Source organism: Staurois parvus, unplaced genomic scaffold, assembly GCF_062004578.1.
Source record: "Staurois parvus isolate SC_StPar_1 unplaced genomic scaffold, SC_StPar_1.0 ptg001302l, whole genome shotgun sequence".
Classification (NCBI taxonomy): Eukaryota; Metazoa; Chordata; class Amphibia; order Anura; family Ranidae; genus Staurois; species Staurois parvus.
Genome location: NW_028319098.1, coordinates 12,913,856 through 12,985,944, shown reverse-complemented (window position 1 = coordinate 12,985,944; position 72,089 = coordinate 12,913,856). Strand labels below are relative to the sequence as shown.

The window sequence follows — 72,089 nt, the reverse complement described above, 5'->3', positions numbered from 1 at the left end:
CTCTATGGAAGCATGTCTCATGCCTGGCTGGCTGCTCCACAGGGTAGATATCTTCCCCCCACTGCCACCAAGTCCTCCCCACAGCACATCTTCTGGCACTGCTGGGGTTAACAGCAACAGCTTTGAGTGTGAAAGAGTTGCGCTGCTCATCTGCCTCCTCCATTCAGGGAACTCAACTATTCTTTCCAAGATTGCAAAGCATTCTGTGAACGGATGAAAGGCAGATGACAGGATCTGCCTCCTCCAGTAAAAAAAAAAACAAACATTTTGCATCCCGAGGAAAAATGCTAGGAGTTCTATGATCGAAGGTGGCCGGTGAGTAGAGCAACTCTTTTACACTCACTGTGGGGAGATTTCTATCCTGTGGATTAGCCTGCCAGACATGGGACACACTTCACTACCAGTGATGAACTGAACTGCTCTGGGTTCAAAGAAGTTTGGATGTTGAATCTGAACCCCAATTAAATCAATGGAAGCTGAATCTGGTAAATTGAAAATGCCCATTTTCTGAGTTAATAGGCAAAGGGTTGTAAAAAAACAAAAAACAGTGCAGTGCGTTTGGTGGGCACTACCCTGCATAACATGTACAAATACAAAAAAAAAAAATGTAAAAAAGATTTCATGCAGCTAGAAGCAGTGATTTTTAGCACTAACATTTATAAATAAGGCTTTTAAATTGCCAGCAACTGCCATCTCCCTCCTGGAGATGCTAAAGAGTAGAGACCGAAATTGCATACTGGACCTTTTGCGTATCTCACACAAAAGCAAAACAAAATGAAGCCAAACCAAAAAAGACCTTTAATCAAAGCTTGCATTCTTACTGGCCAGGAAAGGGGGGAAACTATACCAGGCCACATTTTCTCAATAAAGGGAGTGGGGTCCCCATGTTGATGAGAACAAGATCCTCATCCTCACAACCCTTGGCCGGTGGTTGTGGGGGATTGTTGGTGAGAGGCTAAACATCCACTTGAAGTCTCCTTTAATAATATGGGGGCCCCCAGATACCACTTAACCCCTTCCCAATGTGGATGCGTATGGGGTACATACTAAACCTACTCATTCCCTGGAAAAAAAAATTGCAACCTAGAAATAAGGACACCCAAACATGTGACAAGTCCTTTATTAAAAATATTATTATCCCTAAAAATGTTCCTTGTTGCAAATCCTTAGTCAATCATGATGTCTGCTATCACTGACAGTAACACTAGTCGAATGACTGCTCCCTCAGCTGTCATTAGCTATATAAAGGAAGGGATGGTAATAGTGGTGACATCATTGCACAAACATGCCCATGCTTAGACAATGATGTAGGGATCCATCCCCCCCTCCCCCTTTGCTTTTGTGACCAGGGATTCCCAGTCATGTAAGTGAATGGGCCAGATAACATCAGTGGTTGGTAAGAACACAGTGGCTGCAAGCATCCGCTGCTTCCTTAGCAACCATTGACAGATGGAGGCTGTCATGTTTGTCCATGCTAAACACCTAACTAACCTTTGGATTGAACACCAAGCTCATTCCTGTTCATTACAGGTAAGCTATGTTCTTGGTACTTCAAAATATAACTAAACTTTAGATTTAAAAAATTTGAGAATGATACCAAAGAAACAAAAACATAACGAGAGCAATAGTGTCCAGCCGTAAGAAGTGCAACAGCCAACATATTGTGACGTGTTGAAGGACAGAGGAAAGTCATATGGCGGCATGAGAAATGCAAGAAAGCAGTAGAGAGAGAAAAAAAAAAAGGAGAAACAGGGCAAGCATAATAAATAAAACAACTAGGTCAACAGTGAAGTGTATAAGAAACCAAGAGCAACAAACATAGAATGGAGAGCACAGAAAGAAAAAACCAAGGAAGAAAAGAAACAGAAATGGTGAAATAGGATACATGGCTTCATTCATAAAATGAGGTGTGTCTGAGCATACGTGTCATGTTTTATGGCAGCCCATTCATTTCAATTGGTGGCCCTATAAATGAGAAACACAAAAAATTTGCCACCGCTATTTTTACTATGGTATCGTGTTTTGGCGGGCATAAACACCCACGCATTTGCTAGATACTTGGGGATGCAGTTAGGAATTATTGGCACCTGCATGTGTCTGCCCATTCCTGCACAATACTTGTTGTGAATGATCCCTGAAGGTTTTCACTTACCCATGTTGTGGTGTCATGGACTTGTTCTGTAATCTTGGATGACATTATGCCACTTATACAAAGTATCTTCTTCAGCAAAATTAACAGTCAAGAACATGCCCCAGTCTTTTTAGCCATATAGGTAACTGCATTAAGCTAATCACCAGTTTTTTTTTGGACAATCTGCATCTGCTTTGACACATCCCGTGGTGACAAGTAGAATGATCCCACTATCAGTGTCCATCACAAATGATCAAAATCCATCAAGTGATGTTTTTAGTAGATCATTTTGATTGCTATGTAATTTGCAGTTAACTGAATAATCCCCATAACGTATCAGGCAAAAAAAATGTTTACAGTGTATCCAGAAAGTATTCACAGCGCTTGACTTTTGCCACATTTTGTTGTTACAGCCTTTTTCCAAAATGAATTAAATTAATTTTTTTCCTCAACATTCTACAAACAATACCCCATAATGACAAAATGAAAAGAAATGAAAGAAGTTGGTTTTGAAATCTTTGCAATTTATTAAAAATAAACGAAAAAAAAAAAATGTACCTAAGTATTCACAGCCTTTGCTTAATACTTTGTTGTAGCACCTTTAGCATCAATTACAGCCTCAAGTCATTTTGAGTATGATGCTACAAGCTTGGCACACCTATGTTTGGGCAATTTCTCCCATTTTTCTTTGCAGTGCCTCTCAAGCTCCATCAAGTTGGATGGGGAGCATCGATGCACAGCCATTTTCAGATCTCTCCAGAGATGTTCAATCCTGTTCAAGTCTGGGCCACTCCAGGACATTCACAGAGTTGACCCGTAGCCATTCCTGTGTTATATGGGCTGTGTGCTTAGGTTCGTTGTCCTGTTGAATGATAAACCGTCACCCCAGTCTAAGGTCCAGAGCGCTCTGGAACAGGTTTTCATCAAGGATGTCTCTGTACATTGCTGCATTCATCTTTCCTTCAATCCTGACTAGTCTCCCAGTTCCTGCCACTGAAAAACATCCCCACAGCATGATGCTGCCACCACCATGCTTCACTGCAGGGATGGTATTGGCCAGGTGGTAAATGGTGCCTGGTTTCCTCCAGGCATGATGCTTGGCATTCAGGCCAAAGAGTTCAATGTTTGTTTCATCAGACAAGAGAGTTTTGTTTCTCATGGTCTGAGAGTCCCTCACGTGCCTCTTGGTAAACTCCAGACGGGCTGCCATTTGCCTTTTACTGAGGAGTGGCTTCCGTCTGGCCACTCTACCATACAGGCCTGATTGGTGGAGTGTTGCAGAGATAGTTGTTCTTCCGGAAGGTTCTCCTTTCTCCACAGAGAAACACTGGAGCTCTTTTCAGAGTGACCATCAGGTGCTTGGTTACCTCCCTGGCTAAGGCCCTTCTCCCTCGATCACTCATTTTGACTGGGTGGCCCGCTCTAGGCAGATTCCTGGTGGTTCCAAACTTCTTCCATTTACGGATGATGGAGGCCATGTGCTCATTGAGACCTTCAATGCTGCAGATATTTTTCTGTACCCTTCCCCAGATCTGTGTCTTGATACAATCCTGTCTCGGAGCTCTACGGACAATTCCTTGGACTTCATGGCTTGGTTTGTGCTCTGATAGGCACTGTCAACTGTGGGACCTTATATAGACAGGTTTATGCCTTTCCTAATTATGTCCAATTAACTGAATTTACCACAGGTGGACAACAATCAAGTGGTAGAAACATCTCAAGGATGATCAGTGGGAACAGGCTGCACCAGCGCTCAATTTTGAGGGTCATAGCAAAGGCTGGGAATACTTATGTACATGTGTTTTTGTTGTTTTAATAAATATCAAAGATCTCAAAATGACCTTCGTTGACGTCATTATGGGGTATTGTTTGTAGAATGTTGAGGGGGAAAAAAATGTATTTAAGCCATTTTGGAATAAGGATGTAACATAACAAAATGTGGCAAAAGTTAAGCGCTGTGAATACTTACTGGGTGCACTGTATATTTGCAGATGAATGTGTTCCATCATACAAAAATACAGTGGAGTACCTATAGCAGGCATGTTCAACCTGTGGCCCGCAAGCCACCATCTGATGAGGCCTACAACCTCAAACCTATGGCAACCCACACAGCCTCTTTCAGGTGCACATGACTCTACTGAATGATTTCCAGTCCTGCATAATCCCATTGGCTGTCATACACAACTGCGGCCAGCTCCCCGCTTTTGTCTTTGATTGGGTAACTGGTCGCAGTCCAACATGAAATTAAATGGCTCATAATGTCTCACTCATGTGGCCCACGTTCAAGGGGTTAAGCTCCCCCTGGCCTATAGAACACCAGTTACAATAATAAATGCTACTATGGACTCTGGCCCCTGACAAGTTTTTTTTTTTTTTTTTTCAATCTTGCAGGCTAAACAATACAGATTATATCCTCACCCTAAATTTTATTCTACTTACATTGCTGCAAAATCAGTGGGGGTGCCATAGAAAAAAATATGTTACTTTAAGATGCAAAGCCTTCCTCCAAGCTGCTCACTGCAGAGGATTTAGAGTGGTTCAGCTGTGAAATCTTTTTTTGGGAGCAGAAGATTGCGAAAATGGGATCTTTTTTTGGGAACAGAAGATCGCGAAAAAACCAAAAACTGTCTGTTCATTTCAGGCTGCAAAACAAAATCTGATTATGGTAAAGGAGGTGATTCTTTTCTATACCCACTTTAACTAAAGGCAAAACCATTTTTTTTTAGTTTTGGAGACAGTGGGGGTGGATTAATACATGTCAGTTTTTATTGCTATCTGTGCCCCCATAAGCAGATTCACTCTCTCTATTTGTCCGGTTTATCATTGAAAGTGAAAGAAAATCTAAAATATTGGGTTGTAAACAGAAAAATAATAGAGGGGACATTTTCCAACTGGGTCATTAGTTCCTCCCTCTCACTTCCTGCTTGGCTATGGAAGAGGGAGTGAAGGGAAATCTCTGCATTGGGCCACAAATGGCTGAAAAAAAAATCTGACAGCTGTTATAACACTCCATTTCTCTATACAAAATGAAAAAAGTTTTTATTATAGTTTTACTTTAAAACACAGGCTCCAAGGCTGTTGACCTGATCTTGGCCTCACTACCAAGGTAGTCAGTGCACATATGCATCAAGTACCTGGGAGAAACAGCCTCAATTAGATGTGTTTGTCCTGTAAGAGATCTGAAAGGAGACTGAAGTCTCCAAGGAGCACAGATTCTGCACTGTTCATTTTTATATGACACTATGCAGAAAAGCAACTTCCTCACTAAACACCCGTGTAGTCAGCCATTCTGCTCAGTACAATTATTGCTGTCCCGTGTGCTTGCACATGTGTGTACAAGATAGAAAACTATTGCTTCTAATAATGACAATGTCTGCAAGTGACCAGTCAGATACTTTCTTTCCCAAAAGAATAAAAAATAAAACCTGATGGGTTATTAGTGACAACTGCTGTTCCTTTTTGTATTTTCTCCAATTTTTGTAAATTTGTCATTAGTGTTCATTGGATTCTTAAGGACTATACTTTAGTTGGCTGATCTATAAATTTCACCTCAATGAGAAAATATAATGTACTTTAACTTCACAAATAACTCCCCTGCAAGAAAAAGAAAAAAGTAAGAGCATTTGCTAAAGTAGCATATGTTATCTTTGAACTCCCTCTTTTGGTTGACTGAGTATAGTGTATAAATATTACAGAGAAAGTCAGAAATTTTTTATTCAATTTATAAATATGGAAAGGTTTCTGAGCAGACCTCAGTTTTTGGCACAGTATGGGAAATGGAAATGATATCCTATGGCAGTATAGTTCTCAAGCTTGTTCTTAGTTCATATACTGGGCGCACAGGGTTAGTTTAGACGTGTGCAGTTCATTTCATTCCAAATCAAAATTTGAATGAATTTTCCATTATTCAGAGATTTTGATGTATCCGAATTCCAAATTACAATAGTAATGAATTTAAATATCTGAAATCTGAAATAACGCAATGCGCCCAAAATTCAAATTGATTTAAATTCAAAAACCATTTGAAAACAAATTAAAAAACAAACTAAAAAAACAATTCGAATTTGGAAATAGAATACAATAGAACAGAAAATATAAAAAAAATAGAATACAGTACAAAATAATAGAGTAAAACAGAGCAAAAAAGAACAGAAAATAAAGGAATGGAATCAGAGTAGAAATAATAAGAAAATCAAAGAACAGAATAGAGAATCGGAGAATAGAATAGTATAGAAATAGAATAAAATAGAAAGAATATAACTGCCTTCCAAAATTCAAAATTTTGAATAGAATGAATTTGAACAGAATACATTAGAATATAAAATAAAATAGATTACAAAAGACAAATACTTTACAAAAATATTGTGAGCTGCGTGATGGTGCTGTGAGTAGTGATCAACAAAAGGCAGGGTGAAAATTTTGCTGAAATATAAATTTCCAATATGGTCACGCAACTCTTCATATAGAGCATACACCATCAAAAAACACATATGGATTATAACAGAATTATCAAATCCTTTAGAATTGTTTTCTAACCCATTAGAATTATTCTTTAATCCGTTAAAATTAATTTCAAATCCATTAGAATATTCTAACAAAATGAATTCCAAAAAATGAATTTAATCAAACGAAACAAAATTAGTCAAATCGAAACAAAATGAATTTTTTCATTTTGCACATGTCTAGTTCAGTTCTAGTAAAGTGGCCCTCTGTGAAAAGGCGTCTTAAGAATCTTATTGGAATGCTCCTTGTGAGATTTCTCTAGGGGTTGCAACAAGCACATTCAACTGGGAGATGTTTTGAAACAGACCTTTTAGGATTCTCTTAGCTGGATTGAGAATCCCTTGGCATCCTACAGAAACAACAAGAGAATGTGGTAGGGCATAGGGAATTTTGGGTGGACCTGAACAGCCTACAGCCTAAACCACTTCAAAGTGGCTGGATAGGCGAATATATTTCATTGTTGAATGCAGTGTTTGGTATTCGGGAAAGCTATGCAAATTCTCTGACATCTTTGTGCATACTGTGGGCACACTTACCGTAATGGCACGAGATCCAATAACCAATGTGTGTATTTCAATTTAGAAATTGAAATGAGTACACTTATGGATGCTGGAAATTAAAATCCTACTTTAAGTGTTTGTCCATCTGCATAATGGGAGGCTAGCACCCATACCCCAATATTTTTTTTCTAGATCATTGGGGAGAGTTCCCTTCATTTTCTGTCCCATAGCCAAAACAGAAAGTTAGAGGAAATCCAACCAAAAGCAAAGAAATCCCTGGTTGTCACCAGAACAAGATTGGAAGATTTTCCACCCAAAAGCAGGGGAAGTTCTGCTTTACAGTGGTTGTAAACCCAATGGTGGTCAAATGCTGACTACTGTCATCCATAAATACATTTGAGTGCTCTGTATCTGATCACCTCTTGGTAAAATTTTTCTGTCACTCCATTTTTGAGCTGTAGTCCGCCAAAGTTGTTCCTTTTTGTGGGCGAGGCAGCAGTCCGAAGCATGGGCGGCATAGTAGTGAGGTCACCAGCGTCCCCTCCCCACTCTACACGCCCTCATCCCCGTCATAGTGGCACACTCAAGGAGTGCTGTCCATGCTCCTTGCTGTGCAGATTATGGTAATCTGATTATATAAATTTAAATTTTTTGGGTTTACAACCACTTTAAAGGCCTCATCCCCCGCTCCCCATTAAGGATTGGCACCTTTGGGGAGTGGGTACCCAATTTCAACAAGGACCCGCTCCCACTGCGATCAGGGAGGTGATTGGAAGCAGAAGTTCTCTTCCTCTCTGTAGTCTTCTGGGACAAGTGACAGGTCCCAGAAGACTATTGGACCATTCACAAGGAGCAGCGCTACTCGCACATGTGCAGTGGGCACCTGGCTGTGAAGGCGCAAGCTCTCACAGCCGGGTGCCCACACTGAAGATGCCAGGGAGAGAAGACAGCTGGTAAAACCAGCTGCAGTGAGGACACTGTTAAAAGTGATTGTTATTTTCAAAAGTCAGTAGCTACAGTTTGTGTAGCTGCTGACTTATTTTTGCACAATTTTGACTGGAGCTCCATTTTAAGCTATAAGGAGGATCTTCACCAATTTACAGTATCAGCTATGGGTACATTAAAAACGAACATTCTTGACAATTTTTTTCCTAAATTGAGTTCACTTTTAAGCTTGTATTTGTAATGCCATGGGCCTATGGCTAGTGAGCATTTTAGAAGACACTCCAGAAAAGGCAGAAAGTTTTTTACCTTCTTGTATTCTATGCTCACAGCAGTGAAAGCCATTGGCTCCCGCTGCTGTCAATCACAGCCAGTGAGCCAACGAGAGCACGGGGCAGGGCCAAGCTGTGTGTGTCTATTCACATGTATATGAAAGAAAGCCCACAACTCGATCTTGTGCAAAAAAAAAAAAAAGTTTAGTAATCCAGGTGTGGTACAAAATAATACACTCCTGTATTATTTGGTACCACACCTGGATTAATAAATACCATTTATTGCAGAAGAGTTGGCAGCTTCCTTTCATTTACATGTTTGTTTGCGTGCTAAGAGGACACTACAAGCCTGAGCATCAACCATTCACCACGTTGGGGAATTAGAACCGGTGTTTTCTACTAAATTTAGCCTGGGTTCACACTAATGCGGTGCAGAATTCGCAGCAGTTTCTGTGCGAATTTCGCACCGCATCAGAATCGCACCCATTCATGCGAACCGCTGAGGGTGTGTATGTTAACAACACCCCGAAATCAGTCTGCAAAATGTGGTTCGATGTGCAGAACTGGATTGCAAGGGTGTGAATACCCATGCAAATCGATTCTAGTGCAGACCCCCAAAAAAATGGTCCTGCACCTTTTTGGTGCAGATGCGGTGCAATTAGAGCCATACAAAATGTATGGCTCTAATCACACCACACACAATTTGCATGTGATTTTCACAGGAATGTGGTGCGATTCCTGTGCAAATCACATGTAATATACCGCACATGTGTGAACCCAGCCTTAAGCTTATATGTCCCTTCACAGGAGTGAGCCTGACCCCACAGCAAGAGGTTTGCTAATGTGGAACACTTGGTAAGGGGGACCCAAAAAGAAGAGCATCGGGCCGCTTTGTGCAAAATTATTGCACAGGACAAGTTTTTTTTTTTTTTTTTAATTACAACCTTTAGAATCACAAATAACCAGCAAATTTTTTTGGCAGTGAAAGTGGCCTTCACCGACTTTTCACACTAGACATCTATAGGTATATCATCACTGCGGAGATACACATCTTCCACTGCCTATTTAGAGCTTGATCTTGTACCAGGCCTGCCTCCTCTTCTCTGTATCTGTGCAGAGAGATAGAAAGCAGTGCGTTTATGCTGACAGGAGAGAGACCTGTTTACAGTGATAGACATCCTCAAGAGCCAATAGCAGCGCAGGTAGGGCGATGCACACCCCCCCCCATCCAGAAATGAAATACAGTCAGGTCCATAAATATTGGGACATCGACACAATTCTAACATTCTGGCTCTATACACCACCACAATGGATTTGAAATGAAATGAACAAGATGTGCTTTAACTGCAGACTGTCAGCTTTAATTTGAGGGTATTTACATCCAAATCAGGTGACCGGTGTAGGAATTACAACAGTTTGCATATGTGCCTCCCACTTGTTAAGGGACCAAAAGTAATGGGACAGAATAATAATCATAAATCAAACTTTCACTTTTTAATACTTGGTTGCAAATCCTTTGCAGTCAATTACAGCCTGAAGTCTGGAACGCATAGACATCACCAGATGCTGGGTTTCATCCCTGGTGATGCTCTGCCAGGCCTCTACTGCAACTGTCTTCAGTTCCTGCTTGTTCTTGGTGCATTTTCCCTTCAGCAAGTGAAATTAATGCTCAATCGGATTCAGGTCACGTGGTTGACTTGGCCATTGCATAACATTCCACTTCTTTCCCTTAAAAAACTCTTCGGTTGCTTTTGCAGTATGCTTTGTGTCATTGTCCATCTGCACTGTGAAGCGGCGTCCAATGAGTTCTGAAGCATTTGGCTGAATATGAGCAGATAATATTGCCCAAAACACTTCAGAATTCATCCTGCTGCTTTTGTCAGCAGTCACATCATCAATAAATACAAGAGAACCAGTTCCATTGCAGCCATACATGCCCACGCCATGACTCTACCACCACCATGCTTCACCGATGAGGTGGTAGGCTTAGGATCATGAGCAGTTCCTTTCCTTCTCCATACTATTCTCTTCCCATCACTCTGGTACAAGTTGATCTTGGTCTCATCTGTCCATAGGATGTTGTTCCAGAACTGTGAAGGCTTTTTTAGATGTCGTTTGGCAAACTCTAATCTGGCCTTCCTGTTTTTGAGGCTCACCAATGGTTTATATCTTGTGGTGAACCCTCTGTATTCACTCTGGTGAAGTCTTCTCTTGATTGTTGACTTTGGCACACATACACCTACCTCCTGGAGAGTGTTCTTGATCTGGCCAACTGTTGTGAAGGGTGTTTTCTTCACCAGGGAAAGAATTCTTCGGTCATCCACCACAGTTGTTTTCTGTGGTCTTCCGGGTCTTTTGGTGTTGCTGTGCTCACCGGTGCGTTCCTTCTTTTTAAGAATGTTCCAAACAGTTGTTTTGGCCACGCCTAATGTTTTTGCTATCTCTCTGATGGGTTTGTTTTGTTTTTTCAGCCTAATGATGGCTTGCTTCACTGATAGTGACAGCTCTTTGGATCTCATCTTGAGAGTTGACAGCAACAGATTCCAAATGCAAATAGCACTCTTGAAATGAACTCTGGACCTTTTATCTGCTCATTGTAATTGGGATAATGAGGGAATAACACACCTGGCCATGGAACATCTGAGAAGCCTAATTGTCCCATTACTTTTGTTCCCTTAACAAGTGGGTGGCACATATGCAAACTGTTGTAATTCCTACACCGTTCACCTGATTTGGATGTAAATACCCTCAAATTAAAGCGGACAGTCTGCAGTTAAAGCACATCTTGTTCATTTCATTTCAAATCCATTGTGGTGGTGTATAGAGCCAAAAATGTTAGAATTGTGTTGATGTCCCAATATTTATGGACCTGACTGTATGTATATTTACGTGATTTTGCACAGCAAAGCCACCCTGTAGAAGTACATCTGCTATGGTGCAGCAGGCAACTGGTTAATACTGCTTCCGCATCGTTCTATAGCTGAAAGAGTTCGCAAAATCACGTATACATGTGATTTTGCAGTTTCAAGTAGGGGGAGTGCCCAATTCACAGCCTCAGCTGGCAATCACCGGGTCCTGGCCAGTATTAGTGACAGGGGAGAGACCTGTGTATAAAAAACACAGATCTCTCCTGTCAGCTCCTGAACACTGCATAGCAGAGCCATACAAAGCAGTGTGCTTACAGCGTAAAGCGCACACAATGCAAAACAGCACAGTTAACCCTTTGATCACCCCATATTAACCCATTCCTGTCCTGTGCCATTAGTACAGTGTCAGTGCTTTTTATTAGCACTGATCACTGTATTGGTGTCACTGGGGATTGTCAGTGACACCAAGTCAGTTCCCCCCAGTGTCAGAATGCCCGCCGCAGTCCCGCTATAAGTTGCTGATCGCTGTCATTACTAGTAAAAAACAAAAAAAAAATATATCAGTATTTATACCACTATAACTTTCACGCAAACCAATTAATTTACACGTATTGGGATTTTTTTTCTTGTTCAAACATTTTATTACTTTAAAGTACAACAACATAAGTTATAAGTAAGCAAATGGGATATTAGAGGTGTACAGTAAATGAACAGGTAAGGTTCCCATTTATACTAGTCAGGCAGCACTAACAAGAGTGAACAACAAATATCAAATATAGCCTAACATGAAGGAAAGGAGGAGGGGGGGAGAGGAAGGGAGGGATAGGGTGTACGGCACCAAGGAAGGGGATACTGAAAATAGCCAAATAACCGCAGTATCAACAAAGGACGTTTCCCGTAAAGCAAAAAACATAGATTATGGGTTGAGAAGGGACTCGTCAAAGTTGGGCGGGAGGAAATGCTCCACCCATGGGTTCCAAATCTTTTTAAACTTGGGGATGGAATCCAGGATAGTGGCTTCAATTTTTGCGTGGATCATCGCCTGAGTGACCCTAGTCATGACTGCAGTCGTATTCAGTAAGGGTGATTTCCAGGCTTTAGCGATAACCTGTTTGGCCGCAGTGGTGACTTGCAGAATAAGCTTAAAATTTGCCTTTGTGATGTCTGGTGGCCGGTGATTGAGAAGTGCGACTAGAGGACTTGGTTGGAGGGTTGTGGCGCTGAGTGCAGACAGTGTTCTGAATACCTCCGCCCAAAAAGTTCGGACGATTGGGCAATCCCACCAAATATGAAAAAATGTTCCTAGGTCTGCGCAGCCTCTGAAACAAACTGGGGGATAATCAGGGGTAAATTTCACAATTCTGGTTGGGACAAGATACCAGCGGGTCAGGACTTTGTAATTGGTCTCCAGGGCCACAACATTTTGCGAGGACTCCTTGGTATTGTTCCAAATGAGGTCCCAATCTGACGGGTCGATTTGCCGGCCTAAATCAGCTTCCCATTTATTGGTATATGAGGGTAATGGAGAAACGGATGGGGTTGTAAAAAGGGAGTACAGATAGGATATGAGACCTCGTCTATGAGGGTCTCGGTGACATGCTCGCTCAAAAGGAGACAGTGAGGAAATTGGGTTGGCAGCCAATGTGTATGGAGCAAAGAAATGTTTCAACTGCAAATATCTAAATAATTCAGAGGTGGGGAGGTTATGGGACTCACATAGAGAGGTAAAAGATTTAAATTGATTCCTGAGTACAAAATGACGGGTCTGGGTGAGACCAGCCGTTGCCCATTGAGCAAAGACGTGCGGTGCGGACCAGGCCGGGGGGAAGGCTGGATTACGAAGATAGGAAAGGAGGGGGTTATGGGGAGATTGTAGCAGGTATTGGGATTTTTTTTTATCAAAGATGCGTAGCAGAATACATTTTGGCCTAAATTTATGACGAAATTTGATTTTTTTTACTGGACATGTTTAATAGCTGAAAGTAAAAAATATAGGTTTTTTATTTTTTTCAAAATTGTCGGTCTTTTTTTTTGTTTATAGCTCAAAAATTAAAAGCCGCACAGGCGATCAAATACCACTGAAAGAAAGCTCTATTTGTGGGGGGAAAAAAAAAGGACGTAAATTTCATTTGGGTGCAGCGTTGCACGACCACGCAATTGTCAGTTAAAATAATGCAGTGCCATATCGCAAAAAATGGCCTGGTCAGGAAGAGGGGTAAATCCTCTGGAGGGCAAGTGGTTAAACACGGTCATACAAAGGTTTAAAGCTAGCCAGCTGTAGTCATTAGGGGAAAAAAAAAAACCTCTTTGGTTCTGTTCACAATAGAACACAGTTCAGAAAATCAATTCGTGTGGGTTTCCAGCACTGCGTTCAAAAACACACGGCAGCGGGTGTCAACATTAAAAGACACCCCAAAATGCGTTTGCCTGCATTGGTACCATGCAATTTGGCTGCAGTGAGCTTCCAACAGTAGTGCATGCACTACCTTCGGTGCAATTCAGGGCGATTTGAGCACATTCAAAATGAATGGGCTCAAATCACACCGCACCAAATCCTACATGAACCAGACAGGATCACGATGCATATTACTGCAAGATGTGTAGTGTGAACCAGGTTTAATATAAAAAGCTCAAAATGTTTCCCAAATCTGTAAACAATATACACAATACGCACATGTTAAGCTTCACATATATTTAGAGCGAAAATGACATTCACTCTGGTTTGGGGCATGTATTCATTTACTCATTTTAAAAATACATAACAAGAAATGTTTTAAATTAGAAATTGCATGATCATACCTGTTTTTTTCTGCTAGTTTTACCAGCATCACTTCATGAAAGTAAAGTGGAATATATTACATTGCACATAAAGTCATCAGCAATGACACTAATTGCAAGTGTGATGCTAGTCCTATAATTGTATGTCATTTTTTATAAATCAACTTACTATATTATGGAAAACAGAACAGTAATTACATACATAAATGGATGTATTAAGTGCACACTACACAGAATGATACATAGTCATCAACAAATCTGTACCTTAAAAACATGATTCTATTCTCTGCAATAGCATTGCAAACGGTTTGTCATTTAATAATCCAGGTTAGTATATTCTGCTATGTCTTTACGACTGTGGAACAATTAAAATTAGGAACACAAAACCAGATCGGTAGTTTTAGAATAGTTTATTTACAAACAGTAGTATCAGATCGTTAATGCAGTCTATTGAGAATACACATTCATACCATAGAAATGCATGGTTCTCTTTAATATTCCTCCAAATGAAAGCCTGTGTCATAGAAAATCATACAAATATCTAACAATATCAAAGTTCACAGTCCTGGAAGAAAAAAAAAAGGGAGGGAAACAAGATATCAAGATGGCATACTTGCAAATTATTACTTTGGACTATACAAATTACATTAGATCAGTAATTTTTTTTTGCATTTGTAATAACAGTGTAATTTTTCTGAAGATTTAAGTCTTAACAGGTTGTGGTCATTTGGCTTACAGGTTTATAGATTTACCGTTTAGGTACTACAAGACCCTTACTTACAAAACATACAGGGTACAACTTTGACAGCTTTTTAATAAGTCCATAAAAAGAGAGGGGATGCGTACCTCTGTTGGGTCATTTAACTGTGTTTATTCCAGATGGCCATAAATCATGAATGATCAAATTGCACAGACTATTCACAACACAGCAGTACATGACTCTGCAGAAGTACTGGAGTGTAGTCTTGAGTATACTGCCTTCTGAATGCAAGTGGTAAGCATGCAGTGTATAATATTTCATATTTACCTGCCATTTCCCCACTTGTACCACAGGATATAATTTTCAAAATACTTATGTCATTTTCCAAGGTAGGTTTTAATGTGCTTATGCAGATGGTTTTTAGTATATGTATTCATAAAAACGGTGTGTAATTATGTAATCAGTTTTCACAAGTTTGAACAGAATGGGCAGATAGAGGCAGTATGGTTGCAATAATTTCCACCTACCTAAAATGGCTATTAAATCAGAAAAAATAAAAAAGCAAACAAAAAAAACCCCAAAAACAATATGTGAGCAGGCAGGCTCTTTATTGCAAAAGAGGTATAACATGTCTCTACTACAATAAAAAAATCTGTCCGCTCTCAATCTTGTGTAAAATGTACACTGAGCTGCGCAGTGCACGTGTATTGGGACGACTGCACTTCTGTGCATGTGCAGGGTAATGTCATCCCATATCTGCTAATCAATATAGCTGAAGACCAGCACCTGGAAGAAGCTAGGGAGTCAGACCATTGAAACAGGTGAATATTGCTGACTTCAGTTTTGTTTTACCTGTACCGCTTATATTGTATAATGCATAACTTCTATATGTGTGAAAGCAGTATTAAACCTAAAAAAGAAAAATCTACTGCGGATTACCAATCCCTAGATGTGGTGGCTGCATTTGTTTTTTTCCTTTGCCTTTATCTCTCACCTGGCAATCCAGCCAGTAACATATTTCCTGTCTTAGGGTGTTTCCACCTTGGATGGAGAAGCAACACCCTTGTACAGCAGCACTGTCAATCTGGGGAGAGGCTAGTGTAAGATGCACTAGAAGATTAAGATGGACTTGACTAACAAGTTAAAGCACAACTCCAGCTAACACTTTGTAGGCAGTTACATCAACAGTTGTTTAAACTTGTGGTTGAGGATAGAGAGGGGGTTTTAAAAACCACACAGTTCAGCCACGTTTTTAGCACCGTCTAATACCCCCTTCCTTAACCGTCTCCCGCCCGCCAAATAAGGTAATGATGGACGCAAGGCGGTTATCTCGTTCTGGGAGGACGTCATATGATGTCCTCCCATTCTCACCGCGCATGTTTGGCTCCAGGAGCGCGCAGCACGGCGATTGGTGGTGCACTGTGTTCCTGGGACACAGCGGATCATTGAGCAACGGAAAGAGCCGAAGATGTCGGCTCGCTCATGTGATCAGCTGTGTCCAATCACAGCTGATCACAAATAAATAGGGAAATGCCGGTTATCGGTTACCAGGAAAGTCGGTAATCAGCATTCCTCGGAGGGGACATGTATACCCAGCAGTGCCATCTGTCAGTGTCCATCAATGCCATCTGCCAGTGCCCATCAGCGCCTCATCAATGCCACATATCAGTGCCTACCAGTGCACATATCAGTGCCCATTTGAGCTGCCTTTCAGTGGTGCCTAACAGTGCCAGTTAGTGCCACCTACTAGTGCCTCATCAGTGCCACCTATCAGTGCCCATCAGTGCCACCTATCAGTGCCCATCAGTGCCACCTATCAGTGCCCATCAGTGCCACCTATCAGTGCCCATCAGTGCAGCCTCTTCGTGCCCATCACTGCAGCTTCCTTACCGCACGTCAGTGAAGGAGAAAAATAACTTACTTACAAAATGTTATAACAAAAACTAAGAAAAACATTTTTTTTTCAAAATTTTCTGTTCTTTTTGGTTTGTTTAGCAAAAAATAAAAAACCCAGAGGTGATTAAATACCACCAAAAAAAAGCTCTCTCAAAAAAATTATAACAATTTCATATGTGTACAGTGTTGCATGACTGCGCAATTGTCATTCAAAGTGCAACAGTGCTGAAAACTGGCCTGGGCAGGAAGGGGGTATAAGTGCCCTGTAGGCTAGTGGTTAAACTGCAAAGGTAGTGGACAGGGGTGTTTACATGCCACAGTCATGATGCTTCTGCCTTTACTGGTGCTGCCCGCCAAACGTGACTCATTCAAGCAAATTGGGACGCACTGCAACCACGTGGAATTTATTTGTGCACCATTTACAGGAGTCAAAACAGGAGGTGAGAAGGTGTCATATCGCCTACTCGCCACCTGTCAAACAGCTCTGAAAAGCGATCCAAAAAAAAAAATCTATTTTCAGTGGTGCTGCAAGTCTAAATTTAGTCTACATTTTTTTCATTTTAGGATAAAGGTTTTTCCAAATGAATACCAGATGACTGTAAGCGCCTCTCTCAATATTAAATGGTTTGTCTCAATCCTCTAACAGACCAAGCTGTCCAGACAAAGTAGCAGTTAAAGGAAGTTGAAACTAACAGATTTACAAGCTGGACCACCAGCTGAAAATAAAGGAATAAAAGAAAACCAATGCAGGCACCACATTTAGGAACTCATAAGCTGCGATATATTGAATTTTTTTGCTTTTGGGTTTAATACTTCTTTAACTTACACATGGCCATGTTCTGCAGCAAACAACCCATCTGAGGACTTAGAAATTGTTGAAATTATATTGGAAAGGTATCTTTACATCTCTATGATGAATACATTTCTGTATGTTTGTCTCTTGTTAAAGAATTTATATTAGAAAAAAAAAGACTGGCAATAATGTATTCAGCACTGAAGTTAACCTGAAGCAGCCTCTGCCCAATCAATTGTAAATACATTTGTAGCCCTTATATACTGCTTGTGCTATAAAGTGCAGCTACAGTTTAAGGTTAATTTTAATTTAGTTATTTAAGATTCTACATTTTTTAATCTGTTGTATATGTTATTTTCTATTGTATGTATACAATCTCTGTCATCCATGAAATGTTTTTGTAAAACTAAGGATTCCCAAAGCACTATGGATAGCATATTACTTTACAACTACCTTTATCTGATAAAAACCCCAGACTGAGCTATCTAATAAGACACCTGCCACTATCTTTCAAGGCCAAATGAGTTCTGTAAACAGGAATCTTTCAGCATTGTATCAGCAACACCACAATTGCAAAACCTTTATCAAACTAATGCACCACCTTCTGGTTCTAAAATAAGAATGCATATTATAAATATATACAATATTTCTTAGTTATCTGACCAAATAAAATTTTTTAATCCAGAACATAATACAGAAAATATGTTGCAAAATAAATTTCATTTAAGGCTTTTTTTGGAAAGCTACTGGAGACAGCACTGAGCTAACACACATTATCATATATATGTTACTTAAGCAGGACTGGCCAGAATTCCATCCATGAATGGGCAGCCTGATTGTACTCAAGTTGATGCATTGATCGACTTGTGTACAACCAGCCTATCAGATTTTTTGCGATTACTGCCTGCAGCTATAGACACTAGCAGTGATCATAGGGTTCTCCCTGCAGGGAATAGCTCAGTGAGAATGATTGTCACACAAACACCGACTGTACTAACGGGGAAATTGAGTGATTATCTTTCCTACAACCCACTGTTGTAAGGAAAAAAAAAATCATATAATCCATGGCTTGCCTAAGTGTGGACTCACACTAAGTAATATTTTTGCTTCATGTTCCATGTACTCTTAGGAATATACCTACCTTGCCACAGCCCTAATAAAATCCAGTGATACGGTACATTTGTATTTTGGTCCGTCCAGCTGATCATCATGACCAACCAGTGTTAACAGCTGAAGTGTCACAAGAGAGGAGATCTAGTAACAAAATAAATAAAAAAACAGTAATAATAAGAACACCATTTTACACAGAATGTTGCACACGCAACACCACAAGCATCCTGGTTAACTGATTCACAGATCATGCAGCAACTCTATTCATTTTTGCTGTTTAGCATTTCCATTTGAACAGCTGTGACACCACAGGCAGCTCAGCTCTAGTTTACACACATGTTCAAACAACTGTTAAACACAGATGTTTAGTAACTACATATTGATTGACAGCATACCTGAGAGAAAATATTTGCAGTTGGAGCAACCCTACTGTCCACTATACTGTACAGAATGGCCAAAAGTCTATCCAGAGGAAAGGGCTTGGGACCAAGAAGATGGTTGCTGGTCTATTGAGAAAAGAAATATATGATTATGGTATAAGGGTGCAGGAAACACAGCCTATATATATTAGCTTGGCATGATCATCAAGCAGCATCAACAGAATGTCCAAGCAATTAGTCATACAGCTCTGATACTATGGATACCTGAGGAAAAAAACAGCCTGGCAAAAATACTTTAAGTATATGTAAACCCTAATCATCAACTTCTCCCATTTAGAACTACTTTGTTATATCTGTTCAGTTAGTGCAAAAAATAACTGTTGACCCTGCCAGAAATTATATGAGCCAATAATTCTTGTACTGTACCATTGCCAGATACACGGAGAAGAATTTACTAAAACTGGAGCAGACAGACAGAATCTCAGCATCTGTACATGGCAACCAATCAGCTGCAATCTTCAGCTTTAGGTAAGCTTTGAAATTGAAAAGATAGAAGCCGACCGGTTGCCAAGCGCAGCTGATCCACTTTTGATAAATTCCTCTCACTGCTCTCAGATGTCTCAGTGGACTACAAAACACCTCCTTTGTTATGGAATTGAGGAAAGGGGAAGGTGTTATGTAGACATACTTCCATCCAAAAGGGGAAGTTCCGCTTTAAAGATTGGTCCCCCTGCTCCCCATTAAGGATTGGCACCTTTGGGGAGGAGAAGGGGTTGGGGGAAAACAGGTGCCCGCTCCCACTTCCGCTGCGATTGCCTAGGCAATTGGAAACGGATGTTGTCCTCCTACCCTCCCTGAAGTCTTGTGGGACACGTGACAGGTTCCAGAAGACAGGGCCATTCAGGAAGCGCAGCGCTACTCACGCATGCGCAGTGGGCACCCGGCTGTGAAGCTGCAAGCTGTCACAGCTGGGTGCCCACACTGAAGATACCGGTCTCCTGGAATACAGGACGGCCGGTGAAACTGGCTGCAGCGGGGGCAACGTGGGATCGTGGGACAGGTGAGTGGCTGTTTTTTAAAAGTCAGCAGCTACAGTTTTTGTAGCTGCTGACTTATTTTTTTTACAGAGTGAGTGGAACTCTGCTTTAATGTTGTCAACCTAGGATTGGATTTGTGTGCATTTGTAAACCTACTGTATTTTAAAAAATCATTGACACAAAGTAATAAGGTTACTAAGAAAGAAAAACTAATGCAATCATCACTAAAAAGCCATATGACCGTTAATCAAAGCGTAGTCACTTTTTTTCCCCTAAACATGGCTGACCGCTTAAAACAGAACAAAACCCATCCATTTAATGGTTTCAAATAAATAGTTTCATTCCTGGCATGCCCAGAATGCCAACTGTCACATTTGCTTGTGCTTTCAACCAAAAAGACAAAATGTCAAATGGCTGGTGTCAAAGCTGATCACAGGTGCAGCACCATGGCAGTTGCAGATCAAACCAAGGCCAAGATAATAGCTTCCTTGGCTGAAAAGCATAGGAAGGTTTAGTTCCATTTAACACCCAGTCTAGAAAGAAGTGCTTATTTCTAAGAAATAATTGCAGTTAGCCAAGTGGTATACAAAAGACCCAGCTTCCTTAACCATTTCAATACCGGGCAATTTTACACCTTCCTGCCCAGGCCATTTTTCACGTTTCAGTGCTCTCACACTTTGAATGACAATTGCGCGGTCATACAACATTGTACCCAAACTAAAATTTTATCATTTTCTTCACACAACTAGAGATTTCTTTTGGTGGTATTTAATCACCACTGGGGTTTTTATCTTTTGCTAAATTAACCACTTCCCGACCGGCCGTTGTATATAAACGGCCGGACGGTGGCACTGCAGGGTCGGGTGGCCGTCTATAAACGGCCTCCCCGCACCCTGCTTGTGCGCGCTCCCTGGGAGTGCGCAGCACCGCGATCCGGTGCCCGCTGTGTCCTCCGGACACAGTGAAACACCGATCGTCGGACGGGACCTCTGTACGAGGTCCCGATCATGTGATCACTGATTGGCCAATCAGTGATCACATGCAAAGTAGTAAGCAAGATGTCACTTCTGACATCATTGCTTACTATGTGTGAAATCTGTGAATGATCACAGAGGTCACATGGTACAAGGCTATTCACAAAAGCCTTGTACCATGTGACAAATCACAGCTCACTCAGTTCTTCTCAATGAATGCAAGAATGCACACAGAGAGAAAGAGAAATGATTGCTTTTACATCCTATATGGGTGTAAAAGCAATCAGTCTTTTACATCCTATATGGGTGTAAAAGCAATCAGTGTAAAAAAAAAAAAAATCTTCATCACCCCCCACAAGTAGTACAGTGTCACCATGGTGACACTGTACTGCTAGGCTGACAGTATGTAAAAAAAAAATAAAAATATAAAAAAATAAAATAAAAATGTAAAAAAAAAATGTTTAAAAATTATAATTTTTGCTTATAAACTAATTTGGATTTTTTTTTTTTTTTTACTAAAAAGATAACGGAATAAATTTTGGCTAAGATTTATGATGAAATATTATTTATTTGCAAAATTTTATAAAAAAAACCACTTCTTTTCAAAATTTTTGGGCATTTCATTTACATAGCAAAAAAAATACAAATCCCAGTGGTGAATAAATACCACCAAAATAAAGCTTTATCTATCTCAAAAAAATGGTAAAAAATTAATTTGGGTACAGTGTTGCATGACCGCGCAATTGTAATTCAAAGTGTGATAGCGCTAAAAGCTGAAAATTGCCCTGGTCAGGAAGGGGGTAAAAGTGTCCGGTCTGGAAGTGGTTAACAAAAAAAGACCAAAAATTTTGAAAAAAAACAAAACACGTTTTTCTTTCTGTTATAAAAGTTTACAAATAAATAATTGTTCTTCATAAATTTAGGCCAAGATGTATTCTACTACATGTCTTTGGTGAAAATAACCCAAATTAGGATGTATTATTTAGTTTGTAGGAAAGTTATAGAGTTCACAAACTATGGGATATATCTGAAAATTGATCAATCCTGAAGTACTGACAGCCAATCTAATTTCTTCAGGTCCAAGAATGTCAGAATAGTACAGATATTCCCAAATGACCCCTTTTTGCAGAGTAGACAGTCCGACGTACTTCATAAGAGGCATGGCGAGTTTTTTGAAGTTGTAATTTTTTGTCATAATTTTTCAGAAAATGAAAAAAATTCACGATTTTTTTTTATACATACTGTCGCCAGCGCAGTACAGCGTCATCATATAACTGGCATGGCGGTGAACAAGGACACTGGTGACAGTATGAAAATAAAAATATATATATATATTTTTAAATTTATTACATTTTTTTTATTTTTTTTAAGATTTTTTTTTCATATTTTACTATGACCAAAGTAGTACGTTACCATAGTAACATTGTACTACTTTGGGTAGGTGATCAGTATTTTTTTTTTTTTTTTTTTTTTACACAATTTGCTTATAGCAAAGAATTACTTTGCTATAAGCAAGCATTTACCTGAATGAAATTGATTCATTCAGTTTTTTTTTTTTGTGCTTAGCTGTGATTTGGCCACAGACAATCACATGACATGTGCATGTGACCTGCTGTGACCATTCACAGCTAGGCACTAGTATACAATGGATGGCATGAATGAAGCCATCCATTGTATACAACTGTCATGTGACCTGCTGTGATTGGTCGCGCCGCTGCGCAGCTCTGCAACTGCGTGAACTGCGTATGTGCGGGAGCACGCCAAATGGCGTGCACCCGGAAAGCTGAAGCATTTATGCGGCCGCTAAATAGCTATAGGCCGGGCGGCTAATGGTTAAAAAAAAAACAACAACTTTGCCAGAAGACAATACTATAGGTATTGAAAAATAATAAAACTACAGCAGTAGTTGGAGAAAAGAAAACAAAAAAAACACCTGGACAAGCAAAGACACTGTAATTCACAAAGTACCCTTCCTTCACCTCCCTAGAGAGAAGCCATGGGTAATAAGCCAGCAATGTGTTATTTTGGTCATTGAGTATACCACAGAAGTTGACAGATCTAAGCAAGAACCATGACTACTACAACATATTTGTCCATGCTTACAAAATGGTCATAGCAAACAAATGTATATTGTTTTTTTATGCCTGGTTCCACAGTTCTTCTCCGACATTCTTAATGTGACCCTTTGTGACTCAAAAAAAGCAGGAGGTGAGGGTTAAATGCCTATGGTCAGTAATTTTTTTTATTTTTGCTCAGGAACCTAATGTACATCTAGGTCCAGTACCTGCTCTCACTCATCTCAAAAGGGAAAAACCAACCTACAACTTCAATACGGAATTGCGGAAGCACTGCTTTACCTTTGATCACTGTCCCATAACAGTGCTCAAGAGCCCATCTCCCAATTCTCTTATTGTCCTACAAAAAGTCTCCACCAATGTAACCAAACACGCACAATGCTCTGGAGAAGAGAATTTATCTCATCCTCGTGTGTGAACACAGATATGTATATTAAGGCCTCAGACAATATTTGTGATGCAAGGCCTACACTTGCATTACATTAGTATTTTCTTCTACAGTTTAACTATTTGCATCATCTTATCAAAAAGAAGCTTCAGGGCCAGTTCACACTAGTCTGTTTTCCTGTAGTAAAAAGGAATTTTTTTTACTACATAAAGCATTTCAAGAAGGAATCCCCTTTACTTACCATGAAGCTAGCATCTACAGTATGTGCTGCAACTTAGTTACTGCATTTTTCGAATGTAGGACACGCTATATTTCAAGTGTGTTTATGCACATTAAGCATGCTGACTGAGATGAATAGGAAGTGCAGTTTTATGCATTTTACTGTATCTGAACCAGGAAATAGCCACAATTTGAAAAGGTCTCTATGCAAAATGAAACCACCTATAAAACCCAACAAAACTGGGCACAAAAGTGCACCAAACCCAAAAATGTAATATATTGCAGCTTACCAATCATTAGATGCGGTTACTGCATTCGTTTTCTTCTTTAAAGCGATAGTAAACTCAAAAGCACAAATCCACAGCAATCAAAAGGCCACGAATCTAAACAAACATTCTCAAACACACTGCAGTAGCTTTTATCCTCATAGCATGTTTCTGGCTGTTTATGCAGCTTTGTTACATCTTTATCTCTTCCGGCAGAAGCTGGTGCCATATTTGCAGTTGTCTTCAGATTGTTTCTATTTACTTCGGCTCTCTTTTCTCAGCCATATTCTTGCGCATGCGCGGCATTAATTAAGCCTCGTTAATGGTTACCAAGGTGCTATAGCCCCACATAAACAATTGGATTGCACATGTGGAAGCATAACAGTAATGTTCACACCCGCATGACATAGCAAGTCACACTTTCACAGGATTGCAGTGCAGTGGAGTGGTGCTAAAGAAAGCAAGGCACCTGCATGTATTGACTGACAGCACAGTGAGTGTGCCGTAAATCAAGAGAAATAATGCGCATACTAAACACTAGGCAAAATCTCCTGAACAGTGCAGGTTGGAATACTTTTAAAGGAACCTACTTCTAAGTATTTTGCTTTACATAACGCAAAGTAGGGCAGGAGAGTTTACTGCCACTTTAAGGCTTTTTTTTCCCCACTCTGTTTTTACCTGGTGATCTGGCCAGGAACAATGCCTCCCGTATTAAGAGTGCCTCCACTCTGGATGAATGAGCACAGGGGACACCATGGAAAACCACATTGGGAGTCTCAGGGGTGGGTGTTGTTGGATGTACCAGCAGATGTAATAAATTAACAAACTGAAGCCAAACTCCAACTCACAGCAGTTACAACAGTTTTTTTTTTTTATGTTGGGATAAAAGATTTACATAAATAAAAGCTGATCGTTGTAAGCACCCTTCCCAGTGGTAGTTTGTTTCAACACTCTTAACTGATATATTTGTAGGTGACCATGTTCTGTTGAAAAAGAGACTGTCTGGATCACCAGGTAAAAAAGAAAACTAATACAGCCATCACATCTAAGAATTGGTAAGCTGCAATATAAAAAAAAAAAAAAAAAAAAAAAAAAAGAAAAAAAAAAAAAAAAAGAAAAAAAAAAAAAAAAGCTTTTGGGGTTTTTGCAGCTTTTGTTTTTAATGTCACTTTAAAAGCAGAACTTCACTCTCTCAATTAACATTGCCTATTTGTAATCCTTATGCTGCTAGCATTAGTAAACAGATAGGGAGGTATCTTCTACTTTCTGGTTTTAAACATTTTTAATCTACATTTCTTCAGTTACTTCCTGGTTTCCAGGTCTAGGTAAATGATGTCACACATCCCAGGAGTCTTTCGGGGAGGAGGGGTTTTCTCAGCTAAGCACACCCTCCTGAATGCCTGAGCTAAGGGCAAATGGATTCCAGGACAAAGGCTACAGTATATGAATCATCTGCCCTTACTCAGATTTCCAGAAATGCCAGGAGGTGCTTTTCAAAGAGATTTGTCAGCAAAATAAAGCATGGAGACATGGATGGATGTGGAAGGGGGTTGCGCTGAATATTAAACATTAATTCAAAGAGTTTTCACTTTGTGGTGTTGAGATACAGTTTATTCCTGCTAAAATATTCTCAGGAAACCCCAGCACACTGCTGTACAGTTGAACATGTTTGCAATATGTGCAAACCAAGAATCCCAATTCATCACTTGTTACAGGAGAATAAGCAATGGGGAATTGTTTACATGACTCATGAAGAATAAAGTACCCTAGTGCTCTAAAATAATGATACCATAAGTGATGATATGTAGAAGACCAATGTTACTAGAAAAGATTCTTGAAGAAAACGAACACATTGTAGCAATCCTTTCAGAGATAGCTATGTATCATTTGAATTAAAAAAAGTTATACTTGACCAGCACATAATGTAGATGTTTTGTTCTATATGAAGAAAAAGTGTGGTAAACAAAGGGGATAGGGAGGAGTAGATGTATGGGTGGAAATAAATGGAAGTGGTAAATTTAGGTGGGGGGATTGGGGAAGAAATGGGGAAAAAGCAAGGCAGCATGGGGCGAGCAGATAGAGGAAGCGTGTCAGCAGCAGGAAAGAAGATATTCAGGTCAGTGTGAAGCAATACACTGAGCATAATAGTATAGAGCTGCTTTCACACTGATGTACTGTGATTTAACCACACCATGGGTGCAGTGTGGTGTACCTGCAGTTTTGGTGCACTTTCTGAAAGCACACCAAAAATCCTGACTGTAGGAGCCGCAGATGCACTGCGGTACAGGTAAACCGCAGCACGAGTGTGAAAGTAGCCTTATTGGGGGCTCATAACCGTAACGGTACATTTTCAGTTTGGAGGGTGGCAAAACCCAATAGTTAATACAAGTTTTTACCACCCCTGGCCCAAATGCACCCCTTTTAGCTGCAATGGCCAGGGGTGTACACATGTCGCAGCAGGAGTTCTATGCCTTTGTCATGGTTGGTGGGTGTAGCACCTGCCAACCATGAAACATTCTAGTGGATGAGCCCTACTCACCACCTGATTTAAACTCATGAGTGCCATACAATGCATGCGATTGAGAGACGATATGACAGCAATTAAAGGTTTAAATCAGGTGTGAGAAGGTGACACTGTGCCTGGTGATCTTTGACTTCTCCCATGTTGTTCAGGTAGATCTTTACCTCTTTAATGTTGCCTACCCCTTTTCTACTAGGTAACCCAACATTTCCCCCGGGTTTAGAGTTCCCCTGACACATTTCACTGGTGGTTTTCCTACAACTTTCATTGCGTCTACTCTTATTGCTGGTCGCTCTGCATACACCTGGATGGAAAATGGGGAAACCCACCAAGCCCCATCCACTGAGCTTTTTCAGTTTTTACAAATCAAACACTGGTTGACTACTAGAACTACTAACAAGGATCATTCGATCCAGCTCACATTGTTTGAACATATTTGCCACCGCACACCCCTTTCTCTTAAGTTTATCTCAATCAATTCACAGCTGAATGCTCTTAAAATTTCTGGAGCCTATGTCCATAAGTGGGAGCGTGACCTTAAAAGCACTAGAGACAGGGCAGATTGGATACAAATCTGAATAATAGCCTCCTGCTCGATCAACACACGTCTACCTAATTCAGCCTTTAAATTAGTCTCTAGATCAGGGGTGGGCAAACTTTTTGACTTGAGGGCCGCAATGGGTTCATATATTGGACCCGGGGGCCGGACCAAGAGTAGATGAATGATGTGTATGTGTCATCCATAGTAAGTATAGTAATATTCCCCCATAGTAAGCATAGTAATTAATCCCCCATATAGTAATTCATCCCCCCTATAGTAATTCATCCCCCCTATAGTAATTCATCCCCCCTATAGTAAGTCCCCCATAGTAATTCATTCCCCATATAGTAAGTCCCCCATAGTAATTCATCCCCCATACAGTAATTCATCCCCCATATAGTAATTCATCCCCCCTATAGTAATTCATTCCCCATATTAATTCATCCCCCCTATAGTAAGTCCCCCCTGTGTCAATTCACTTACCTTTGCTCCGCGCGTTCCACTCGCCGTGTTCTCGCGCCATTCCGCTGTAGCATGAAAATCTGTCTCCTATGAGGATCTGTCCCCCTCGACGTATCTGCGCATGTGCCAGTTTCCGGCATTAGCAGCCGATCGGCGATCTCCGGCACATGCGCAGATACGTCGAGGGGGACAGATCCTCATAGGAGACAGATTTTCATGCTACACCGGTCTTCAGGGCGGACTGTGAGAGGAGCCTAGCAGGAGCCTAGCTCCGCGGGCCGGATTAAAAGGTCCGCCGGGCCGTATACGGCCCGCGGGCCGTAGTTTGCCCATTGCTGCTCTAGATGGTATATTGTCCCCACCTGTTTAGCACACCTTTGCCCCAACTTTTCCAATTTTTGCTTTCGAGGCTGCTCCCTCCCAGTGGATACACTCCACACATGGTGGTCATGCCTCATGCTTTCTAGATTTTGGATGAAAGTCCTAAAGCTGTTGCACACGCTGCTGGCCCATTCCTTCCCTAGGGACCCTTCGTACGTCCTATTGCATATAAACCCCCAGATCTTACATGATCCCAATTTAAACTGGCTACATATGTTCTACTAGTGGTGAAAAACTATCACAAAAACTTGGAAACAGTTTATTTCCTTTGCGGATGTCCACTGTTGCCTAAACAACTTTCTTTTTGTAAACAAAAAAAACAAACAAAAAAAAACAAAAACTTTAGTGTGTGCCTAGGAGAATTCTTTTCGTAAAAAACAAAACACACATTTAAAAACCTGGGCCCCATGGATACACTACACACATCCTTCCATGTTCCCCGAAAGCTACACACTGCTATAGGCATTGACGGCTCTGGGTTTCAGGCTAGGGTGTCCCTAACGTCCTTCCCCCTACTCTCTTCCTTTTCTTTCAACCTTGCCCTATTCCTTTCCCTCCAACCTTTCTCTTGGCCCCTGGTAATGAGAGGCCTTGGCTACTATATTTCTTGACCACCCTCTGTGTAGGGCCCGACTCCATTTGATTTAAGACTGTCTCCTAGTTCACGGTTAACACGTTTACCCTCCTTCTCTTACCCCTCCTACCCTACTTTTCCAAATAAATTATTATGTAGCACACAATACAAGTATCACTACAGCAGCTCTGGATTGTTATACGTTAGGGCTCGTTCACACTTGACTGTTTTTCCAACTCTTGCCAAACGCCCCTATAGTGTTTGCCAAGCGTTGGTCTGGCGTTTGCAGAGTGGTTTTAACGCTCCCTAAACGCTGCATGTGCGGTTTAGCGGCGGTTGCTAGGCGTTTGCCAAGCGTTAAAACCACCCCACAAACACCTATAATGAAGTTTGAATTGTGTTACCGCTCCGCAAACGCCTCGCAACCGCACTGCAAACGCCGGCCGGAGCGGCACCATAGACCTGAATAGGAGGCTTCAACTCCTCCTGACTCGACCAGAGGCGTCCATTGCGACGCAACATGACGCTAACGTTCCCATTTGAACAGCACTATGTGCTGCAATGTGCAGAATTTTCCCAGGCATTTGGGAAACGGTAAAAACGCTTCCCAAACGCCTGTCTGCCGCTTGGTAACAAGGCTAGTGTGAATGTAGCCTTTTGCTTACTGATTTTTACTGTTAAAACCTATATTGTTTTCTATGATATACGGATGCATTCTTCATATGTTAGCATAACCCATACAAATGCTCAAATGTGACTGTCTCACAAAATAAAAACTTATTGAAAGTGAAAATAGGTGGCGAGACACAAGACACCCTTGGAGTGTCAGATAAAAGAGCCCGGTGGATTAAAAGCGGTTCACGTGCCCCGTGTAGTTCCCCTGCACCCTGTAGACAGGCTCTGAATTCAAGAAAGTATATGTGTGGGGATCGTCGCAAAATAAGTTTACAAACTTCAAGATTGCTCAGAGAAATAGAAGTGGGCTAGAAATAACTGAACTATGATGCAAAAATGAAACAATCGTTTTACATTTTGACCGTAGATGTGCTTTAAGATTCGTTCGTGTATATCAATTTTTGTAAATTGGAATGGGGCAAGCAGCCTGCATTAGTTTATCAGCAACAAAAAGTTAAACAGCTGTAAAGATGCTTGAATCATAGGGCATCAGTTCAAAAAACTCAGGAAAAAAAAAAAAATGATGTGACAAATGTGACCATGCACTGACACAATCTTCAGCCAGTGAGCCATGATTGTTAGGGCACTGATGTGATGAGCTGAATAATCACTGGGTTATTCCTTTGATTCACTATCAGTTAAGATTATGCCACAATGAGTGTACCTGCTAGATGGACAACTGGCTATATGACAGTCTGAACAATCCTGATTTAAAGTGTTACTAAACCCACAACAGTAAAATCAGTCGGTATATGCAGTAACGCATGCTTGTTATAGTCACTGTGGAACCTAAGGGGTTAATCCCCTGCATTGTGTAGAAAGGATGTTTGATCAAGTCTTCTGTGATCCTCCCCTTTTACTGTCCCCAATCCATCTGCTGATAGAACAGCCTTGGTGGCAAGCTGCACATGCTCAGTTTGGTATGTATGGTCAGAGTTTTTTTTTGGGGAGAGTGCATGTGATCAGCACAGGGCCAATCAGCACAGTCCAGACAGAGGGGGGCCAGGGTTATGCAGCCTCATAGGGCAATTAAGGGAGGATGAAAACGCCTCCTACAAGCTTTAACCAGTGCTCTGCTGGACACAGATAGAAGTCACAAGACTTGCCTGAACTGCTGAAGAGAAATGTATTTAACAGTTTATACTTACTGAAATAATTGCATTTCCATGTTCTGTGGGAGACCGGATATAGTGAATGCAGTATTCTGAGTTTAGTAACATTTTAAGAGACAGGAAAGTAAAAAACATAAACCAGCAGTAAGTGACGAAAACAGGAGGCTGGAGGACGTCGTGAACATGAGTTATGAAGCCAACTGAGCACTCCAGTAATCCACTAAGCAAAGGAACAGGTATAATTACACCAAGGCCAAGGGCCATGTCAAGAAAACGTGCCAAGAATAAGATTGCCAAGACAACTTTTCTTCTGTGGAGTCGTTTCCTTGCTGGCCAGACCAGTGACATGTCACTATCCCATTAGTGAATGAAATTCTACAATGCTTTGGTGCAGCTAGGGAGCAGTTACATGCAGTACAGGCTAAATGGCTGCCTCTCCATAGTGATTGATACAACACAGAGCAGAATTACACGTTTGACATGGCCCTCAGCAAAGAGGAACTGGACAGACAGATTCAGTCAGCACAAGTGAAGATGTAGAGTAGTGCTCAGAGTAGAGGTCTGGGGTTTGCATCTACACAAATCCTCATTCTGCTATTTATTGTAGTATATTGATTAACACCTAGGAGCAAGAAAGTGGACAGCAGGGCAGGATAGCTTTATTATACATTTTATTTTGTTTGAATAGATTAAAACTTATTGTCTACAAAAAAAAAAAAAAAAACCTGCACCTGTGCACAAATTTTTTTTTTTTTTTTAAACTCAACAATGAAAAAAAAAGAAAAAGAAGAAAAAAATAAACAAAACAAGTGATGTTCATTACAAGAAAAGTGAGCTTGCAAACACCACAGAAGAGATCCTTTCTATAATGAGAGTTTGTAGTGTTGCGCTCAACCAAAGAACACCTCAAAATAACTGTGTGAATAGCAATAATCGAACAATCATTTATATGTATACAAATATTCATCTGAAACACAAAATACACAAAACCCTGGAAGAAGTCCTTTGATGATGAAATCGGTTGGGCTGAGATTTTATGCTGGCTTTTTATTCTTTGATATGCGCAATATTCGCCATAGAAATGGGAGTGTATGACCTTTTAATTAATAAAGGTTTCTAAGCTTTTTTAGACTATGGAGATGCTTTTATGTGTTTCATTTTCATGAACCATCGAGTGTTGAATATCACAGCCATTGTGTGTGGATATCCCGGATCCATCCAGGAATGTCCATAGTGGAGATTTGGGGTCCACTTATAATGCCCAAAAAAGCAAGTTATGACCAACCCCCCAAAAAACTGGGTCATATGCAGTCGGTAAGGGGGGCATTTCATCTGTCACTTTGGGAGGTGTTCACGGGTTCATCACAAAGTTGTTTTTGGATCCTAGATGGGTCACACTTCATCCATTTATCACAGCACTTATTACTCTGGATGTGGACTTTCCCTATAAAGATTATTTTGGACTCACTGTTTGTGTGCGTTCCTTGGTTCTGTTTCTCCTTTAGAGAAACAATTTTGTTTGTATAGATTTATTCTTGCACATATTGGTATAACCACTGTTTTAACTGAACTAGAATATATGTGTTTCACATGGATAGAATTTGTTATCATTAAATGTGCCACAGAAAATAAATGGTTAATCGGAAGTCATTACCTTTTCATGTTTTTTCAGGAAGTCAGTTTTCCTAATTTTTCCATGATGCTTCAAAGGAAAGACATTAAACATAGTTAATTTATGCCATTTGATATCATAATCAGAACCTCATAACAGGCTTTCAAAGTAAGCCTCTGAGAAAGACATGCATGTTGGAAAGTTGTCAGCCTTCTCTCTGTTTCACTAACCAGTGAGTCACTCACATGAAACAGTGAAGTGTGAAAAGTGTAAATTCCCACATGCATGTTCCATGCCAAGTAGTCACCAACAAGGGAAGTCACACAGAGGTTCATACACACTAAGGCCCCATTTGCACCCGAGCACTCTGTTGCTCGAAACTCAAAAATGCTGGAGGAGAAAATGTCAATTATCCTCTATGGAGTTGGTTCTCATCTCCACTCCCAAGTCGCCTGAAGCTCAATCTGGGCAGATTGGTGCATTTTTTATGTGTTTTTCCCCACAGAAATGTATTGAAACTCGCTATGGGCTCATTTTATTGCACATTTTTCTGCCCAAACACAATAACTAAATAAAAATATATAAATGATCATAAATCAAGTAAATAAAAATTAACCCCTAACCAAAACTCCAACCCCCAACTGTAAGCCTAATCAACATATAATTAAAACATTATTATTAATAGTTAATAAAATAAAAAAATACAAAACAAACTCCCTAAATAAAAAAAAAATTAAAAACAGGTAAAAAAAAAAAGCTGAAAAAAATAACAAAAATGATGAAACAGATAGTTTTTCTATTGGCTAGTAAAAAAAACACCAAAGCTCAAAAACACTTAAAAAAATGCTGTACAAAAAAAGCTCAAACACACTCATAACTCACAGCAAAAAACCACAATGTTCAGGTGTGAGCACAGCCTAAAAAACAGTAAGGGCAGCTCCCATATATCTATCCTCACAGGGGTTTAAAAGGGAAATATTGTGTGAATGCATTATATCTGCTGTTTAAGTGTTATTTAAAGCTTACTAAACTAGATACGTACATGAAAGCAGCCATACCTATTCATACGTATCCAGGTTCTGTATCTTATTAATGCTGCTCAGTAATTGAATTTATTTCTCTCTATTGAAGCATATCTTATGGGGATAACTGAAAACAGAAGGTTGAGGTGGATTATTCTATGATTTCAGGTGTCAAACATAAATTGTGCTCACATTTTTGGCTGCCAGACAATCACTAGAGAGCATTGTGCTACTTGGCACATACAGCAGGCATTCAAACTGCAGAAAAAAAAAATAAGCCGAACATGTATGTAGAAGTACTATTTGGTGTCTGCTAGTACTATTTGGGTAGATAGAAGTGTACCTATATCATTCTGGAGGCACAAATGTTCAGAAGGAATCAAAAACTACCATTGCTCAAAAATCCAGTCAAACAGTGCCTCTAGTGGCCAGAAGACGATTTACAGGCTCTAATTATTCCACAGAGCAAAAAGACTTTACAAATGACCAAATATCTAGTTCAGTTTAATCCTTTGCCGAAATACTTCTAATTAAGTGCATGTGGTGAAGCTCTGCTGATTACTATCTGATCATGTGCAAGCAAAAATGTTTTTTATTTTCCTTGCACCTGACTGGGTATTTACAAAGTGAAGCTACACCACGTTCACTAAGCTCTGGGGAACATGCGTGCAACTGCACTTGTGAAATGTGCAGTCCATTTGCCTTTAGTAAATCAATCCCAGTTTGTTTTCAGAGAGCACGTTTGGAATTATTAATGTAGTAATTACCTTAAAGCAATTTTGGAGGTGCCGTTCACATATTACATGCTTGCCATTGGGAGGGACAGCCTATGACTATGCAGGGAAACCATTATTCCAAGTGCTTCGTGGGAGTTTTGGGTAGTGCTGAAGAGCCATCTAAAGTTGTCAGCTATTAAAGCTTATATTTGATTAAGGTTTCCTCAAAGGCTAATTTTTTCCTTACTTTATAAAACTCTTTCACTCTGCATACAACTTAGCAGTAATCCTCTTCAAGGCCTTGATTGACTGTCTCAAGTCTACATTAGTATGGCTAGACATTTAGAGGAATATCACTGAAAAGTATGCATCACAACAACACAATTCTCAAAGGACAATCTGGTTTCTAGAGAACAATTAACTGTAAACAAAAGAACTCTGTCACAGTTTGGAGAATCGGTATAATGAGTAGGAGTGCACTGTAACAGATGATACAGGATAACATGTCATTAGAATCTCACGGATTTATGCTCAAGATTATGTTTGCATACTGAATTAGTGCAACAAAAATGGGATCTACCAGGTCACACTTCCACCACTCCTATCAGCACTAGTAATTACCTGTTACTATAAAAAGGTAATCCAACAACATACCTTGAGGAAAAACCTTTTGTCAGTCCTTGCAGGGTTATACGAGGCTAAATATCCAGCGATGAGTAAAAATTTGGAGTAATAAGGCAGTTCCACATGAGCATGGGCAGACAATCCTAAGAGAATAGATCACAAGCATTACTTTTCATTAATTTTACAGATTTTATTGAGGCTGGGTCACACTTGTGCGGTACATCGCATGTGATTCGCACAGGAACCACACCTCATTCCTGTGCAAATCACATGCGAATTGTGTGCGGTGCGATTGGAGCCATACATTTTGCATGGCTCCAATCCCACCGCATCCGCACCAAAAGAGTTGCAGGACCCTTTTTTTGGTCCACACTAGAATTGGATCGCAAGGGTATTCATACCCATGCGATTTGATTCTGCACATTGCACCGCGTTTTGCGGACCAATTTCTGGGTGTTAACATACACACCTGCAGCGGTTTGCATGAACGGGGTGCGAATGTGATGCGGTGTGGAATTCGCACAGAAAACACTGCGAATTCCGCACTGCATCAGTGTGAACCCAGACTTAAGGTGGGGCCAAACTAAAGTGAATGCAAGGCAGTGTATCAATCCACCCATTACTCATAATACAGGAGTAGGTGAGCCGATTTATCTGCAGTGTCTCTCATCTTTACAATACTCAAATCTACCAAACTTAGAGCTGTTCCCCATCCCTGCCTTGGATTCTCTCTTCTCCTGCTGCAGTAGATAACCCCCCCGACCCCAGATATCAAGGCGGGAAATAACGCAGCCTGAGACAGTCCCATTGCATTTCTACAGGGTGCTATCTATCTATCATGTTTTCTAACACGAAGATCTAAAGTGCCAGATATTAAGTATATATATATATACAAAGAGTGCAGAGCATAAAACAAATGTAATGAATATGTCACAAGTATAAATGACAAATGTATATCAGTGCAAACAATGCAATATCGTAAAACAAAGTCCTTTTTAAAATAACATAGGGACATGCATGCGCACGAAGCGTGTTCGGTGGAGCCTACGTGCTGACGTCACGCCGCCGCCGCCTCCGTGCCTCGGAATGGCAGTCATCTTTGTACGCTGCATGTCTATGTTGTCTAGCTTTTCCCAAATGGAATGTTTTTATGGATGTTTTAAATAAATACTACACTATGTACACCGTCTCTTTGGGCTCCGTGTGGTGAGCTCTTCCCCTAGGAAGCAACCCGACCAGCGGATGTTGGAGAATGATTGTCTAGCTCTTCTGTTACAATTGCTACCCAACAAGTAGCCTTCTGGTGAGTGCATAGTAGTGGTGGATCACTCTTTGGACCCCAGAGCACTGTGTGGAACCGGACACTTTTGTTGAGATTAGCAATATCACATCACTTTTTCACCGATACACATTGGAAGGACTTTTCTATGCGATTTTGTTTTTTTGTTTTTTAACTGATATACATTTATTGTCATTTATACTTGTGACATATTCATTGCATTTGTTTTATGTGCTGCACTCTTTGTATATATTTGTTTGAGATTTATTGTCACTGACTCAGGTGTTAGCTTTTATTTATTTAGCGCTCACAGTTTTATTATTTTTTGAGATATTAAGGGTAGCTTAGAAGAAGAGAGGAGTACACAGAGGACCTCAACAGTGTGATATTGTGCTTTTATTTTTCAATGAGCTTGGCAGAGGTGACACAGGAAGCTGCACAGCTGCAACAATGCATATTAGTGTCTCCATCACAGCTATCATGTTGTGTGAACCAATAGCTGAGAATTACAGCTATGTACTTGTGCATTATACAAGTTTCCTTTAGATTTACCAAAACCATATTATATGGAGGTCACTTCAACAAGCATGCAATCAGGCAGGCCCTCCCACTACATAATTGAAGGTAAATCTAAAGAAAATTGTATAATGTATGGCCAGTATAAGTTGAATACAGCCAATAAGTTGTGAATCCTGCATTAGTAGTGGGGCAATGTATATATTGTAGAAAAAAACCCCCCAAAAAACTTATTATAAAAATTGATATATAGATAAAGACCTTTGAGTTGTGATGCTTCTCTGTCCTCCTGCTGTATCCTTTCCCACTGTGAACTGTAGAGAAAAAAAAAAATATGTTAATGTGCCTTCAGTGACTGAAAGCGATATACATTAGTGACACTGCGACTTGGGTATCTTAGGTTCCTAGATAGAGATGGATGATTACATTCCAAGAAACCGTACACTAACATCATTCTGAGCTGAGATGCTGCAGTGGAGGATAGAGAGTCATATATTCGGAAAATAACCTTCTATCATCCAGTGGAGAACCAGAGACTCAGCATTAGGAGAGACTAATCTAATTAATTAGACTGAGTGATCTGTGCATGGCCCTGGCTCAGATCCTTATAAGAGCGAATGCTTTCTAACCTTGGACAAATCCCTCCCTCTGCTTTTCTAAGAGGTATTAAGTGTTTCTAATGAACCAACAAGTCACAGCAGCCAAGCTAGAAAAAAAAACTGCAATGGGAATAAAAAAAAAAAAAAACCATGAAAAATCTATCCTTTAAAATAAGAGGATACTTATATAATTTGTTAACCACTTGTCCTACCGATAATTTACCCCCTTCCTGACCAGGCCGTTTCTTGCGTTACGGCGCTATGTTACTTTAACTGACAATTGCACGGTCAAGCAATGCTGAACAAAGATTAAATTCCACGAATAGAGCTTTCTTTTGGTGGTGTTAGATCGCTTGTGCGTTTTTGATTTTTTGCGCTATTAAAAAAAGAAAAAAAAAAAAAAAAAAAAAAAAAAGAAGGGGGAGGAAGAAAAGACCGACAATTTTGAAAAAAAAAAAAAAAAAAAAATATATATATATATATTTTGCTATTAAAACATGTCCAGGTAAAAAAATTTAAGATATCGAAATTTCATCATAAATGTAGGCCAAAATGTATTCTGCTACGTCTTTGCTAAGAAAAAAAAAAAAATCCCAATACATGTAAATTAATTGGTTTACATGAAAGTTACAGAGTTTACAAATCAAAAACTAACAAACGGAACCAGCGCTCAAATCTTCATGCAGCCTAGAAGGATTTCAGAATGCCAAACGAGGAGGTGCAGCCCTTCAAAGATCGGGAAATCTGGATATCAGAGCTCTGAAGAAGGGGGTTCGTCTCCTGCAACACGTCAGCTTATCCCTATTTAGGGCACAGCATTGTATTGGACTGCCATTGCGGACCACTTATTCTGCTTGTATTTTCCTTTGGTTTGTGAGTATATAACTATTTGATTTCACAATAAACACGTGGTGTACCACCGTAATGCACGATGAGAGTGCGCCCTTTTTGCTTTTATCACAAATGGCAGTATAGATACTAGAATTTTTCTTTTTTTTTTTTTTTTACTAGTAATGGCAGAAATCTGCGACTTATAGCAGAACTGCAGCAGGCATTCTGACACTGGGGGAAACTGACTTGTGACACCAATACAGTGATCAATGCTAATAAAAAGCACCGACACTGTACTAATGACACTGGGCAGGATAGGGGTTAACATCTGGGGCAATCAAAGGGTTAACAGTGTGCTGTGTGTTTTACTAAAAACAAAAAGGTGCTTTGTATTGCTCTGCAAGAGGTTAACATGGGGTGATCAAAGGGTTAACTGTGTGCTGTTTCACAGTAAGCTGGGTCTGTGCTTTCAACTGTAAGCACACTGATTTGTATGGCACAGCTATGCAGAGCCATACAAAGCAGTGTGCTGCAGATGACAGGGGAGAGAACTATATTGTTTACATACAGTTGTCTTCCCCTGTCGGTAATACTCGGTAATCACTGGCCAGGACCCGGTGATTAACAGCCGGGGCCGCAAATAGCACACGGGTAGGGCGCATGGGCACCCTACCCGGAAATGCAAAATCACGTATATATACTCACACACACACACGATTTTGTACACCCCTGCCGCCCTGTAGCAGTGTTTCTGCTATAGGGTGGCGGGAAAACAGTTAATATCCTTACTTTCTTAACTATCTGATACTAGTTCAAGGACTGCCCTCTTCCCCAGACAGCTATACCCTCACACTGGTGTACAAGTCATGTAACAAAGGCCATATTCCCTCCCAGAATCTCAGTGACAAGTAGGAAGAACTGTGCTACTGTGGAGGTTTGAAAACTCCTTGCCAGAAGGTGCCGTTGAAAAATAAAAAATAAAATTAAAAAATTACTGTAAATAAAATATAAATAATGGTTTATACAGGGGAAAAAAGAAAAACAAAACAAAACAAAAGAACGAGTCAATATGTAATGTGCATCATCAAAAAGCAGGTTTTAATTCTGTAACACAGTAACTCACAGAAACCAATCAGAATTCATCTTGAACTGATCTGACTCAGAGTGGAACTTCACCCATAAAAACGTTATAAAAAATAATATTCTTTAGCAAGCAACATACATTTCACAATAATTATGCTACAGATATTAGTATGTGCTGTAAATTACCTCCATCATTGCTCCTGTTACTTCTTGCTGGAGGCTGCCATTTTGCTAAAGCCCAGAGCCAATGAACAGCAGTAAATCAAAAAGAGGAATTAAACCCATCGATTTAACAGTTTAAAACAACTGTTCCATTACTGGAATGCTGGGATTGCTGTCAACCAAACTGTCAAACCATCAAATGGCTATTGTCATAACTGATCACATGTGCAGCACCATGGCAGTTGCAGATCAAACAGAAGCTGCTTCCTTGGCTGTAAGGGATAGGAGGGTTTAATTCTGCTATGAGGCTGTCAGCAGATCAGCCTCTACAAATTTGTCAGTGCCTAAAAATGGAGAACTGCATTTGCAGAGCAGTGTGACACAGTTCATTACTGGATTTTTAAACAGTATAGGCACTTATTTTTGCCTAATGTCTGGACACAAAGGCAAAATGCATATTTTCAATAAATTTTTCAACATTTTATTTCATTGGAATATTAATCAATAACATCTTCAAAGTCATGTCCACGATTGTGACGCAAAGTTCCATGCGGTTTGCAAAATTCACATGAACCTGTTGCAGTAACTCCACATTTCCATCAATTTGAGCGCATTTGTTCATGATGCTTTCCTTCAGGTGATTCATATCTGTGATTTTCATTAAGTACACCTTAACCTTTAGCATACCCCCAAAAAATTACATCAAGGGGGTTAAGGTCTGGTGAGATTATATAGTGATACACACACACACACACACACACACACACACACGGGGCCAGCCTGAAGTGATCTAAGCAAGACTATGTTCTGACTAAAGTTCCACTTTAAGCAAGATTAATGTGCAACTTTGCAATGCCTACAGTATATTTGTTTTAATGGTCTGGTGCCTGCAAGCTCCCATGCTGGCATCTTCTCACCTATTTCTTCCGGGTGTCGGTCTTCAGCCATCTTGATTGCCTGATGCAGGATGAAGTCGCTCCAGTGCCTGTGCAGGAGAGTAGTCATCCTGACACACAAGCACTGTGCCAGAATGTAAACGGAGCTGCATATGTGCAGCTCAGTGTACATACTGCAGAAGACTGAACAGGCAGATAGGCTCTTTATTGCAGACGAGACTTGCAATGTCTCTTCTGCAATAAAATAAACCTAACTGCTCACAGTTTTTAATATTAGTAGTTAGTTCTGCTTTAATTGAACTGCTTCTGCATTCAAAAATATATCTAAAACCAAAAAAATGTTCCTTTTTGGATAAAGTATGCAAGACCTAAATCATCCACCATTTACCCCCCCATCTTCACCCCATGGGAAGATTTACATTTACTTCCTGTCTTGCAGACACAACAGGAGTGAGAGGAAATTTAGGGAAACCCTTTCATACAGTTACAAAAACAAACATTCTAACTGAAAGATTTCTCCTCTATGCCTGTTCCAATGACAAGTCAAACATTTGCATTCTCTCATGTTTACTGTCCCATTGACAATACACACCAGCAGAGGGAAAAAACAGCAATACAAATTATTTATGGAAAAGGGTCATAGGTTACTACTCACGAGAAGAATGAATTAGGCTTTGTACCTTGAAATCTCACGGAGATAAATAGTCTGCATGGCTCTCTTCAAATGTGGCTCAATGTTTCTCCATAACTTGTGCGAATCACCTTCCTTTGCTGAAAGTATATAAACATATTAAATATAATGGTTTTCCTACTTAGACGACTTCTTCTGAGTCTTGCAGAATGGGAGGTTCCCTTCCTTAATTGTATTACACAGAATATATATATTAAAGTTAAACCCTGGGCAAAAAAAGATATAGGTCTATTTTGTGCACACCAAAAAAGTCTTTGCAAACCCAGATACTACTTCGGAAAAGTAGCAGTGATATAATCACTGTGCTGCACAGAATCAGTGTGCAGAGCAGAGGAAAGACCTAGCAAGCCCCACTCACTACAGGTTGCCTTGAGGAATTAAAAAAAAACAAAAAAAACAAAAAACAAAAAAAAAAAACACAACCTTGCAGGAGGGGCAGATACAACACTAGTCACCCTGCACAGGGAGAGAGCAGCAGTGACCGTGACCAGTTTTTATTGTAGGAAGTTCCTGCACCCTTGCCACCCTGTGCACCAGATGGGACTAACTCGCTAAACGAGAAATACTAATATAACATCAATATCAGATACTTGTATTATGCAATATAAAATCATATACCGTAATTAAAAAAAAAAAGAAAATCAGTTTTTTCCTTTTTGTTCTGCTGGAATGAAAAACCTACACAGATTCCCCCATCCATCCATGTTCAAGGTGGATGGGGGAATCCTCCCCGCTGCGCTATTGTATTCTGACAGCAGGGAGACTGCCCACCCTGTCAGAATATACAGAATTGCACAGCAGCCAATTGTCTGTAGAACTGATCAAGGCACAGTTTTTGTTTTATTCAGCTGTATTTGCTTAGTGCAACTTATAACATCCAAGTAAAAGATAGAACACCAACATGTCAGAAAAAATAATCAAAATTCAAAAACAGAATCACTGAGTAGGAAAAAATAATCACTCTCGTGCCAGTATTGTGTTAAACCACCTTTCAATTTAATTACAGCCTTTAGAGCTGATTCACACATGTGCGGTGCGGATTGAGTGCTCAGGTTTCACAGCTAATTGATACAGTAGTTGTTCACAGGTTCACGTCAGGTTTACATCAGGTTCAGGAAAGGACTAGCACAGGATCTTATCTTGATGCAGTTTAGAAACGGTTCCCATAGAAGCAGGAGCAGACTGACAGCTCATGGGGGCCCTGGGCAATAGGGGATCATGAGGCCCGTGTCCTTGCCCAAATTAAAAAAAGCCTATGAAAAAAGTACCAGGGGCATCTCATGGGGCCCCCTACTGACCTCGGGCCCTCAGGCAGTGCCAGAGTTTCCAAATGGTCAGTCCGCCCCTGCATAGAAGTCAATAGCCAATAATCCGCACCTGAACCAGACCGCACTGCTCAGAAATCGGACATGACCCCTTTAAAACCGCACTGAATCTGCACAGTGCACTGGACATATGTGAACAGTCACCATATGAAGCAAGGTTTTTTCACATGTCATGCGGATTGGATGCAGTTCAAACCGCATCCAATCCGCATATATGTGAATGGGCAGTTAGTCTCTTGGGATATGTCTACTAAAGTTTGCAAATCTTGACTTTGCAATATTTGCCAACTCTTTGCATAACAGCTCAAGTTGAGTTAAATTTGATGATGGCTGTTTGTAGACTGCAACCTTCAAGTCATTCCATAGATTATCAATGAGGTTTATTCTGGGCTCTGACTAGGCTATGCAAGGACATTCACCTTTTTCTCCTTCAACCAATGTGTGGTCATTTTTGCTGTGTGCTTGGGTCATTGTCATGTTTGAAAGTTGTCAATCGCAGGTTTACTTTCCGAGGGCAGCAGATTTTCCTCAAGAATGTGCCAGTATTTTGCCCCATCCCTTTTTTTTCCCCATTCTTCTTTCCAGACAAGTGCTTAGTTCCTGCTGCAGAGAAACACCCCCATAACAGGATATTACTACCTCCATACTTAACTGTAGGAATGGTGTTATTTGGATGGTGACCTGTATTGGGTTTCCACCAGACACATTGTTTAGTGTTGAGGCCAAGTAATTCAATTTTAGTCTCATCTGACCATAACACCTTTTGCCATGTAGCCTCAGAATCTTGAAGATGCGTTTTGACAAAGCTCAGTCGTGACTGCATGCTGCCTTTCTTGAGGAGTGGCTTTTCTTCTAGTAACCCTCCCATACAATCCACATTTGTGGAGAATTTGTGATATTATTGTCACATGCACACGTTGACCACTGTCATTAATTTAGCAGCAGTAACCTTATGAATTAAGCGTCAGTCTATTTCTCATTTTCAGACACAGCAAGATGTTACAAGGTAACCTGTCAGGTATGAGGTTGTCTAGCACGTGCGGCTATATTCCAGGGTTGGAAGTTGGCACTATTCAACTCCTGTTGGTAGTACTGATAAACAACATACACATGTGGCATCAATCACACATTCTCCAGGGGTCAGAGAGGCAACTTAAGCTAGATGAGAGTTTCCGTTTTGATAACTAGCAGACTGGTTCATTGGTATGGTGCTTTTATCCTATATGTTAGCCAAGACATTTTCTCCATACAGGCTACCAGAAAGAAACCTGCATAAAACTCTTAAGATGGATATTGTGGCCCAACTGTCCATTACTCCAGTTATCTTGCTCTAAAGGTTACAGAAACACAGTCAACTCTAACATTATAACATAAATCCTGTTGATAGCAGTAATAAATCACTTAAAAACGTGCCTTCTCCTTTTATCAATGGTTCACAAAATTTTGGAAAGTTCAGAGCAGCCTGCAAGAAGAAAAAAAGAAAAATAAGAATAATGACAATAATACACTCAATAGCCTAACTGTTCTATTGTGTTAATTATGGAGAAGAAAACATGGAAATATATCACTCAAAACAACCCACTTTCCCAGTTTAACTTTCTAACCAGAACAGAAAAAATAACCCTTTAAAATTGACTTAGGACTCTAAATATCTATCTATAGGGTAACTGTGGCCAGTGTTTCAAATAAAAAAAAACAAAAAAAACAAAACACTTATCTAGAAAGATGTGCAGCACTCAGAATTATCTGAAATACAGTTTAAGGGGAAGTGTAATCATTTCAGTAATCTTTACACCAGTTAGCTGAACATTAATGACATTCTTAAAGTATCTGACCCTCCGTGGTAAAAAATACAGAGGGGCATACTTATAAAGCAGTGAATGTAATGCGGACCACACATTCGCTGCAGGTGAATCTCACTGTAATTTAAAACAAATGTACAAGGAAGATACCCCTGCAGCAAATATCTGCTGAATGTCATATTCGCTGCTTTTTAAATATACTCCTATGTAGTACAGATGACAAATAAAATAAACTAATATTTCCACCAGGAGAAGAGTAAAGTGTTTATCATTTTATTGAAACCCATTTGTGCGAAGCTGGATGGTGATCAGGCAGAGAAATGGACATGGTCTCCTGTATGTTACAGTGATGGACAAGCTCTGCACTGACCTATAAAAGCTTTAAAATATTTCACCTGTCCACAGTAAGTTTCTTTCAATTGACAAACTTCAACATTAGAAGGACGTTCATATCTAGCCATGCTAGGAATTGTGCTACTTTCTATAAAACATCTTACCAAATGTCGGAGTTCCTTGATGTCCCTGCATACAGTGTAGAAGACACCCAGGAGAATATTGATGTATGATGCATAGAACTCAGCCGAGTAGTCCTCAGGATAGTCACTGGATAGAATCTTTTGTAAATCTACTACAAATGGGAAGTACAGCATGATAAGAGCACATTCAAGCAACAGGTAAAACCTGTAAACTCCATAAATATGATCTGCTTTTCTTTCACAAAAGCTGAATTAAATGTTCAACAAACAGGGTTATAATTGAAGTGCCAAGGTTTACATTCAGTGAGGAGCTGCAATTTAAGAAAGAAAAAAAAAAAAAAAAAAAAAAAAAAAAAGAAGAAGAAGGAGGAGAAAATGTTTTAGAGCAAATCATGAAACAAGGAGAGAAAGAGCAAGAAAGAGGGCAGGGTGGGGGATAGGGAAAAAGGAACAGGTGGGGGTAAATCAAGGCATGGGAACCAGGTGGATGTGCGCATATTCCAACACCCTCACTCAAATAAAAGTGAAAGGAGGGATTGATATTCATGGCTGTTATAGTTCAGCCAGGGAGTCTAGATTTTGAAGACTTTGGAGTGGGTGACATGAGGTGTTGCGGTGAGTTTCTCATGTTCCATGGTTCCCAACAGTCTCTGTTTAACTTCATGGGAAATTGGGATTTGGCGTTTTCCATAGCTTTTGAATGGCTGCAATTAACACAAATCCCACCTATTTTTGTTTGTTTCTATGTTTGTCTTAAATAAGTGAGGTATTGGCCTATGTAGCAAGGCTTCCCAAGCATTTAATGTTAAGTCACAGAGAAAGACAATCCGTACCATGTTATATACAGGAATCCAGAAGCATTTAGCTTCGGTGTGGTGCAATCAAATATGTGACAGTATACCATGTTTTCTATAGCCCTGAAAACAGGATTGTGAAGCTCTCAAAAGTGACCTGTTTATCTGAACCCACAGTATCCATTGATCCTATCCTCTTAAGGCTAGAATGTGGGTATACACTCCTAAATAATTAGGTTAAAATCGCAGAATCAAATGGTAACCATTGGTCCTCCATTGTATGTGATGACCTTGAAGGAGGTGTGTGGGGGGGCACCAAAAGTGGTTGGAGACCAGCAATAAGAGAGTGGCTTTAGGGATCCAGTCATCAAAGCTGGAAGCAGCAGGGAGGAAGACTATGGGATCCTCATCACCTATACAACCATAAAGGTGAATTTCAGGCACAAAAACTTTTAATATATTTCTCAATTGCTACAAATGTATATTAATTGGTTAGTTTGAAAGTAATAGCATCTACAAACTGTGGTATATATTGGAATTTACGCAGATTTTAATTTCTGACTGCATATCATATTTCCTTTATTTATCTTATATTTTTGGTAGCCTAGCCACATCCATGCCCCCAAAATCCAATGACCACCTCCAGGCTTTCAACGGGCAGATTTTGCAAGTTTGCTTACTTACAAAGAAATGGTCTATCATTTTTATTAGGTGTATTTTAAATGATAGACAGAATATTAACCAAAAATCCAGAAAAAACACATGATACAAATGTTATAAATTGAGTTGCAGTCCAGTGAGTAAAATAAGCATTTGATCCCCAAGCAAAACATGACTTCGTCAGGGGTGTGGAAATTTTTTAAACTACTTGTCCAGGGACTGAATTGGGGCCCCAATCTACTTGTCCGGAAAATTATTTTTTTAACCAAAACCGTATTTAAAATCAGAGGTGGTTTTAGGAATGTCTGGGGCTTTTAAAAACAAGAGGCTTTATGGTGACTTAAACTTGTAATATTTTTAACATTGCGCTGTTTATCTCTTCCCCTCCCTGCCTGTCTCCAGCACTGCACTCAGGGACTAGCAGGGAGGAGAGAGACCTATCATTTAAAATACACCTATGATAAAAATTATAGACCCTTCATTTCTCTGTAAGTGGCCAAATATATATAATAATATAATATAATCTGCAGGAGATCAAATAATTATTTTCCCTACAGTTTCCTTCTATCACTAGCTCACTACCTATCACAGTTTCGGAGGCCCTAACATGCCAGGATAGTACAAACACTCCCCCAAATGACCCATTTTTGGACAGTAGGCAACCCAGGGAATTTGATAAGAGGCATGGGAAGTATTTTACAAATATTTTTGTCACAGGGTTTTGAAAAAGAAAACAAAATTTTAGTTCTTTCTTCGTTTTCCAAAAACTTTTGGCAACAAATGAGATCTGCAAAATACTCACCATGCCCCTTATATACATGAAAAAAGTTTTTTGCTAGAAAATTACTTTGAACCCCTAAACATATATATTTTTTTAAAGCAGAGGCCCTAGAGAATAAAACGGTGGGTGTGAAATTTTTCACACAGTATTTGCGCAGCGATTTATTGCACAAAAACACAATATATTGGCCAATTGTTTGATAAACTATATAAGATGTTATCCCGAGTAATTGGATACCAAACATGACATACTTTAAAATTGCGCACGCCCATGCAACAGCAACAAACTACGTTCATTTTTAAAATACATAGGTGACGCTTTAAAAACCTTTACAGATCACCGCTTTAGATTTACAAAGGTGGTCGAGTGCTAGAATTACTGCCCTTGATCTGACATTCATGGTGACACCTCACATGCATGGTGCAATCTCTGTTTACATACCAACACTGCACAACTGCTTGCATTTGCCTTTGCACGCGAGTATGGGGATAGAAGTGATTTTTTTTTTTTTTTTTTAAATTTTCCTTTTTTATTATTATTATTTCTACACTCTTTTTTTATCACTTTTATAACTATCACAGGGAACATAAACATCCTCTGTGATAGCAATAGGCAGTGACAGGTACTCTTTTCTGAGAAATCTGGGGTCTATTTAACTCTAGATCTCTCCTCTGCCCTTAAACCATCTGATCACACCAAGATCGGTGTGATGAGACCCTTTCCCAGTTTTATATTTGTTATATCGGTTTATATCTGGCGAAAAGCAAATGATGAAATGCTCGTACCTTCCAGTCTCTTAGACCAGAGAGATAATTGGAGGCATTCAGGTTTCCATTCAGCTCTATTGTCAGCCAGTGGAACTGCCGACTGCATTTTTGGGTTCCCCGGTGGAATGGGAGAGCCAAAGAAAACCTTGGAAGGTGGTGGTGGAAGACGTCCCTTACCACAGCTTGTAAAAGCGTTCTAGCAGCTAATTAGCTGCTAGGATTGTTTACACATGAAAGCTGACCGCCAGCTGAAAAAAAAACCATACCAGGATAATGCCTGTAGCTGCATTCATCATCCCGATATAACCACTCAAAGTCCAGGGATGTACCAGTATGTTGCTGGTCCTTGTTGGGCATATATGTAACAGCAGAGAACATGGGCATATGATGAATCGGGTCAGTGGACCAATATGACTGAAATTCATTATTTCCTGTACTGCCCATGTTGAGGGTTAGGCCCAAAAAAGGTTTTAAATTACAAAATTGTGATACGTTTCCACGCAAATTGTCTGTCAAGAACTGAATTTGGGTGGATGGCGATGTATTGTTGTGCTTATAAACTGCTTTTGTCCACAATCAATTGAAACAAATCTTCCATGAAAAACAGCGGAGCAGATAAATGCTAGTGCTGGCAGCGTACGAGGCTGATCCTGCTGACACTGCATGTTTGGGAACACTATACTAAGGAGGCACTAGTATAGTTCTGTTCATGATCAATATATTGATCTGTACAAACACTATACTAGTTATGGGGGTGATCAGCGACCTATAGCGCGAGTGTGATATAGCTGACCCCGGCTGGGAGAGCTTACAGACCCTGTCGCTATCTGATGTTGCTAGTAGCAGTAATACAGGGATCAGTGAAATATTCTATATACTGTACTAATGGCACTGGCTGGGCGACTGGGTGATCAAAGGGCTAATTGGGGCAATCAAAGAGTTAAATGTGCTAATCTAACGTGTGTAAAATGTAGTGCAGTGTTCTCTTTTCTCTCCCATGACAGCATAGGGAGCAGCGGAGGGCACACGCACCCATGGAAATAGAAAGCGACTTAAGATGTTGCTTTGCCCTGAGCCACCGCTCATCTGCACATTGTTGACAGACAGGCAGTAAGTAGTAAAAAAAATAAAAAAACAAACATTTTTTTTTTTACTATTTTAAAAAAAATTATTTCATCCACGTAGTACGTTACCATAGTAACATTATACTAATCTGGGATTTTTTTTTTTCTTTTTACACTTTGCAATGCAGGGGCAATAAAGATTATTGCTCTAGCAAAGCAAAGTTTGATTTGAACTGTCATGAATGGGTTAAGTTCATGACAGTTCAAAATATAGTGATCTGTGATTGGTTCCAGCCGGTCACATGGTACAGGGTGCTGTTATTGGCCCCATAAACCACGTGAGAGTTGTCGGCTCATCACAGCTCTCCAGGAACAGAAGCAAAGCTTTTATGAATCAGATTGATTCATAAAAGCTTTGTTGTCATTGTGATCATGTGATTGCATAGTGATCACATGATCACCATGTCCCGATTACCGGGATCTGCATTCCGCCGTGGGAGGTGTAGTTGTGCGCTCCCCCGTGTTGGTAGAGCACCAGCGGCGTACGCAGCTGCCGCTTGTCCGCAGTACATTGCCGGCGAGTGGTCCTTAAGTAGTTAAAGTGGAACTAAAGTCTGCAGATATTTTATTTCATACTAGCTGTGAGGAGATAAGTAGTAATGGGCACAAAACACAAAAGGCAGCTTAGAATGACAAAATAAATAAGGGGGAGAATACCTTTGCTGTAGTCGGTAAAGTAAACTGTTATAGGCTCAAGGCATCCAGTGTTTGGTCGGAAGGTTTCCCAAACTATTTCACTCAGGAATATCACTGTCACATTACTCTGTGTCTACAAAAAAGGGACAGATCTATTCATAATGATTTCTGAGATATATTTTACACATCTATACCCATGCACAGAAAATATACAAGAAAATAAGACTTGTTACTCACCGTAAAATCCCTCTCTCACACAGCATCATTCATTGACACAGTGTCTTCTATTCTCAACCATAGGGTTATATCACCACCAACAGGAGTAAGACACTAGGCAGGAAAAAAAAAAACTTGGCATCGCCCATGGGCAGTCCGGACTGATATAAACCCCCTCTCTGCATAGCCAGTCCAGTTAGCACAAGCAGCATCAAAGAAAAAAAAAAGGAAAAACAAAAATCACAGAGGGGTGGGTGGTGAACCCAGGAGGGGATTTTATAGTGAGTAAGAAAAAAAAATAAACAGTTTTCTCTTTCATTCATTGATGGACACAGCATCTTCTATTCTTGACCAAAGGAAAGCCTCAAAGCAGTGCCCTACAGGTGAGGGGTGGGAAAAAAAAGCAAGGCCAACAGGAGCTCAACAGAAACACAAGAGCCCAACCAGAACACACACACCACACCCAGGGGGGAATAGATCCTCAAAGAGCCGCTTGCAAAACTTTGTGGCCAAAACACGCATCTGATGGCGCCACAACATCCACCTTGCAAAGCCTAGTAAAGGTGTGCACAGACAATCAACCCAGGAAAAAAAAAAAAGGCAGGGGAGCTAGATAACTACTCCTGACACTAGACGGAAAGAACTGGATTGCTTATGCAAAGAGGAGGTTTATACCAGCCAGGACAGCCCACGGGCGACGCTGAGTTTCCTTTTCTGTCTACTGTCCTACTCTTGTGGGTGGCGATAAAACCCTATGGTTGAGAATAGAAGACACTGTGTCCATCAATGAACAAAAGAGAAAGAAGAACAGCATTTTGAGATAAACCTTCTCAAATTATATAAAAAAACCAACCAATATCAACACTAATATTAACCTCTCAGCAACGCTGTTTAAGTTGAATGGAGAGCTAGCATAGCTATTTTGTATACCAAAGGCCTGTACTACAAAGTTGGTAAAGGAGTTTTTACAGATTACAATGTATGTGGTCAACTGCAGGCCCACCATAGCAGAGCAGATGTCTCACCAAGCTTTACTGTAAGCTGACCTGTACGTAAAAAGTCACAAAACAGAGTTTACTACTGCTTTAAATAGTAAAAAAAAAAAAAAAAAAAAAAAAAAAAAAAAAAAATCACACATTGTATGGATTGTGGGCTTCATTTGTTTAACTTTTTTTTTTTTTTTACTTTTACTTTTATACAACTTTGAACTGTAGTAGCCACATAAGGAGTTATTGTTGAAGTTTTTTTTTTTTACCTGGTAGCCTCAGCTCAATTTTTTCATTGTATTGTGGTATACCTTCAGCTAATGGCCCATGAAGCATATACAATAGGAGTGATCTCAAATGTTGCTCTAATAATGAACTGGTTGAAGGGGTGGACAAAGTCACAAGGGTATCAGGAAATAGATTAAAAAAAAAAAAAGAATCCTGATAATACTAGCATATAACAATCAAATGTATGTTGCTTCACAGGCCTTGACAAATCAGGCCATTTCCATTAATATCAATGTGTTCTTGTTACCTATTTACACCATCTGGCTGAGAAGTGTGTATACCTACCAGTTCCTGAAGTCTGAGGAAAGCAGGCAAAAGGTTTGCCTCCATTTCCCGAAGGAGTTCAGCTTTGTCCAAGACCTAAAGAAAGCAAGAGTATTATATTTACATGAGACCCTCACAAATAAACATTAAGGCTGCTAAAAAATATATTATTTGTTCGGTTGCCTGTTACTGGAGAAAAGAAGCCAAGACCACTGATGGGGGACCCCAGAAGAGGAGTTTCAGGGCTGATTAATGCAAACTAATTGAGCAGGCAAGTGTACCAAGTTTATGGTTTTCATTAAAAAAAAAAAAAAAAAAAAAAAAAAAAAAAAGGAGCTAAGCTCCAGCTTAGAAAACCATGACTTTTGCCAGTCTACACTGGGCTCTGTGGAGGCCGAACTATCACTTCCAGGACTCCTTTTTCTTTACACTGAAGAAAGACTTAAATGACATTGGCTGTATGTTTGGGGTCCTTGTGATGCTGCAAAATAAATTTGGAACTAATTGCATGCCTCCCTGATGGTATGGCATGATGAATCCGAAAGTATTTCTCAGCAATGAGGACTCCATTGATCCTGACCAAATCTCCAACTCCATTTGTAGAAATGTAACCCCAAACTTAGAAGGAACGTCCACCATGCTTCACTGTTACCTGATGTGTCTCATCTGCTGCAATAAGTTTCTTTGGCCGACCACTGCGTCTACAGTCCTTGCTGTTGCCTGGTTCCTTGTCCTTCCTCAAAAGATCTTGGACAGCACATCTTGAAACCCCAGATTGCTTTGAAAACCCTGTCTGTGGATGGGGAACGCTTTCCGCAGAGCTAATGTATTCTGATAGCAGGGGGAGACCTCCACGCTGTCAGAATACAGCAATCAATGTTGCTGGCTATACCTTGCAGCACTGTCCAATTTGTGAAAAACCTAACAGGCTGGTTGTACACAAGCCGCTCAATAGATCAACTTGTGTACAAACAGCCAAAAATTTGATCCACGTATGGTCGCCTTAATAAACAGTGCCTACTAAAAAGGCACTAAATCAAAAACAGCAGAAACGAAAATGGTTTCTGTTAACAGATAACACTGGCGCACTTCACACATGTCAATATACTCACAATGTAAACAGTTTCATTCCCAAATCCTTGACTCGAAATTGCCTTCTTATACAAGCGGATGAAGTCATTAAATGTGTCACATCTCTCATAGGAGGAATACTCATTGTCAGGAGCAGGGCGGTGATTGTACAGCTGATTAAGTATTTGTTCAAACAGTAACCGTGACGTGAAGCACTCCACACAATTTACAACGGCATATGGCAGCTGTAATACACAGAATGTACAGAATTACTATGCAGTATACATGTACTAAACTCGCGTTTCTAGCAGATGGCTTTATAGATCCTTTTAGCACATTTCGAGATAACCTGACAATGTTACCCTGCAGTATAATAAGAAATATAAATTATGGTAAATTTATTGTAATTTCGATCCTCGAAAACTCATCTCTTCAGAGAAGCCTAGCCCGACTCCACCTAACAACAAAACGTATTTTCTCCATCAGATCATCCCCACAGATGTTAGCTTTTCTATCACTTGACCCTCCCTCTTAAGCTGGCCATAGATGGTTCGCATCTTGGTAGGTTCAGCAGGGACTGGACAAAATTCGAACCATCTATGGGCTGGCTAATTGTAACAAATTCGATTGTTGTACGACTTGGATAGAACCAGAATGTCGGACTTTTAACATGTGATTATTGCCAGCGGCTATAGCCGCTAGCAATAGTCACTGTGTTCTCCCAGCAAAAACAGCACAAAGCCCCGCCACCCGGCCAGGGGAAACCAGTAGCTTTGCAGGAGGGATTCCTCCTCAACACTGACTGAGTTGATTGGGGAATCAAGCGATTTTCTTGCATTATTTATGGCCTACTTTAGAATGTAAGCTCTAAAGAGCAGAGCCCTCTGATTCCCCTTGTATTGGATTGTTACTGTACTGTCTGCCTTCGTTTTGTAAAGTGCTGCACAAACTGCTGGAGCTATAAACTGTAAATCCTGAATAATATTATTAAGTCCCTATACCTTCCGTGCATGCTGGTTTTTTAACTACTTGCTCTCCACAGGATTTACCCCCCCTTCCAGACCAGGCCATGTTTTGCAATACGGCACTGCGTTACGTTATCTGAAAATTGCGCAGTCATGCAATGCTGCACCCAAATTAAATTTGTCATTTTATTCCCCAAAAATAGCTTTCTTTCAGTGGTTTTCGATCGCCTGTGCTGGTTTTATTTTTTGCGCTATAAACAAAATACCGTCAATTTGAAAAAAAAACCACCAAAATATTTTTGACTTGGTTATTAAGCATATCCAGTAAAAAAAATGTAACAATCAAATTTCGTAAAATTCAGGCCAAAATGTATTCTGCTACATGTCTTTGCTAAAAAAAAAAAAAAAAATCCCAATATTTAATGTAAAATAATATATATAATGTAAATTAGTTTGTGAACGTATGGCGTTTACAAATGGCAGTATATATACTGGAATTTATTTAATTTTTACTACGAATGACGGCGATCAGCGATTTATAGCAGGACTGCGGCGGGCATTCTGACACTGGGGGGGGATGGGGGGGGGACATCCCCAGTGACACCAATACAGTGATCAGTGCTAATAAAAAGTACTAATGGCACCGGGCAGGAAAGGGTTAAAGCAGGCCATACATGGGTGGAATTCCGACCGATTTTTCAATCGAAAACACAGTTCGTTCTGTAATCCGATGGTGCCACCAATGATTTTGAAAATCGGTAGTTTTTCACGAATTTTCCAGCATGCCCAATAAACAAAATGGGGAGGAACCACAAAAATCGTCCGGTGCCATTACCCCACTAACAAAGCAAAAATCTACCCATTATTCTTAGGTCCGATTTTCGAAAATTGACCCATGTATGGCCAGCCTACCATGTGAGGCGATCACAGGGTTAACTGTGTACTGGTTTAGTATGAGGCTGTGTTTCACTGTAAGCATACTGCTTTGTATGGCTCTACTATGAGATCTGAATGCTGGCAGGAGGGAGAGAAGGAAATCCAGCTTTCAGCAGTTGCAAGAGGAAAATGGAGGGGGTCGGTTCCTGTATATGCTGTCCCTCTTGGCAAAGTGTAATCCAGAATGTGACAGGGAGGCCACATGGACCAGTGGTTGGGGGTATGTGGTAAAAACACGTTTCAGCTATACGGTTTTACCGCCCCCAAACCACAAATCTAAACAACCCCCTACTGTCCTAAGCCCCCTAGAAGGCTGCTTTTACTCTGGTACGCTACAGTTTACCAAACCCGTGGGTGCGGTACAGTGCACCTGCAGGTTAGCTGCACTTTGCCATAGACTTTTATTATATCTTGTGGGTGTGGTGCACTTTCTGAAAGTGCACCAAAACTCCTGCATTCAAGAGTTTTGGTGTGCTTTCAGAAAGTGCACCAAACCCGCATGATATAATAGAGGTATATGGCAAAGTGCAGCTAACCTGCAGGTGCACTGAGCTGTACCCACGGATTGTTGTGAAATCAGCCTAATAGTTGTAACCCTTTTATAGGTGCAAAGATGCCCATTGCAAAAGCGAAACGTATGTGTTTATTTCACCGACCTTTCCTTCTTCCAGCTTCTGCTGGCATCGCTTTACAGTCTGTTAGAAAGGTCCCAGGCAAAGTGCACTTGGTATCACTCCGTCTGGGACAGGAACCGGCGCTACAGAGGAAGCACTGACTTATGCAGCACCTGCTCCCTCCAATGCAATGCACTCGGATGCTCTGGGATGGCGGGTTGGCAAGCCCAGATCACGATCAAAAGGTTGCTAACCCCAGGCATGTGCTTCCCTGGTTTGAGGTCAAGTGCCACATTAACCACTTAACCTCCGGAATGTTTTACCTCCTTCATAACTAGGCAATTTTTTGTTTTTCAACATTACACTACTTTAACTGCCAATAGAGCGGTCATGCAACACTGTACCCAAATGAAATTTACATCCCCCCCTAGGTCCTAGTATTATGGGGTCTATGTATGCATTTCTGACCAAAGATTTATACACCTTTACCCAGGATTCACACATTTCACAATTTATTCCAAGTAATGAGAAAAAATTGGGTAAATCATGTGTGAAAACATTTATACATAGACCCATATGTGATAAGTAGGGGAATGAAGCACAGAACTCTTGGTACTATATAACAAATGCAAGAGACGGACTGAGGGAGCAAAGGCCTTGTTTACCTGAATGTTTAACTATTGGCAGCTCTCCACTCTACACAGAATTAATGATAACTTTGAAAAGACAAGGACATGACTTGCTAGTATCTGCTGCAGACACTGCCCTAGGGACAGACAAAGAACACTTCTGTGTTTCATGTTACTGCCCAGGAGAATAATTATCCAACAGCTCCCACTGTACTACCTGCCCTGCTTCCCCTCCTTTTGTTTGCAAGCAGGTTATTTTTTTTTTTAAAACACCATAATTAAAAATATATATGGCAGGAACAAATGGCTACATTGAACAAATTTTACAAGCTATGGGCATGCTGGTTGCACTTTCAACAATCCGATACCTAATTAACCAGGTGGCAATTAAAATGATTGGAATTGTTCAGGAAAGTTTGCTACACTGGCACTCCAATAATTATATAGTATTGATATCTCTTACTATATGCAACTGCCGTTACTGTAATTTGTTGTACACGGCAGATCAACAGAACTGTAGAAAACAGTATTCACCATATCTGCTCCAACTCTACCTTCTTGTTTGTCTCAACGTGTGTTTTGGTCTTGTTGTTCACAAATAGTTTTAGTGGTCTATATATATATATATATATATATATATATATATATATATATATATATATATATATATATATATATATATATATATATATATATATATACACACATATACACACACACACACACACACACAGAAGTGGGTAGGTTGTGGTGTGACAGCGGACATTTTTGTGAATTCTCTGCAAGGTGGATTTTTATATTTTGATCTGACACTTGGCTTGGTGCAGCTCAAACTTTACAGAAACAAAAAGCTTTGCCCCTGACAATAATGCCCAATGTCTCTGCTCCTACGTGAAGGTACCGTGAGTATTACTGGTTGGTTGATGCTTTTGCCCGCACACAGAAGAGAATGGAGTTACCATATGGCTGCTTTGTACAACCAGGCAGTGACTGGAGCTGCTCTATCCTAGTTCTCTATTATTTCCCACTGCATTCTAAGATACAGAAGCCTCCATTGATTCTCTCCCAATTCCCAGCTAACACTTTATAAATGCTTCACTAACCGATCATAAATGATCTAGGTGCTATTAAGATGCAGTTATAGAGCATTACCATCAAAATCAATGGAGACCACTAACAAGCATTGCTGCCTCATGAAAGTAACATGCTGCTTAATTTTTTAACTCGACACACTGCTCCTGTGTGAACACTGTGTGGAAGGCACTGAAGGGCAATTATGAGGCTTCAACCACTTGCCGATCCACTACATACATATACTGCGATGGGGCGGCAAGTGCAGCCACAATCACATATATGTACGTGATTGTGCCTGCTAGGGCTTTGGGCCTGTGCGGCCTGGGGATCATGTGATCGCATATTACAAGGTCAACAAAGCTGGTATGAATGAATCTCATTCATAACAGCTCTGCTTCCTGTACTAGTGAGCTGTGACCCAGGCCAATCACAGCATGCTGTAGCCAATCACAGATCACTAGTAATCATAGCCGTCATGAATGAAACTCATTCACAGTTCAAAGCATTGCTGGTACAATGATCTTCATTGTATCAAAGTGTAAAAAAAAAAAAAAAACCCTGATCACCCCCTCAGAATAGTACAGTGTTACTTTGGTGACAATGAACTACTCTGACGAAAGAATAAAAAAAAAAACCCCGAAAAATGTTAAACTATAAAAACCTAAAATTTTAAAAAATGTTTTTGCATACTGTCACCATTCAGTGTCCCTGATCACAGCCACAACATTCATATGACGACACTGTACTGCACTGGATATAGTATGAGAATAAAAGAATATAAAAATTAAATTTTTTCATTTTCCAAAAAATTGTGACAATTTATTTTAAGGGCCTCAAGAAATGAGATAAGCCCCCAGTACATCATGATCAATCAATATTCATTCATATTCTCTTATATAAAACTTTCACACAAACCATTTCCTATACACTTATTGGGATTTTTATTTTTTACCAATGACTTGTAGCAGCATACATTTCGGCCTAAATTCATAAAGAAATTACTTTTTTTTTTTTTTTTTTATTGGATATGTTTTATAACAGAACATATAAAATTAATTTTTTGCTAAATTTTCAGTCTTGTTTATATAATAAAAAAATACCACCAAAAGAAAACTATTTGTGTGAAAAAAATTATAAAATTTCATTTGTGCGCAGTGTTAGATGACCGCACAATTGCCAGTCCAGGTAGCACAGTGCTGAAAAGCAAAAAGATGGCCTGATCATGAAAGAGGTAAAATCTTTAAAAATTTAAATGGCTAAAAATACCAAATAAATGTCGCATGAATACTTGGTTTTGACATACAAGTGAAGGAGCCCTTAGATGAACTAACAAATTGAAGCCAAACTGCAGGTCACACTTCATAACCAGTTTTTTCCCTTTAAGGATAAAGTTTTCACATGAATAAATAAAAGTTGATTATTGTAAGCATCCCTGTCAGTGTTTAACAGTTTGTTCCATCACTGTAAACTGATACATCTGCAAGAGAGCTTGTCCTTTTGAAAGACAACAGACTTACTGGCTGGATCACCAGTTGAAAATAAAAGAAAGCAAGCCAAAAAAAGAAAGCTAATGCAGCCATCACATGTAACAATTGACAGGCTGCAATACAATAAATCTTTGCTTTTGGGTTTTTTCACTTTTCCTGCTCTGCATGTCTATTCTGGGTCAGTGGTTCAAAATATTAAGAGAGAAGTAAGGCCAACTTCTGACTCACAGGAGTGCACTTATTTCTTACTTCTGACAGTCAGTGCTCTCTGCTCAGTGAACGGTCCGTTCATATAGTGGAGTATGGATGTCTGTTATTTTGTATTCCCACACTTCTCCTATAAAGCCACTAGAACAGCACAAGAGCCCAGCAACCAGTGCTTTTCAGGAGCTGTTAAACAATTTCGCTCACCACAGGTTTCTTTTACAAAAATAATACTCTAAAACCAAGCTGTTTCATAACGTAACCCAAATCATCGGTTACATATCAAGTTGATTTACTTTCTACTTTCACCTTGGAAGTTGTTGCCTCTCCCTGTCATGTGGTCATTAACGGTCTGTTGATATCAAGCAAATTTCCTGCTGGCTCCAAAACTGGACTGAGTGGTTTCTAAATTATTTTGAAAAAAACCTTTTTACTGCAGCTGACAAACTCTTCTTTAGAAATGGCTGAATTCACAGGCATTATGCTGAACCCAAGGCTTTCAATAAGCATAGAAGAAGCATGTAGATGTGGAATTTTTACTTTTTTTTTTTCTGGCTACGTCTGTTCCAGATCAGAACAAAACATTGAAGCCAGAGACAGACCAACATTTAAAAAGGTATTAAATCCAAAAGCAAACATTTATTGCACTTACCAATTCTCAGATGTGATGGCTGAATTAGTTTTTCTTTTTTGAGGCTCTCTTTCCCTTATTTGTCATCTGGTGATCCAGCCAGTAAGTCTGTTGTTTTTCAAAACAACAAGCTATTGTGCAAACGTAGCAGTTAGGAGGTTGAGACAAACCATTTACTACTGACAAAAGGAAAAAAAAAATATTGATGTAAGAGCTTATAAAGTGTTAGCTGGAGTTTGGTTTGAATTTGTTAGTGTCTCTAAATCTGCTAGTACATCTAACATTCCCCTACTCCCAGACTGAAAATGCTGCTTTTCAAAAGGTGTCCCATGTGCTCCTTCATCTAGGGTGGGGCGCTCTATTAAAGGAGGTGTGTTACTGGCCAGATCACCAAGTGAAAACAGAGAAGAAAAGAAAAGGCTAAAAAAAAAGAAAACTAATGCAGCCATCACATCTGACTGGCAAGCTGCTGTAATATATTACATTTTTGGCTTTGGGTTTAATACCGCTGTAAAAGTTTCAGAAGGAAGCTAGCCTTGGCAGTCCCTGTATTTCACATTACAGGTTCCCTTTAAACATACATACCGGAAATCACAATGGTGTGGGTGTATTAGTCTTACCTCGAGAGTGCTCATCACTGTCTTCACAACATATGTTTTCCCAGTGCCAGTGTGACCGTAGATGAAGATGGATGGAAAGCTTAGATGAGGACGCTAAAATGAAGATATAAAATATTGACCATACTGCATTTCAGAATCAAGTTATGGGATGGTTTGTAGATGAAGACAAACTCAGATATTCAGTGTTGTAAGGCAGTTCATCAAATCAAATGAACCTGTTCCCTGTTCAAAGAAACAGATTCACTTAATGCCAAACTATTACCTTTCCTTCATACTCCTACCATTCAGCCCCAGAAGCATAGGAAAAGTTCCAAGCTTGCATGCAAAAGTCACACACTGAAATTCGTAATATCATTGGATACAATATACAGTGACTTACAGATCAGGTAGAAAATGAGGTCCCCAAGACCAACGATCTTGAGAAGTCCACTGTTGAGAAAAGGGTTGGTTTAGATACAAAAACAGCCTCTGGGGCCTCATTTTCCATCTGCTCTGTGCACCACAGATATTGTATACCATTGCTGACACTATTCTCTGTAGCGCATCATTGCATGGGAACAGCATATCACCTATGGTTGTAGAACTGTCTGATATACACACACAAACACACCTCTTTATCCTAATACAGTAACCACTGAAGCACATATTGTGTGAATATACTATAGTTTGTATCATAGGATTTCTGCTGAATTGGCCGAAACCAGAACTTTAGGTGGCCCTTCAAGCAGCATCTGGCTCAACAAAAGTCAATTTAAAAACTGAATGAACTGGACAGAAAATTGTTGGCTCCATGTAGTTACTGTTCAAGCATTCAGACAGCTGCTGGTAGCAAGACTTCCTGAATACAATAGCCAGTGTGGGAGATTCCTCCAACTACACTCTTAAACATGGATGGGGGAATGGATTGACTTCTCTTGTTCAGTCTGTGGAGTTGAACAAGAGAAATTGAGCAGTGTATGGCTAGTCTTAAAGTGTTACTAAACCCACAACAGTAAAATCAGTCTGTATATGCTGTAAAGCATGCTTGTTATACTCACTGTGAAACCTAAGGGGTTAATCCTCCACATTCTGTAAAAAGGCTGTTTGATATTGTCTTCTCTGTGTCTCTGATTCTCTTCACTGTCCCCAATCCATCTTCTGATAGACAGAGGCTTAGGGCAAGCTGCACCTGCTCAGTTTGGTGTGTATGGCTAAAGTTTTTTTTTTTCTTCAGAGGATGCATGTGATCAGCACAGGGCCAATCTGCACTGTCCAGTCAGAGAGGTAGGGGTCCTGTAGCCTCATAGGACAATCAGGAGAGAATGAAAACTCCTCCTACAAGTTTTAACCAGTGCTCTGCTGGACACTGAGAAGTCACAAGACTGCTCTAATTGCTGATGACAAAGGGCATTTATTAGTTTATATTTACTAAAATAATTGCATTTCCACATTCTGTGTACTGTGGGAGACCAAATATAGTGAATGCAGGGTCCCGGGTTTAGAAACACTTTAATCTGAGCATGCACATGTAGATAATTTTTTTCTATTTTAAAGTAGTCAATTCACAAAAAAAAAAAAAAGTGTTATTTACCAAATGCGTTAAATATTTATGTTTTGCAATATTTAGCTCTTAAATTGTGTTATTTTAGCATTTTTCCCAATTTTTTTTTGCAGGCTAACACTGCACCAGAAGGCACCCAGCAATATTGTGAAACTGAAAACATTCTAGTGTGTTTTCATTCACAAAAACAATCTGACTCTGATGAAATGCTAGAATTTATTTTCTTTTCTGAACTCAGAGAAGAACATTTTCACTCTGATACACTGTATACTTTTCACTTCCTGGCCAGTGAAGAGTTCTTCTTAGCCCCCATTCACACCGATGCGACGTCATGCAATTTAACAGTTCAAAACACATGACAAGGCGCACTCAATGATCGGTAATGGAACGGTTCTAAATCGGTGTGACTCCGATTTCGGGTGCAACTTGCATTGACATCTGTGTGTGAAGTCGCACAGATGTCTTACAAGTCACACTGAGATCAGACTTTGAAATCGTGCAAGTTCACTTGAAGTCGCACAATTTCAAAGACTTAGTGTAAACCCAGGCTTTGTTATTTTGTACATTTCCTAAAATACCACCAGCAAACACCAGGTGATAGTCAATTCACTAAAGAACACACATTAATTAAGGATTTATCTGATGTTTTTATGCAATATTTATCTCACTATTTTAACAAGTGTGTGGTATTTACCTCACATTTCATATTTTACTTTGATGACTTGACTCTTATAATCCCATGCAGTATTTTTGAAAAATAGGTCACGTGACCTTCATATCAATTGCGGTAACCTTTATTGAATTGACCCTATTCCTTTTTAAAAATTGGTTCCTTTGAGAAAAATTTTCCATCATGCTCCTTCAAATTTTTCCCTCATTGCAGTGGAAAATGAATGCCGATTAGACCCCATTGTTGATAGTAAAATCCAATGGACGTTCTTAAAAGAAGTAGGGTTTCCCCCCCCCCCCCCCGTTTATACTTACCTAGGTGTATGCAGCATTGATCCGATGCTGCATCTGTCCTATGCCAGCTCTAAGGGTGAGAACTCAGTGATTACATGATCGCCGAGTTCTCCTCTCCGCTCTGAGCAGAAATCAGGACTGTCAGTCACCGCTCTCTGCTCAGCCACCCAGAGCTCACTGAAGTGTTGGACTGTGCAGAAGAAGGAAGCAGCTGGCTCAGGCTCTCAGAGTACCGCTTCAGACTCTGGGGTGGATCCCGACTTTGAAGTTGGGATCTTTTCCCAGCCTGGACCACCTAAGTGACATCAGCCGATAGACTTCAATCCGCTGTCGGCTGAAAACGGGGCACAGGAGTGCAAAACAAGCTGCACTCCCGTGATCTACAGAAGTACAGCCAAAAATGCTTTGTCCTTTAAAACAAAAAATTCAGTGAAATTCTACTATTGTATGGCCAGCTTTAGTTTAGAACTGTCTCAAAGCTATAGGAGAAAGGGTATATGGAGCTAGGCTTTTTACTTTATTCATACACTTTGTTTAGAAGTGAAAATCAGCATTTTTTTGCTAGAAAATTACTTAGAACCTCCATACATTATATTTTTTTAGCAGAGGTAATAGAGAATAAAATGGTGGTTTTGCAGTTTATGTCACATGGTATTTGTGCAGCAGTTTTTCAAAATTTGAACAGCAGCCATTACAGCCTAGCATAGGTACTACATCTTCATTGCCAGGGTTATAAACAACATATACAGTGGGGGAAAATAATTATTTGATCCTCTGCAGATTGTAAGTTTACCCACTTACAAAGAAAGGAAGGGTCTATAATTTTATTATAGGTATATTTTAAATGATAGAGACAGAACATCAACCAAAAATCCAGAAAAAACTTCCCGCATAATACAAATGTTATAAATTGAGTTGCAGTTCAGCGAGTAAAATAATAATACACTCTTTACAGATCTTCTCTAAATCCTTAAGATTTCTTGGCTGTCGCTTGGCAACTCAAAGTATCAGCTCCCTTGGTAAATTTTCTATAGAATTAAGGGCGGGAGACTGGCTAGGGCACTCCAGGATCTTAATGTGCTTCTTGTCATGTTGGATAACCCATCCATGACCCATCTTCAGTGTTCTGGCTGAGGGAAGGTGGTTCTCAAAGATTTTACAATACATAGCCCCGTCCATTGGCCCCTCAATGTGGCAAAGTCGGCCTGTACAATTAACATAGAAACAGCCCCAAAGCATAATGTTTCCACTGGTTTGTTTGGCAACTGTGGTCCCAACTGCATAGAGATCATTCACAAGCTCCTTCCATGTAGTTCTGGACTGATCCCTCACTTTTCTCATGATAATCCTTACCCCATGAGGCAAAATCTTGCATGGAGCTCCAGACCGAATTGATGGTTATTTTGTATTTCTTCCATTTGTGAATAACTGCTTCAACAGTTGTCTCCTTCTCACCAAGCTTCTTGCTGATGGTCTGGCAGCACATTCCAGCCTTGTGAAGGTCTACAATCTTGTCCCTGATGCCCTTTGACAGCTCTTTGGTCTTGGTAAGGTTTAAATGGAAGAAAGATTCTGTGGACAGGTGTCTTATAAAGTGTTTTTTTTACACATATTGAGTTGTCGTTTGGAGCACCTTCTTAAATTGACAGGACCACATGAGTACATAGCCAGTCCGTGGGAGCCAGAATTATGGTTGGTTGGTAGGGGATCAAATACTTATTTTACTCACTGAACTGCAACTCAATTTATAACAATTGTATCATAATAAACATTACGGACCCTTCATTTCTTTGTAAGTGGGTAAACTTACAAAATCTGCAGGGGATCAAATAATTAAATTTTACCCACTGTAGATTGGAGCTAGCCATGGGATGAGAAAGAATTTAATCCCTCTGTACCTATCCATGGTGCTGCAATCTTGGTTAATTTACCAAAATAGAACAGTCCATAATAAAACCTTAATAATGCATCCTCTGTACCAGGGTATGTAATATTAATAGAATTAACCTAGCCATGGAGTCAGAGAGCAATAAATCTCTCTGCACCATCCCTTGGTACCCAAATCACAATTGGTCTAGGTAATTCATGACAACTACATAAAGTTTAATATAAAAAATATATAACCAACAGTATGATTATACAATCCAAAACTACAAATTGTATAAATTATACAATACCTCCAATATAAACGCACTAAATATTACTTATAAAGCAGTTAATCTCCACCTCAACATTTAACCGTTTTGGGGCATGTAACTTAAATCTATTTAGTCTCTCTTTTGAACAAATGCTTCACCCTATTGGACCCTCTACATAAAAGGAAAAAAAAAAAAAAAAGAAAACAAAAAAAAAAAACTCTACTCCCCAAAATGTAGGAACCGATGGGTCTATGTTGTGACATTGCCTAAAGTGGAGCAAGACAGTATGTTGTTCATACCAAATAGATATATCGTGTATATGCTCAGCTATTCTCTTAAGTGGTCTTTTAGTCCTATCTTATATATGCAAATATGCATCAGCCCACAAGGACATTTCAACACATAAACCACATGCGTGTTATTACACGCAACGAATTCTGAAATTTTAAACTCCTTATTGCTAACAGTAGATCTGAAATGGATAATTCCCCTAAGTCTATATTCAACCTTCCTGCAAGTCGTACACTTGCAAATGGCAAAAAAACCTTTACTATCGCAAACATTTTTTTTGGGGGGGGGGGGGGAAAATCGAGCACCTTTTTTACTACCCTATCTCCAGAATTAGGGGCTCTACAATAAATGAATGGTGGAATTTTTGGAAGTAAAGGTCCTGGTGCTCTATCATGAATAATATATGCCAGTGGCATTTAAAGATAGCCTCTACCTCTTTAAATTGTGCATGAAAATCAGAAATAAAACCCTGCTGTAGTTTTTCAAATGCAGTTTTTAATTGGGAAAGAATACACTTTAATGAATTTTAATGCAAAAAAACACTAACCCATTTTTGGCAAGATAAAATATGATATGATGTTAATAGTAAATAGATAACCAACATGTCATGCTATAAATTGCACCCGCTCATGGAATGGCATTAAACTACGATACTTAATCTCCAAAGGTGACGTTTAAAATGTTTAAACATTACCAGTTTACAGTTACAGAGGAGGCTAGAATTAGTGCTCTCGCTATAACATTTGTGGCGATACCTCACATGAGTGGTGCAAACACAGTTTACATACGCGTGCGCAACTTGTGTATGCGTTTACTTCTGCGTGGGTGCTTAACAAAAAATTTTTCTCTTTAATTTTTATTTTCACAGTTAATTTTTTTTAATCATTTGTATTCCTATCACAAAAAAATGTAAACATCCCATGTGATAGAAATAATGGGGGTGACAGCATGTCCTCTTTATGAAGACATATTGGTTCTATAAGACTCCAGATCTCTCCTCTACCCTGGAAAACATATAGAAAAAAAAACAAACAAAAAAAAAAAAAAAAACACATCAATCTCATGTTTAACCATTTGACCTCCAGAAGATTTACCCCCCCTTCATGACCAGGAGCTGCGTTACTTTAATTTACAATTGTGCTGTCATGCAACGCTGTCCATAAATGAAATTTGTCATTTTTTTTTACCACAAATAGAGCTTTTAGTGTTATTTGATCACCTCTTGGTTTTTTATTTTTGCGCTATAGCGGGACTGCAATATTGCGGTGGACAGTCTGACATTAACTGACACTTTGTGGGAACCAGTGATGCTACTACAGTGATCAATGCTAAAAATATACACGGTCGCTGTACTAATGATATTGGCTGGGGATTGGTTAAACATCTAGGGCGATCAAAGAGTTATTTGTGTGCCTAGCCAATGTTTTTGTGTGTACAGTGTGCCGTTTTTACTAGGAAATCTGCTAGATTTCATTCCCTGAATAAAATATAGCAGATCGCTGATGACATAACACAGATCTGCCTTGTTTACAGAGGCAGAACTGTGTTGTGTCAGTCTCCACGGCAATCAACAGGTGCTGGAACTCATCCATTGAGCAGGCACCTGTTGATCAGCTTCTGCTGTGTCTGATCACAGCAGAAGCTGTGCTCCAGCGGCAGGCGCACACCCTCCCAGTGGCAGAAATGCAAAATCAAATTTATATACATGATTTTGCAATGAACATCCACCTTGGAACAGTAGATCTGCTATAGGGCAGATGGCAAGTGGTTTAAAAAAAAAAGGCAACATTTACATCTGCCAGAACAAGAAGTGACATCATGACATCACTTCCTGTCTCCTAGACCAGCCTTTTTCAACCAGGGTGCTGTGGCACCCTGGGGCACCTTATGGGTTCCTCAGGGGTGCCTTAGCAATATTCCTAAAAATTGCCTAGTCAGCAGGTGGATCAAGTGTGCCTTTTTGATTACACAAAACCACAGGTTTAATTGTGCAACATCACAACCTTGGGCACCGTGCAGGCCAGCTACTAGCATTCTAACAACCAAGGATGTCATAAGTTAATAAGGAAAATATTTGGCACCTGGGGATGTCCTAGTTTGCCCCTCTCCATCAGTAATGAGGTATTAGATGAATGAGCAAGACAAATGCTGGAACACAAGTCAGTACCAGTGTGAAAAAGTATATTTGCTTTGTAAAAATAAATCACCTCCAATATTGGGTGTACTACATCCATGGACAATGCCACGATATGTAAAACTATTAGTTAGGTTCTTTAAAATTAAGCACCCTATTCTAAAATGTAAATGGTGCCTTAACAGGGAAAAAAAAAAAAAAGTTGAGAAACCAACCCAAGAGGGTACCAGGCTTCCCAATCACATGTGAGAACCCAGAGAAGCGCCGGTGGGTGGCACATAAAAGCAAGCTTGCTGTTTAGAAGAAAAAGCATGGCCAGCTGAAAGATACCGGGGTTATGGCATGCAGCTGCTGCCATAAGCTTGGTATAACCCCTTGAAGCCAATCACGTACATGTATGTGATCTGGCATCAAGCAGATAAAGTAGGTCATCTGTAAACACATGAATAAAGAGACAAGCTCTTTCCAATTTTTCCAGATGCAGCAAATCCCATTACATGTGCAGGTGCGATGGGGGACCATTCATTTGAATTGCACTTCAATATGACTTGCCCACAGACATGCATTGCACTGCCAAAGAAAAAAGCGCTGCAACACACATCTGTTGCAAGGTGTGTTGTGGTGCCATTCAGAATCAATAGCATTGCACCAATGAATTTAATGAGTTTTGCCACACACAGTAAGAAGAGCATTACTGCAACAAGATGGTCTAAAATGGGCCCTAAAAGTTGAATTGACACAAAAGGAAGTGTCAAATGGTTTAGTACTGTCATATCACACAATTTCATCTCAGTAGTAATGTTTCTGATGCAATGAATGGAAGCATAAAGGTTATAGGTTGCTACGAGTTACAGATACTTTTGCGTAAATTACCATCTAGTTATTAGATGTGATCAATACGATAACTTGAAAGAAAAGAAAGCACAGAAAACAAACAATCACCTCTCCAAATATCGCCAGCAATGTTGATAACTGGGGTTCTCGGCAGAGTAACCATTTCTCCAGTTCCTTCCGGCTTTTCTCTGGATATGGAAATTGTTCTAATGAGGTCATGGCTCACTTCCACATAATCTCTGCAAAAACAAAAAGTTTATATATGAGGCAAAAAAGACCTAGAAAATAATGTTACTGCTGCCAGTATATGTGGTCTATTAATCAGAGAAATACTCCGCTCTCTAAAGACAGATAAATGTGACATTCACTACATCTAAAACATGCACCAGGAAGATTCATGTGCAGTGAATGGTTGGCAAATGTTACATTCACTGCTTCACACACATGCTCCATAATTCAATCAAACTAGATGCTGGCAAGGGCTCATACAAACTGCTGCATCAGCCAAATCAGCATATTTCTGCGGTGGGCATGACCAGTTACACAACCCTGGACATGAACGGTTTGTATCCAGAGCCAACATCCGCCCCTAACTGCAGGTAATCGCTCCACATGCCTTCACTTGCAAACAGTAAAGCCAGCCATAGACCATTGGTTTCTTTGCTAAGTTGCCTGAGAAGTAGACACGGCTCATTTCTACGGGAACCTCTAGTGATCTCTGGATTCCACAAACCTCATACTACTAATATCCGCCGCCCCCTCCCGGGTCATGTCAGCCCGGCCAGTGTTACCAGTGATGTGTGTATATACAAGACATACGCCCGACCTCCTCCATACCGGTCACGGAGTACGGCCTCCTTCCTACACACAGCATTCACCCCGCCCCAACTACTTACCGCACCAGTGACCCCCTGTACTCCGCTCCCCGGCTACAAAACCCGCTGTGTACAGAGCAAACATGTGTCAGAGTCCCGCCACCACTACAAGTCCGACCACGCCTCCCCCCTCTCATAGGATGCGTCACTTCCTCCACACTTGTTTACTCCTCCTCATTGCACGTTGTGTGTCCTGGACACCGTCACCGCTCTGTGTATACAGGCCGGACACCGTCACCGCTCTGTGTATACAGCCCGGACACCGTCACCGCTGTGTGTATACAGCCCGGACACTATCATCACACTGTGTATACAGCCCGGACACCGTCACCGCTCTGTGTATACAGCCCGGACACCGTCACCGCTGTGTGTATACAGCCCGGACACTATCATCACACTGTGTATACAGCCCGGACACCGTCACCGCTCTGTGTATACAGCCCAGACACCATCATCACACTGTGTATACAGCCCGGACACCGTCACCGCTCTGTGTATACAGCCCGGACGGTATCATCACACTGTGTATACAGCCCGGACGGTATCATCACACTGTGTATACAGCCCGGACGGTATCATCACACTGTGTATACAGCCCGGACGGTATCATCACACTGTGTATACAGCCCGGACGGTATCATCACACTGTGTATACAGCCCGGACCGTGTCATCACACTGTGTATACAGCCCGGACGGTGTCATCACACTGTGTATACAGCCCGGACACTATCATCACACTGTATACAGCCCGGACACTATCATCACACTGTGTATACAGCCTGGACACTATCATCACACTGTGTATACAGCCCGGACACTATCATCACACTGTATACAGCCCGGACACTATCATCACACTGTATACAGCCCGGACACTATCATCACACTGTGTATACAGCCTGGACACTATCATCACACTGTGTATACAGCCTGGACACTATCATCACACTGTATACAGCCTGGACACTATCATCACACTGTATACAGCCCGGACACTATCATCACACTGTGTATACAGCCCGGACACTATCATCACACTGTGTATACAGCCCGGACGGTATCATCACACTGTGTATACAGCCCGGACGGTATCATCACACTGTGTATACAGCCCGGACACTATCATCACACTGTGTATACAGCCCGGGCACTATCATCACACTGTATACAGCCCGGACACTATTATCACACTGTGTATACAGCCCGGACCGTGTCATCACACTGTGTATACAGCCCGGACGGTATCATCACACTGTGTATACAGCCCGGACACTATCATCACACTGTATACAGCCCGGACACTATCATCACACTGTGTATACAGCCTGGACACTATCATCACACTGTGTATACAGCCTGGACACTATCATCACACTGTATACAGCCCGGACACTATCATCACACTGTATACAGCCCGGACACTATCATCACACTGTATACAGCCCGGACACTATCATCACACTGTGTATACAGCCTGGACACTATCATCACACTGTGTATACAGCCCCGACACTATCATCACACTATGTATACAGCCCGGACACTATCATCACACTGTATACAGCCCGGACACTATCATCACACTGTATACAGCCCGGACACTATCATCACACTGTGTATACAGCCCGGACACTATCATCACACTGTATACAGCCCGGACACTATCATCACACTGTGTATACAGCCCGGACACTATCATCACACTGTATACAGCCCGGACACTATCATCACACTGTATACAGCCCGGACACTATCATCACACTGTATACAGCCCGGACACTATCATCACACTGTATACAGCCCGGACACTATCATCACACTGTGTACAGCCCGGACAGTATCATCACACTGTGTATACAGCCCGGACAGTATCATCACACTGTGTATACAGCCCGGACACTATCATCACACTGTGTATACAGCCCAGACACTATCATCACACTGTGTATACAGCCCGGACATCACTCTGTATTCATTGGGGTTTACTTTTCTAAAACTGGAGAGTACAAAATCTGGTGCAGTTCTGCATGGAAACCAATCAGCTTCCAGGTTTTATAGTCAAAGCTTAATTGGACAAGCTGGAACTAGAAGCTGATTGGCTGCCATGCACAGTGGCACCAGATTTTCACTCTCCTGTGTTAGTACATCAACCCCTGTGTGTATCCTGTATATCATCATTACACTGTGTACACCATTCCTCCTCCCCAGCATTGCCAACCATCAGTAAATTTGCTGACAGTTTGTAAAAATAAGTGATTTTTTTACAGCTGTCAGTAAATGTGCGTTAGAGAAGTTTTATGTCAGTAAATATTGTTTTTGAGACAGGTTAGTGCTGGCCCAGCAAGTGTAAGAAAGAACCATGGGACAGCTTGATGCAGCCCCAGCAGCCTCTTATCCAGGCCGAGTTTGGAGCCAGTTGGGATTATTTTTAAATAGAATCGGGCCGGCGGTGGAAGGAGACGGCGGCCAAGTTTGCTGCTCCTCTAGTTCCGCTTGTGGAGTGATCCCAGCTGTGCTCCGCCTGCAGCCTCTCTGCATAGATAGGTAGTTGGAACCCAGTGCATGTCTGGCAGCAGCAGCTCCTAAAGCCTTTGCCCATGGCCCCACATGCCCTGCTGCTATGCTACACGCTCTGCCTGAGTAACCTACCCCGCTCTTCTGCAGTCACAGTTCTCTATCAGGTACTGTCAAGGAGTGGGATTTGGGGGTGGGAGTAGAGTACTGTACTGGAGAATAGGGCGATCTGGGGGAAAAGAGGGCACCCCTGTACTCTGCAAGCAGCGCACCCCTGAAGCCTGCACTCTGTGTGCAGCGCACTCCTGAACTCTGCACCCTGTACGCAGCGCACCCCTGAACCCTGCACTCTGTACACAGTGCACCCCTGAACCCTGCACTCTGTACGCAGCGCGACCCTGAACCCTGCACTCTGTACGCAGCGCGACCCTGAACCCAGCACTCTGTACGCAGCGCGACCCTGAACCCAGCACTCTGTACGCAGCGCGACCCTGAACTCTGTATGCAGTGATCCCCTGCACTCTGTACACAGCACAACCCTGAACCCTGCACTCTGTACACAGCACAACCCTGAACCCTGCACTCTGTATGCAGCGCAACCCTGAACAGTGCCTTCTGTACATAGTGCACACTTGAACTCTGCACTCTTTATGTAGCGCACCCCTGAACCCTGCACTTTGTATGTAGCGCACCCCTGAACCCTGCCCCCTGTACGCAGTGCACCCCTGAACCCTGCCCTCTGTATGCAGCGCACCCCTGAACCCTGCCCTCTGTATGCAGCGCACCCCTGAACCCTGCCCCCTGTACGCAGCGCACCCCTGAACCCTGCACTCTGTAAGCAGAGCATCCCTGAAATTTGTACTCAGCACATTCCTGAACCCTGCCCTCTGTATGTAACACACACCTGAACCCTGCATGCTGTACACAGTGCACCTCTGAACCCTGCATGCTGTATTCAGAGCACTCTGAACCCTGCACGTTGTACTTAGGGCACACCTGAACCCTGCACGTTGTACTTAGGGCACACCTGAACCCTGCACTCTGTATGCCGAGCACACTGAACCATGGGCGTATTTGCCATGAGGCAAACAAGGCATTTGCCTAGGGCGGCAAGTTTCAGGGGTGCTGCGCTGCCCCCCCCCTTTCCCACGGAAGGGACACTCAGGACAGGGGCTGCTGTGTCTTACCTGTGTCCGGTACTCCGTGTCCCAATTCAACACGGTCCACGAAGCGCTGCTGGAGGAGGGTTAGAGAGGTTGCCCGGTTCGGTGTCTTCATTTCCCTGGATCTTGGATCGCGATATGGGCGGGATGACATCTGGCCAAACCCCCAGGATTACTGGGCAGCCTATGGCAACCTTACCCTCCTCCAAGCTCCGCCTCCTCGCCGGTGATTGGCCGCCGGATCTGTAGCTCAGGGAAAGCACACAGGCAGAGAGGAGGAGCTGAGAGCCAGCGCGAAAATCGAAGAAGCTGATCGGAGTGAAGGACCGGCTGTAACCAGTGAAGAGAAGGAAAGCGGCTGGAGAAGGATGACAGTTGGTGGGTAAGGTAAGTGTCTTTGCTGGGCCCGTGCGGCCGGGATCTGGGCAGAGCAGATGGTGCTGCTGCAGCCAGGTATGCTGGCTGTGCATGGGAGAGGGAGGGAGCCCGGGCTGGAGCAGGGGTCAGTAATAGTGCCCCATCTTTAGTGTCAGTGTGGGACACCAATGATGGGACAGTATTCCTCCCACTGACACCAATGATGGGGCACTATTCCTCCCACTGACACCAATGATGGGGCACTATTCCTCCCACTGACACAATGATGGGACACTATTCCTCCCACTGACACAAATGATGGGACACTATTCCTCCCACTGACACCAATGATGGGGCACTATTCCTCCCACTGACACAATGATGGGACACTATTCCTCCCACTGACACAAACGATGGGACACTATTCCTCCCACTGATACCAATGATGGGACACTATTCCTTCCACTGACACCAATGATGGGGCACTATTCCTCCCACTGACACAAATGATGGGACACTATTCCTCCCACTGACACCAATGATGGAGCACTATTCCTCCCACTGACACCAGTGATGGGAAACTATTGCTCCCACTGACAATAATGGGGCACTATTCCTCACACACTGACACTAATGATGGGGCACTATTCCTCCCACTGACACCAATGATGGGACAGTATTCCTCCCACTGACACCAATGCTGGGACAGTATTCCTCCCACTGACACCAATGATGGGGCACTATTCCTCCCACTGACACAATGATGGGACACTATTCCTCCCACTGACACCAATGGCGGTG

At 40.8% G+C, this 72,089-nt stretch overlaps 1 protein-coding gene across 1 annotated transcript; it reads right to left on the bottom strand.

Moving 5' to 3' along the window:
• Positions 1 to 14,388: 14,388 nt before the first annotated feature.
• ORC5 (origin recognition complex subunit 5) lies at positions 14,389 to 67,401 on the bottom strand. The gene is made up of 15 exons (XM_089661055.1): positions 67,275 to 67,401; positions 66,487 to 66,617; positions 58,479 to 58,571; positions 51,360 to 51,563; positions 50,269 to 50,343; positions 48,515 to 48,626; positions 43,753 to 43,883; positions 42,867 to 42,915; positions 40,118 to 40,208; positions 36,128 to 36,180; positions 34,102 to 34,214; positions 31,752 to 31,799; positions 18,888 to 18,998; positions 18,524 to 18,636; positions 14,389 to 14,558 (listed from the first exon to the last, which is right to left on the bottom strand). The coding sequence occupies exons 2-15, from the start codon at positions 66,595 to 66,597 to the stop codon at positions 14,513 to 14,515; spliced, it is 1,350 nt and encodes a 449-aa protein (XP_089517181.1). The 5' UTR covers positions 66,598 to 66,617; positions 67,275 to 67,401; the 3' UTR covers positions 14,389 to 14,512.
• Between the last annotated feature and the right edge of the window lie 4,688 nt (positions 67,402 to 72,089).

Coding starts and splice junctions, on each gene's coding strand:
- ORC5 (XM_089661055.1), bottom strand. CDS start 66,597: ATGACCTCATTAGAACAATTTCCATATCCAGAGAAAAGCCGGAAGGAA. Junction 50,344..51,359: donor GGAATGAAACTGTTTACATT/GTGAGTATATTG, acceptor TGCTTTCTTTAG/GTCTTGGACAAAGCTGAACT. Junction 36,181..40,117: donor TATCTCCGTGAGATTTCAAG/GTACAAAGCCTA, acceptor TTTTCTCTACAG/TTCACAGTGGGAAAGGATAC.